Raw genomic sequence first — 54,627 nt, forward strand, 5'->3', positions numbered from 1 at the left:
AGGACCTTTATAGAGGCATTAAACATGGAAAATTAAATTACAATCTATAATGGGGGGCTCCAGTGGAGTCACGAGCAATAAGAACCAGCAGTTGAGGCGGGATGTCTTGAACTTGAATATCATCTCCTTTGCAGATGCAATCCGTCTTTGAGAGAAAATCAGCGGGCTGATTTCCTTCCCTCCAAAGATGGGTAATTTTCCAATTATTGAAGGTGCTAAGAAGGGTTTCAATTCTGTCAAGAAGCATGATAGCTTTCCAGGGGCATTTAGACTCCTTTGAGATGGTTTCGACAGTAGATAGGGAGTCAAATTCCACCCAGATTTTGCCAATGTTTTTGGATTTAGCTAACTCGAGCCCACGATTAATAGCTTGAAGCTCCATGATGTTGATTTCTGATTTCGCTGTCTGAGAGGAGAAGTCCTCCCATGCTTTGGTATATCTATGATATTCCTAGTCCTTTGTTAATATTATTCTATGGGAACATCATAAGTGTTTGATTTTGTATATAATAGTGTGGGATTTGCTAGGGGACCATCACATAAGGCATTTTGCAGACCGGTTGTTGCACGAGAGAGCAGCCACATGCATGGGCTCACTTTTCAACAGATTTGGGCTCACCTTTCAACAGGTTTTGTCTTATTCACTAACTTCATATCAGGTGGTGGGCTCACTTTTCAACAGATTTTGTCATATTCATGTAATTCATCTTACGTGGCTGCTCTCTCATGCCGCAGCCCATCTGCAAAAATGCCTTCTTCTGCAATGGTCCCTAGCAAATCCCATAATAGTGTCATATTAAATAGGGAGCTCTGGAATTTGGAGATAAACAAAAACAAATGGACATTATATCATAGAGTGCAGCTGTGGAAACCGGGACCGAGACCGGAACCGAGCAAATCCCTACACGCCACATGGGATAGGAAGGTTAGTTTGCCATTTTGAAGAAAAACCAACAAACTAAAATAACATCAGAAATAGTTTGCTTATATAAAAATTGTAACATGTCATATCAAAATTGAAGAGTAACCCACCCTCAAAATCATGAGCTTCCAGGTGCACGCATTCCACTCGGACCTTCGAGCCACATGTTACCCCCTTCTCTTTGTGTTCACCTCTCATTATATTGCCTCATACCTGACTTGAGCATTGGAGGATTCCCCTAGATTTCCCACTTTGGGTACTCCTAATCTTTTGTCTATGGGCGCAGGTCAAAGACGCGCGGAGACAGCTAACCTTCCATCGAAGCCCGACAGAAAGTGAGATTATGTTCGTAAGCTCGGTCGGATTTAAGCACCAACACTCCCTATTCTCTTTTTTGACCTAGTTGTCCATTTTTTTTGGTTCCTCCTATGGTATTTGATTCTCTTCATTTCGCTCACATGCATCATCCTAAATGTGATAAATTAGATCCGAAATCCTTAAAATGCATCTTCCTTTGTCATCCATCATTTCAAAAAGAGCACAAGGGTTATAATCCTGCTACAAGAAGTCGATTTCTCTGTGGATGTTATCTTTTTTTAGTCTAAATCTTTTTTTACTATGGTAGTTTTTCTATTTAGGGTGAGAGTACACGAAACGAGAGTCCCTCAGTCTCTATTAATCCTATAGTTACTATTCTAAAGATGTTATACAAGGGACTGCAACTGTATCCCAGGATGAAGAAAATCACTACTTCATCTCCATCTCTAAATTCCTCTTCAGATGCAGGTAATGATCCCACCATTATTCCTTTAGACAGTACTCCTATTGTTGATTATTCCTTTAGATAGTCCTTATGTTGCTGATAATTCCTTCAGCTTGTCCTCCGGTGCTCCAAGTGCTCTTTCTCAACCTCAATGGAGAGAGGTGATGTGTGTAGACATGAGAGGGCACTTCATTGACCGATTGGGTATAAATGGGTTTAGACAATGTAGTATCTGGATGAGTGACCACACAAAGTTCTATGGCTCGATTGGATGCTAAAAGCTTTACTTTGACATATGGCATCCACTATCAAGAGAAGTTTGCACTTGTTGCAAAGATGATCTCCACTCTTGTGCTTCTCTCATTTGCAAAAAAAAATAAAAATTGTATTAGTCCTTGCATCAATTGGACATTATTAATGAAGTTCTCCTTGGGTACCTCCATGAGGGTCAACGTGAGTGATTACATTGAGAGTGGAGGAGACGGGGTGTTGATTGGGCCATTACGCTTAGGCGTAACCTAAAAAATTTACATTTCCATTAAAAAACACCTAAAAGACTTACATTAAGGGTCTTTCCACAGATTGAATCTATAGGCTTAAGCTTAACCTAGAAGATTGAAATTAAGAGTCTTGCCACCTTGCTTGGTCCTCTTACATCATGTTATTGTTCACCCTTGAAGCGGGAATGTAGGATTTGGCACCTTCTCCATTCATTCTTTTTTCTATAGGAGGATCGAGGAAGGTAATACATCATCACGCTACTCAAAACTTAGGATATCAACGATGTCACCACTGAGTGATGGCATTCACGTGGGCAGTTGTGTTGAGGAGAATCAACACATGTCATCGACTGAAAAAGCGTAAGACATCGCTTGCGAATCAATGCATTCTATGTAAGGAAGTGGAGGAAACATTGCTCTCTCTGTTGGATTATGAACGTCCATATTTAGAAGTTTAAGCATTACATGGGTATTCCAGAGCTCCAATAAAAATATAATTCAAAATTGGAGAGATGACCGTTTAGGCAAAATAGGGAGAATCATGTGGAGATTGGCTTCGTATGTTAAAATATGGCACATTCGAAAAGAAACATGTGCATTTTTAAAGAAAGAAAGAGTCGGTTAAGAAAAATGCTTCTAGAAGTCAAGATAGATCTGATCTTATATGGGGAAGAAATGCTAAGAGCTTTTTTCCAAATACTACAAAAGAGAGATTTTTTGTAATTAGAAAAAATAATGAAAAAGAAAGTGTAGGTAGCCAAGCCGAGTTGGACTCTATCCCTTGCCGGGGGATCAAACTTAATTTTGACGGAAGCTCAAAATGTAATCCTAGGCGCGCAGGCAATGGAGGTGCTACGTGGAAAAAGATAAGAGATGTTTGATTCGAAATTGCCATTTAGACCTACGTACACTCTCATTCGTTTTTACACTCCCAAACTTGTTTAAGGATCTCCTTCTAATGGACTGTAGTTTAAACGGCCGCCTTCTAAAATCTCCCTTAGTTTAAACGGTCGACTTTTGACGGACTATAGTTTATGGATCAAAATTAGATATGACAAATCCAACTATTGTGTTCACGTCTTGTCCAATTAAGTTCGGATCCTTTAGAGCCATCGGACCGTCTGGGTCCACCGACATCCCAACTAAATATATAAAATTGGCATCTTAAAAGATAACACCATACTGAGTATATCACCACGTTTCAATGCACGCCGATATCTTTGTCAGATATTATTTGATACGCGTCATCAATGTATCGTCAATATCGAGGTACTTTTTCCTATAAAAGAAGGCCTCCACCACGTTTCAATGCACGCCAATATCTTTGCCAGATATTATTTGGTACGCGTCATCAACGTATCGTCAATATCGAGGCACTTTTTCCTATAAAACAAGGCCTCTACCGTACCTCTACATACGCATTTTCTACTTTCTTTGGATAGATGCCATGACAAGGCTCCAATCCAAGCCATTCTTGATATCGTCGTCTATTGCCATCAAAGTTATGGAAGTTAGGAAGATGTGTCGAGGTTTTTGTAATGATTCAACTCGAGCGGTAGTCCTTACCAATGGACAATATGGAATGGGTGACATAGGAAAAGAAAACATCGGGATGTTGCAAGCAAGCCTGATTTCAGGTGGTCTCCTTCCATGTCTGGATGCCTCAGTTGGCAGCTTGATCGAGTTGGAGGTAATCACCAAAATTTCATCTAGGATGTGTGCGTGCGCGCACATGTATGTATCTGTTTCTATGCCTATGTGAGCATATGTGTGCTTGCACGCATAAGTTCATCATCGGATTTTATCAAAATTATATTTTGTAAAATATACTTAGCTTATCCTTTGTAAACCATGATTTAGCCAAAAAAATTTGCTTTTAAAAAATAACTCCTAATAAGTATTTATTTCTGATAGCATTTTTTAGACATTGAACTTGTTTTCTTCAACATGCACATTGGCAATATTATTTCTGATCATCTTCCACCCGACGGAAGATGATCCTCAGCTAAGGATAGAAATTTAAAAGTTGAATAACCCTAAAATGGCTGATGGATGGATATCACTACTATGGTATACTTGGCAATATTCAGAAGGTTATTTTTGGACAACCTTGAAACAAGCACGTCTCTACATACTTTCCTATTTTCTAATTAAAATGACAAACCTACTGGACCCTAGAATTTTATTTTCCCTAGATCCAAACACATCCAAGTTGTATAGTATGAACGCAGATTTTACCCTTGGGATTTTAATAAAATCCCAACTTTCCTTGAAAAATAGCAAAAAAGTTTTATTGGAAAATAAAATCTCTGAAAATGAGTTTAACAAACTGAACTTTTTTCATGGAAATTTTTTGCTATGGGTATGATTGGCAACCATGAAAAACTATTCCATGGAATAGTTGTAGCCTCAATTGTGAGAGATAGACAAAGGAGGGAGAGGGAGAGACTTGAGAGGGCAGGAGTGGAGAGAGCATAAAGAGAGCACGAGAAATCCTTAGAAACAGTGAAAAGAAAGTGGTGCATATCAAATTGGTGTTTGTTTTCATATTTTGAAGAGGCTTTCATATTCCCCTCACTCCCACCTTCTTTAAGTCTCCCTATCCATCCATCTCACATAACTGACGCTAATATTATTCCATGGAATAATTTTCATAGTTCCCAATTATGTTTTGATCTAATGGCCCATCATTAGTTTAGCTTCTCTTGAGAGAACCCTAAAGATCAAAGGGCTATAAACATATGATCAAGGTGGGACTAACCAATAACAATTTCTCTAACATTTTTTTTTTTAAAATTTGCAGAAGCCCCCTTACCTTTTGGTGGCCTAGCCCACCATAGCATGCCATCGAGTAGCATTGTTGGGATCTATTTCCAGTCCGTGGACTCTTACACTATGCTGATGCAGCTGTTTTTGCAAGTCCAGAGTTGAAAATCACATTGCCAGGAAACTATAATTAATATGCTGTTGTTAGGAGCACTACTGGCGGGGCACCATTCCGTTCAATAACTGTGAGGGATACTGTTAAAGATCTTCCAGCAGCTGGAAATGGAACATTTGTGACCCAAACAGCAGTTCAGATCTCATAGCAACCCTCTGTATGGAAATCGACATACTCTCATGATGTGGATTTATATCTTTCTCTATAGCCATGTTTGTTTTGGATTTTGAGAACCGATTGTGAGTCCAAAACTGATTATTTGACTAGATTTACATTTAATTTTGAGTATTGGGCATAGTAAAAACAGTAGTCATATAAGCAGATATTTTCTGCATTAATCATGTTTATAAGCGTGCTCCCACTCTTGTATGAGTGATTATACTTCTCTTAATTTATACTTTTCTAATTAGTTGTTTAGGCCGCATTCTCTTTGGATTTTGAGTCTAAAGCTGATTAATGGACTAAAAAGAACATTTAATTTTGGGTCAAATAATCAGTTTTCAACTCAAAATCAATTCATAGCACAATGGCCACCTGCATTTGAATCCTTTTTTTTTTTAATGTACCTTATCATTGACTGTGTCACACAGCACACATGCATGAGACCCAAATTGTTCATCTATTGTGGGCCCCAAGGCAGATGGACCATAACAAAATAATCACATCACTTATCCTATTGTAATAATCCAATTGAATGAAAGAAAAATCGATCTATAGAGAGGTCAAGTCTCATGGCCATTGTTGTTAACCAAACATTAATGGGATGATCCTAACCCCTTGATCACCTCATGTGTGCAAGATCAATGGTCTAAATTACATATACAGATCTCTGCACGGGACCCATCGGTTGATCGTAACAACTATACAACCGGTGTGGTCACTGTTAACGATTCCATTTCGTTCGCCGCTAAAACCATAATTTTTGCATACAATTTTTTTTTAAAAGATTAACAAAATATTATTAGCAAATATATATTTTTTTAAAATCCGTCTCTAATAATACTTTAGGCAACATATTTTAACATTCAGTTGTTAATTTTTATTAATGGAGACGGAAATAATTCCCGTCATGAAAAATCATTTTTTTTTGTGCGACGGATTTTTTTGGACGATTTTAAATCCGTTGGGGGTTTTCTTGTAGTGGATTCTTATTCATCTGTCGCTATTTAAAGGTTGTGATGAATCAGATACCCCATGTTGCTGAGAACATAAACTAAGTTGTTTCATAAGACAATATTTAGTTCAAAATTACTTTTAGCTTTCTGAAATTACATGACTAAGTCGAAACTACTATAAGCTTTTAGGAATTACACCACTACTTGTGTTCCATACCATACATGAAATAGATCATTATTTGTAGGTAAAGGATTGATCATTATTCTTGTTACAATCAATAAGATTGGAAAAGTTAATTTTGGTTTGGCATCAATCAATGGGTACTGGTTTTTAAAAACTCAAACGTAGACCAATGTTACTTGGAATGCAATTCGTTTTCGTATGCAGTATGGGACTGGATAGGGGTACTGGGTACGATTGTTTGCCCAATACGCAGTACAACTGGACTGTAGAATTGGGTTTTGAAGTTAATTGGACTGTAGAATTGGGTTTTGAAGTCACCATGCAGAGTGTCCTTCCAAACAAAGTTGACACACCTGAGTTTCAATTCGATCAGTGAGTTTTGAAGTTAGACCAAAGATATTATGATGGTCCAGATCATTTTTTTGCTGATTAGTCCTTACTTAGCAAAACAATTAATAAATCCTCCTTTACGATCTGTCTTAGAAATCCTCCTTTACGATCTATCTTTATGTACAGTAGCTTAGAATGAACAGAGAAAACATTCTAAATGCCTCGTAACCAGTTTCAGCTTGTTTCTTCTGCAATTCCCTTCTCTGTCACTACATTTGATTTTTCTGGCATTATATGAACCATGTAGCCTCCTTAGCAATGTGAGACTTATCCATAAGGATCACATTAGCAATCATGGTCATCTAGATAAGATCTGGCGTTTGATTCGCATTTTGAATAATTAGTTTGGGTTTCTCTCCTCCCATCTACTAATGTTGATGATAAGTGGGGCCATTCATAATTCATCATCTGCTAAAAAATCAGAGTGGGCTATGGGATATGGAGCCTATGCTACATCACTCTCTGGTCAGGACTGGACAGAAATGAGATCATTTCTCATTTGTTAATGAAAATTATCACCATTTACAAATGCTCCATTATAGAATCGTGCGACTTGCTTGGTTATACCTTGGCTAAATTCTCATTGGATTCTGAGTTTTTTCACTACCAAGTCAATCAAAATTCCTTTGACTCGCCCGAGTTAGTGAAAAGTTTAGTTATCATTCATTGACAGACCCAATTTGACTCGGTTTTGACAAGTCCTTTCTCAATATCCAGATTGATACTAATATCAAAGAAAATAACCACTCATAGAAATAGAAAAGAGTACAAATTTTGATACATTTAGGAAAATGTGTCTTAGTGTCGAGACACTGGAAACTGTAATTGCATTCCCTCTTCCGTTTATATGCTTTTGAATTTAGAAACCTCTTCAAGGTATAAGACAAAGTGTATGATGACTCTCATGATATGTCTCCTACAAACAATGCTGCCCCACCTTAGTCCTTGCCACGGTTAGATAGTTCTGCAACATTTCATACCAGTACTCATGCTATGACGAAGAGAACCAAAGATGACATTAAGAAACCTAAAGTTTCTAGCTGACTATGTGGCAAATCTTGCTATAAAGCATCAAATTCCTCCTTGTCTGCCACCACCATTTTATTTTTTTGGAAATGGTGACAATCATTTCTAACCTATTGCTATAAAGCATCAAATTCCTTTTTTGATCTGTATTAATACATCATACAATGAGGATGAAGCCTTCACTGAAAATTTCAAAGAAGATATGCGTCTATATTTCAACACAAATAACATACAGTATATCACCATAAACATGATACCCAAATCCAAATACCCAAACCAGAAATAAGTTAGAATAACAATAAGATCTAGTTAATAGTTTTCATTCAGTTAAACTGTCTAGTAATTATTAATTAACTAAGTTTCCAATATCATTGCTATAATTAAAAAGGAAAATTATGAATGGTGCTAATGTTAAAACAATGTAATGCAAATTTCAGTCTCCTTTATGTTCATAATTACACAGCAAATATGCATCAATGAATTTTCTTAAAGCACCCAACAAAGTTTCTAATACCGAACTTGAGAATTACATGTGGGTTGCATTGACATGAAAAGCATAGCCATTGTAGCTCTTGGAAAATAATAGCTTTACCACGGAAGTTCTGACAACCTGATGAGTATCATCGATCACCCAAATTTTCAATGTGATTCGTCCCTATCGGTTAATTTGTTAGAGCATACTTTTCACTTGTAGTTCCCTTCATATCTTTCTGGTCTCATTTACTGCCACCAAAAGATGGAAGTGAGAGCTCTTTAGAAGATAATGCATATCAAAGTATTGAACAGATAAAATACATGTGCCTTTGTTGTTGAACTCTTGGGACTTGGGGGTAGTGGGGTTCATATAGTTACCGTTAGTCAAAGTCCTCAAGTATTGAATGTTGAATGTTGAATAGAGAGTACAGAGTGTAGAATGCCACTCCTTAGAGTTCATATTTGGTTTATTGGAATGTACCTTGTGTGTTTTGAGGTTATTTTGCATCTTGGTTGTCTTCTAAACTTTTCAAAAGATCAAAACTAAACTTGTTTGATAACTTATATTTCTTGACTTGGACATCTTATTTGACCTGTATTTATTGACACAACTAATTTCCAATGAATGTCTCTTTTAATCAACTAGCCAAATTCTTACACTTACAAAATATAGAACACTCAGGGCATTTTATTGTTGGGAAAGTTGTCATGTTTGGCACGCAAGTGGAGATTCTCCCTGTAATATCCTAATGGTATAACGAGACAAAGGAGAGTAGGCTTGGTGTCTCTGGTGTATCCTAGTTGGATTTGGAGGAAAGAACGACTTAGATTGGGAAATCTAGTCTATATAAGCTGTAAAATACCTTATGGCACCGTGTGGTGAGAGAAGAGTTTGTCTCTTGTGAAAAGAGAAAAGGTGAGGTTTTTGTTAGAGTAGAAGGATTTTTCTCTTGGTTTTCCGTCGTGGGAAGAAAGAAAGATTTTTTTTTTCTTTGTTATTTCAGAGACTTAGATAAGGAAACCTAGTCTATAAGGTTTTTTCTTTTTTTTTTCTTGTGGTTATGTTATGTATTGATCATCTTGATCGTTGGGGTCTTCCTGGTCATTATTCAATTCAATTCATTGCCATTTTCTTTGTTATATCTCTTGTGAAGAGAAGTGTAAGGTCTTGGTTGAGAGAGGAGAAAAAGATTATGGTTTGTGGGTTTTGGGTTTGGGTTAATCCTATGATTATCTTTGTGTCGCTTCTTCTTCTTTTTATAGTGGAAGGCATTTTTGCAGAACCACGTATATCTTGTGTTGTGGGTGTGTTTGAATCTTAATATTCTTTCCAATACTTTGCGCGTGATCGAATCATTGTTTTTCCTGTCGGATTTTCTACAATTGGAATGACCAAGCTATACTTGTTAGCTGGTTGAACAATCAGGTGGGACTAAAAATAATTGAATCTGAACATTGGAACAAATGGAAAGAAGTACCACTGATTCTAATGAAGAAAACTGCAAATATGGTTATGCTAGTGAAAGTTTCAAAACACTGGAACAAACATAAAGAAGTTGTCCCAGATTCAAATTAAGAAAATTACAAAATGACTAATGTTATTGAAGGTTTCAAATTTGATTCAGGAAACCCACATGTTCAAACCTTTCTCCCAGTTGTTTAATCAAAGAACGACAAAGTCATAAATGAATGAAGCTTCATCATGCGAAGGTAGTAAATCAGTTTGATTTTGAAGACCCAATTACAAAAACTAAAGTTTTATGATTCCATTTGGAAAATAGAATTCAAGGAAAATACTACATGAAACAGAGAGTGCAGAAGGTGAAGCGTGTGCAACAGAAGGATATGATTTTGAAATGGACAAAAAAAACAATGAATCTGACCAAAGACATCTTTATAACAGAGGTTGATGGTAAGCAAAGTTCCAGCATTGATCTTTGAAAAAATAGTTACAAAAAACTGAGGTTTCAAGTTTCAACAATTGAAGCAAGGAATGAAGAAAATGAGAAAAAGGCATTACTGCATTGCGCAAGGTAAGGACTGAAAATGATGATATTTGGTGAAAATGGGGTTTTAGCGGATGCAGAGTATCAGATGGGCCATCCAAATCTGAACTTAAATGGACATGATCTACTCACATTATCAGGATCCATTGACACATTTCAGATACCTATTATACAATCCGAAATTATTTTGGATCGGATCCGGACAACTAACAAAAGTCCATGGGATATAATCTTAAATCCAATTTTACTATACTGTTTTACGTAGATACCCTTCATTTTTGTATAACTTTAAGTATTATTTTAAGGGAAGTTTAGTAAAAAAAAAGCCATATGCATTTATTAAAAATTAGTCAGCGGATCCACTTCGGATCGGATCCACCTATGTCAGAGTCACGATCCATTTAAATCCCTTATCAGTCGGATCTCTTACCAGTCAGATCTGATTCAGAGTGTTCTTTGGATCCTACTTCCCATCTCTCGGTCACGATCCATTTCAAATTGGAACGTCCATCAGAGTGTCGTAGTAGGTCCTACTTACATTGTACAAAGTTAAATTTCTCAAAAGAGGGCGAAAGCAAGGGAGGACGACATAGCGGATTAGGGACTTAAAGTCAATGGTTAGAGAATGAAGAGAAGAGCCCGACTTAAGACTTGAGAAAGATGAATGATAAAATTATTAAAATAGAAATGGTTCTAAAGAAATGGACATTGCTTATTTTTACTAAAATACCCTTGAAATAATACTTAATGTTATAAAATTGGAGGGTATTTTCATAAAATAATGTAATTTAATAGGATTTAGGGCTGTTTCGCGTGCTTTTGTGAGTTGTCTGGATCCGATTAGTAATTTTTCCGGATCCTATGATTGGGATCCGAAATACGTCCATGAATCATGGGAGTGTGCGTCTAGGTCTTGTCCATTCAACTTCGGATTCGGATAGTCCATCAAACTGTCTGGGTTCATTGACACATAAAAATAAGTTTGTAACTTACTGTGTAGCAGCTGTGCGCCCTCACCGTGTTGTCGTTGCTCACCCTCGCGATTGTTTATAAGCATTATTTTACTTATTTAGAAGTTTAAATTAGTCATAGATAAAGGAATAATATATCTAAATAAATTACATAGACCCACTCCAATAATAGACTGAAGATTTTAATTTATTTTTTATTTTTTTAAATTCTAATTGTGTACAATGTAAGTAGGACCTACTTGGACACATATGATGGACGGACTGATTTGAATTGGATTGTGACCAAGGTACAAGAATTACGATCAGAAGAACACTCTGAATCCGATCTGATTGATAAGAGATTTGAATGGATCGTGAAGGCAAATGTGTAAAATGAACCGTTCGGGAAGTTCAACTGTATAGAAACCTCCACAAATCGAACAGTTCGAATCATCCTATGGAGGAGATTTTTGGGGCATGGCCTATCCACAGCTAGTGCAAAAATAATGAACGGATGGAGAGAAGAAAAGGACAGAAAAAAAAATCAAACAAGAGCTATTTCTCTTTCAGAACAAAAAGTGCATAGAAGAATCAAAGGAGAGAGTTGAGAGATCGAGGTTTCATAGGTTTTCTCCCTTTTCTTTCTGTAATTTTCATCATCATCAATAACAATCTCATCTCGGTTATCATTATCACTGTCACAGTCGTTATAATCAAGGCCATGATGATGATTAGAAGATGATAATGCCACGATTCCATCATCATCTCATACTTTCCTCTTGCCTTCCTCTTATTCCAATAGTTTAATCATATTTAATTTGGATTTGTTAAGACATTTCATCTAATTAACATGGAGATTAAATGTTTTAAATTCTTTAATAAAGGCCATAGGTTTGTTATTTAATGGGAAGGGAATTCTGAAAAAAAACTCTATATTGATGTTAAATTTACACTATTATTTGCAAACCATGTAAGTTAAAGAATAATAAGATCTGTAGGCAGCTTGCTAATCGTATTTTCTAAGAAGACTTGTTTTGCAACATTACAGAATAAATTCTTGCTTAAAAAAGTTGCAATAATGAAAATAAGAAGAGAGAGAACCAGATTGGAGCACAAATATATATTAGCTATCTTGAGAACAAACATACTAACCAATGCAGATCATCTATTGAAAAAATTTCAATCCTATTGTCTTTGATGAAGACTTTAAGGGGCCGTTTGGATATGCTGATTTCAGAATTTTGGATTTCCTCTAAATCGTAGTTGGGAGATGAGGGAAGGAGACCAGCCGGCGTTTTCTGTTTTCTAGCCCTTCTTTCCGTATGAAAGAGAGCAGAGATCATCCCATGTTTCCAGGTTTTAGAAATCTCATGTTGTGGGGGAGATTTCTAAAACCTGGATTTATTACTTAAAATCTAATATCCTAAAGAGAAGCAGTCGGTCTCCTTCTCTCATCTCCCAACAATAATTTTGAGGAAATCCAAGATTCTAAAATCCCCTATCTAAATGGGCCCTAAGGATTTATAGCAAGAGTATTGTTTTGCTATTTTGAGTGCATTTAAGCCTCAAATCTGTACAAATCAAAGTAAAGGTCTACACCATATCCGGGCCCACCTTTGATTCTCTGCCCCAACCCCAATGGAGCAAATTCTTTGCTCTTCTAATGATCCAGCTTAGCTTGTGTTGTCAATGAAAGAGCATTCATACATGATCCAGCTTCGCTTGTGTTGTCAATGAAGGAGCATTCATACATAGCAAAAGGATAGCTCAACATGGACGGTTGAGATGATCCAGAAATCTAATCATTAGACTATCCTAGCCGTTGGATCGTCACATACGATGAGGAAAAATCTCAAATGAGCTGGTGATCATGGAACGATTATCACGGCCGAAGTTTGCGTACTCCATTTTCCTATTAGCTGTTGCCAGCTTAATTAGAAAGCTAAAGACAAAATAAGAAGGGTGCGGATATCAAAACAGAGGGTTGAAAGAGCGAGCATTACGGGAGTTTGGTATAACTGAGTCTTGTCATTATCCGAAAAAAAAGAAAATTAGAAAATTTGAGGGAGCCACGTGTTCCGTTATTAGTGGTCATCGTACGAGAAAACCGGTTCCAGCCTGTCGCCACGTTGTTCTACCCACTGTAACCCGTCAACTGGATTCAACGCCTTCCTCTGGCTACTTGCTGTAGCCAGTCAACGTTGCGGGCCCCACGTAAGACCCTGGCCCGCTACCTCCGAAGCAGTAGAGATAAAAGACTCAAATATATCTCTTTCCTTCTAAAAGTAGCGACCGCATGTACAGCAAATGGACGAGAATACCCTTCTCAAATGACCAAACTACCCTCTTCGTTTTGCTGCAATTTTTTATTTTTGACGGAACTGTAGCTTTTCTAATGATGAGAAAATGCTGATAAAAAGGAAAAGAAAAACTCTAAATAAAAATTTAATTTAACTTTTCCCTACCTTTAGCCACTATTTGCCCTCTCCTTAGTCATGTGATCTCAAGTCTCATCTCCCAACTATATTTAGGGCATTTTTTTCACACACAAAAAGAACACGTTTTAATGGTTCGCAGTTTAATACTTTGTTTAACACATTTCACTCGACCGTTTTTTCGCTATGTTTTTTTTTAGCGCCGCTGGGAAACGGAATCCCATTTTTGGGAAAAAACGGGCATCAACCAATGGAGCAACGTCTACTAAAAGATAAATGAAGATAGCTCAAATCCCCATAAAAGCAATAAATACACATGGAAAAATGGTCAAATCAACGGTCATTTCTGGCTCCTTTTTTATTTTCCAAACGGAATCCCATTTTCAAAGTATTTTCCCTTTTTTAAGCCAGTAACGTATTGAACTTGAATTTTCCGGTCCCATTTTCTTTTTGCCGTATCACGATTTGCTAACTATGCTCCTGCCTAATAAGGAAACATATTTCAAGACTAATAAGGAAATATATTTCAAAACTAGCATATTACCACATACAGCCTCAACCAACTAGGCGACGAGAAAACGAACTCACTATGTATTTATTTTCTTTGACGCATTTGCTAGGCAATTTTACCGAAAGCCATTTTGCAGTTCACTTTTGCATGAGTGAACAGCCACCTCGGATTAATAAGACAAAATCTACTGAAAATTGAGCCCACATGGCTGTTTGCTCGCGTAAAAATGAGCAGCAAAATGGCTTTCAGCGAAATCGCCTAGCAAATCCCTTTCTTTTAAAAGATTAGTGGCTGCAACGTCATTTGACAGGGTATTATCGTCAATTGGCAAAAATTAGGATATTCCGGTAATTGACGCAAAGGTCGCGGATGATTTAGTAATTTCGCAAGTACAAAAAAACAAAACAACCAAAAACGCAGCCCTCGTATTTGCCACGTAGCTTCGGATATCTCCAAACCTCTCCTTCGTTATCCAAGCCTCAGGCTCGTAAAAATAGCTGGAGACAGGCTGTCAGCAACCAAGCCCCTCTTTTTTCTCCTCTGGTTTTGTATGCAGACAAAACCCCTTCTTCTCTCTTTTCTCGTCCTCTCCCCATTCTTCTTTGCTAGGGTTCCAATCCTCTTCTCAATCTCTCACATTCTCCTTTTAATCTTCCTAGATCGAGAATTTCCGTTCTTAGAGCTTCCGTTTGATCTCCCTCTAGTTGGATTTGGTTCTTTTTTCCTCGTTGTACAGACGAAAATTCAAGTTTTCTCTTCTCAAAGGCGTGCGAGTAGTGGATTCGAGCAGGAATGCCGGACATTGAACGGATGTTAGGTATTTATGTGTTTTTCTCTTTGATTTTGCTTTATGTTGTGTTTTATAGGTTCGATTGGTTGGTAATGGTGCGGGGAATCGTTATTAGTTTTTTCTTTTGTTGAAGTTTTCTTATTTGCCGTCTTTTTTGTGCGATTTATGGAGGAAATTTAGAGATTTTTAGAAGATTGTGTTTTTTATACGTAGAAAACGGTTGATGAAGTTGAAAATTTCGTTCTGATGGTGATTATTTGTGTGAGTAGTGGATTCGAGCAAGAATGCTGGACAGTGAACGGATTTTTAGGTATTTATGTGTTTTTCCCTCTGTTTTGGATTTTTTTGTGCGTTTTCTATTTTAGATTGATAGGAAACGCTGCGGGGAATTGTTACGAGTTTTGTGATTTGTTGAATTTTTCTTATCTGCGGTGTCTTTTGCTCGATTTATTGAGGAAATTTATATATTTCCCGAAGACAGTTTTTTATAGGTAGGAAACGAAATTTCGTTCTATTTTCCGACGAAAATCAAGTTTTCTCGTCGCCCTGGAATGGTGGACATTGATCAGGTTTTTAGGTGTTTCTCTCTCTCTCTCTCTCTCTCTCTCTCTCTCTCTCTCTCTCTTTTGTTGTGTTTTATACATTCGAATGGTTGGAAACAGTGCAGGGAATCGTTATGAGTTTTGTGATTTATTGAATTTTTCTTATTTTCGGTGTCTTTCATGCGATTTATGGAGGAAATTTAGAGATTTTTCTACGTAGAAAACGGGTGACAAATTAGAAAATTTCTTGCTATTGGTGATTATTTCTGTGTTGCTTTAGTGTAGTGCCGGTTTTGGGATTTTTGGTTATGAAGATAAGGAAAAAGTTACCATTCAGCAAAAAAAAGATGAGGAAAAAGTTCTGTTTTTTTTATGAAGAATTTTGTTCATTTTACGACTTGAAATGCTTGAAGAGTTCATTAGAATTGAGTAAAGATTTTTATGAAATTGAATTTTCTTTTGTTTTATGAAAGAAAAAAAGGAATTGTGCTGTTTCGTTTGAATTTTCGTGTTGTGCGATGGAGATATGTAGCTTTTCTTTATGGATTTTGTAGGAATTGTGTTCTGTGACGGAATTTTGTTTGAATATTATTTGATTTTGTGATGAATCTTGTGGGTCGAATTACTCAATTTGATTGAAATTTGTAGATTGTAGATCCTTTTTATATTTCTTGAGACTGCTTTTGTGTTTTTAGAGTAGAATTACTCAATTTGATGGAAATTTGTAGGCTTCTTTGTTTTTGGGTTTTGAATGAGCTTTTTCTTTTCTTTTTTCTTTTTTTCTTTTTTCTTTTGAAATTGTTGAATGAGCTTTTTCTTAACAACAATGCTTTGAATAAGCTAGGATTTTTGCCTTATTTTTATCGCAATGTTTTTATTCTCTATTGGAAGAAAAGTGCTGTCTAATCAGTAAAATTTTGGGTTTTTTTTTTTGAACTGGATTATGGATGATTTTGAGTTTTTTGATTAGAAATAATCGAGCTTAGATGGAAATAAGGTCGGGTTTTAGTTTGCGGAAAGAGTTACATGGAGATTCCCAGTGTCATTTGTAGAGTAATTGTGATTTGATCATTAGACTTGTAATTTCTATGAACTTTGTCATTTTATTCTTTTCCTCTTTTTTGAATGAATTTGTTTTTTTAACTGCCATGTTATTGTTATGCCAATAGGTAGCAAAACTTGATTCGGCCAAAAAATGGGACGGCAAAAATTCGAGTTTAAAACAGTACCGGTTAACAAAACGTAGTAAAAACAGAAACACAAGAAAATGAGTTTAGAAATTTGTCATTTACAAGATATGGTGGGGTTAAAATTGAAAATTTGGCCAAAAACTTGTTTAAAATGCATTTTAAACGTGTTTAGAACGTTTGCCTAAAACAATGGAGTTTTTTTCGTTGTAAAAGTTTTAAACGAAGTTTTAAATGGCACACCAATAAAACACGTTAAAAAAAAAAAAAAAAAAAAACCCGTTTAAAACGGAGTTTTGCTATGGTTTTGCCTTGGAGGAGATGCTGTCATGGTTGTTCTTTTTATGCTGTGCTGAAGGAAAGTTTTTAAATTTACAGACATTTGTGATTTGCAGAAATATTTGTGAGGTTTTTTGGGAATTCAGTATTAAAAAAAATAAAAACGGAAACATGGTTTTAATCACAATATGCCAATGTTTTGGCTTTTGTTCATGTTAATTCTCATTTTTGTTGGAGCTTTGTTGGAATTTTATGATGTTTTATGCTGGAATTGGTTGAATGAGTTTTCTCTTGGGGGCAGAAGTTAAGTATGCTCTTTTATTTTGCCTTTTTCCCATATATTTCAGAGGGCTTTGTGTGCATGCTTGTGAGTTTGGCATGGTTATTTGCGTGATATTTTGACAAGCTCCATTTTACTAACATCTGTATTTTCTTGCTGTATGTTCTTTAGAGTTGTTTCATTTATGGGCTTAATTTGAGTTTATTTCTTTGAATTAACATAGCGTGTTGAGTTGATCTTTTTCTTCCCATTAAAAAGGCAAGAAATTGCATTTCTGATTGATCTGTGACCGTTTATTGTAGGCTGGCAAGAACAAGGTTTTCACCAAGAATGATGCTGGGGAAGATTTTGATTGTTGCTTAACATTAAGAATTCAGTCAAATCAGCTGTGCTGGTTTTTTGATCCAAGTCATTTGGGTACATGAACACCTGTCTCTTCCTACAATAGTTTGAAGAGTTTGTTTTATACTTCTGCATTTTGAGGGGAACCCTTCCACAGCACCAGAGGAGTCGTCTGTATCCATGCTGGTAGAGAGCATGCTTGGAATCTGTGATTCAGGTAATGCCCCTGACCAGACTCGCCGCCGATGCATTCGGTGTGGTGACAATTTGTCTAGCCTCTCTGTTGGTACTACTTGGCTTGCTCTGCATCTTTTATTCAGTTTACTTCCGCTCTCGAATCAGGAGACAAGGTTTTATTCAACTCGGTTATTTTAACGGCCCTTGGATTATCCGAATCTTGCTCATCTTAATTGTCATTTGGTGGGGTTTCGGGGAGATTATTCGTCTAAGTTTGCTGAAAGGAGGCAAAGGAAGAGTTCTACATACCCTTGGCCTGAAATGGCAGGAAGATCTCTGCAAGTTTTACATCCTTTCGAATCTCGGGTTTGCAGAACCAAGTTTGTTTCTTACTCTTGTATTTCTCCTTCATGCTTCCTTGCAGAGAAGAAACTTGGGGACTTTAAACCGGCAGTGGAACACAAAAACTATTGGTTATGTTCTTCTCTTTTGCTTCCCAATATTCATTATTCAGCTTGTCCTTGTTTTAATTGGACCCAAGCACATTAATGATGAGAGTCACAAATCGAAGTTGCCGAATTACTTTACAAGGGTTAGCATTTCTTCTGTTACTGATGGTCATAGTACGATTGCCCTATGTACTTACCCCTTACTGAGTACGATTCTACTCGGGCTCTTCTCTGCTCTCTTAGTCGGCTACTTCTTATACCTCGGAAGGCAAATGTTGTCTTTGGTGATTAATAAGGGATTGCGAAGGAGAGTATATTTATTGATCATCTCTGTTGTTAGTTTCCTTCCATTTCGAGTTCTTTTTCTTGGTCTCTCCGTGTTGTCTCGGCCAGGGCATTTTGCATTTGAAGCTCTAGTGTTCTTGGCGTTCTTCATGATGTTATCTTGTGCGGGAATGGGAATTTGCATGCTCGTATATTACCCCATCGCAGATTCATTAGCTGTGAGGAGCCTAAGACACTTAGAAGACAGAGGAGCGCCCGTTGATGATAATGATAGTGCCTCTCTTATTGCTGACCAGAGCCTTCTTGAGGTGGCCTCGACTACCAGTAGAGAAAGGAACTCTGATGCGTCGATGAAGGGTGGCTCTATCTCTTTCCGAACAATGATAAAGGACGATGCCCCAACAGGGACTTTTGAGGAACTCAGCCTTTTCTCATCTAGCATCCCTTCTCCGCCAGGCTCTCCAGCACTACTAGGCCGGCCTATGTTCACTCACCGAGATGTTTCTGAGTACTAAGTAGAATCAGTTTTCTTGTTATCAGTTTTGTGGAAGTAAAAGAAAAGTTTATGTAAAGGGGTTAGTTACAATTTTAATAAGGATTGCTTGTTCATAGGAATTAGTTTAGTCTTATTATCAATTACAGAGATCCACTTGGCTCTCTCCGCTCTTATAATGAGTTTGCTTTCCTTAAGCTCTGTGCAGGTTTTTACAGCAGGTAAAGGCTTATTGATGAGGAGGATGTTTTTCCCACCTCTGGTAAGAGCTTTTGCCTTAAAATACGTTTCATGAAGGTTGTGAGATTCTTTTGCATGGGACCTCTATTGTTGCAAAAAAACTCAATCTTGAACTTTTTATTTTTTGAAAGGTAAAAACATATATTTATTGATTGCTGAATGAGGAATAACATCATAGGGGACGATAAATCCCACCCAATGCAACACAAACAGCAAGCACTCAAAACCCATCAACCCGAAGGCTGCAAAATATTAACTACCCAACCCCATTAACCAAAAGCACTCAAAACCTACCCCCGTTACTGAATTTATCTTGAACTTGTCTTCGTGCTGCTCTTTTGGGGCTGATGTTTTACTCGTGACAGCCCCAGTGCCTTGTCAACTCAATGATATTGATCATTTTCATTGGTGGCCTGTCGATGATTGTGTTTGCCTTTGATCCATCCATCGTGGGGCTATCCAACCATCCAATTAGTAGTGTGCCCCACATTTTGATGACCCAGGACTTCCATTTCTTGGCTAAAAATTATAGCAAATATGATGAAAGTCCTAATATAGAATTCTATGTATTTCTAGTGGTTGAATTAGATGTTGCTCATTGAATATGATACCATATATGTAGTTCAAAAGTCAGAAAAAGAGCACAGACGGAAAGATGAGTTGCTAGAGATTTATAACCTCAACAATCTCGAAGATATGCATGTACCGTGAGGATATATTGGTTTAAAATGCTAGGCTTTTGTATTGGAGAGAAGCCTTTAGGTTCTTTTGACTATCATTCCCTTGTCAAATCGTCTTTTAGCGCCAGCCAAATAACCCTGGGCTCTCATTGTTGGACACAGCGGGACCGAATCAATGGATGGAGATCCTTTCAGATCGGTGGGTCCTATTCTTTGGACTGCCCGTAAGGAAAGCAGCAGCTCATCTAATGATCCTGATTATCAGACGAAGCGGCTATAAATAGATGCTTAAAAAATAAAATGATAATTAGAGCTTGTTTAAGCGTAAAGAAAGCTCATTATCTTATAGTACTTGAGGATGATATGAATATGCTTTGGGTTCTCTTGTAAGATTATGACCTTCAGGTGATCTAGTTTATTTATTTAGTGCTTAAAAACAGAAAAATATAGCCACACAGTTTATTGATCCAGGGGTAGGACCCACCATATCTCGATGACTCGATGGGTCACCGGCATGGGCGACAAACCCATCTTGATTCATCGTAGCAAACAAAAAATATTATCAAATCGCCTTTACCCAAATCTTTTGAGAAGATGTGTTGTTTGGTTGTCAGTAGCATTACAAATTATTTGGTCTGCTTTTGGACTCCCACTACAAATGTGGGTGGGGATCCTACTTTCTCCACAACTGATACTTCTACTTCTCTAGGAAATGATCTATTCTTTACCGTAATCCATGTTGTTACCTCGTAGAGTAGTGGAAAGTAGTCAACATGGAGGGACAAAGCCTTGGAGTCTTGTAGAACAGCTGTGTATAGTGTTTGGTTGTCAACCTCGTAGTGATAGGGGGAGCCTTGACCAGTATAAAGAGAGAAGAGAGAGCGGCAATCCCAAGAAAATCCGAGCAAAAAGTCACCTTTTTGGTGGATTTTTGCTTGGAGTTTGTTGGGATGCCATGTCACAGACAAGTAGAAAACAATAAGGAGACATCACTGATGGGTCTTTGGGGATTTCATTTATGGCAATCAAATAAGAGATTTTGATAGCATAGCAACCGAAGTCCAAGTAAAAGGACTGATTTTCATAAAGTTTTGGGTCAAACTTCTGTCTCGTACATTCAGTTGTTAGATAAAGTGTCAAAAGAGAGGGCTTAGGTTATGACAGCCGATGGTGAGCCCCCAAAAGTTGTCAGAGAAAGTGTCATGAGAGAAGGCTGAGGTTACGACAACCGATGGTGAGCCCCCAAACCGGTTTGGGGCTCACTATCGGTTGTCAAATCACCATCAATGGCCATAATCACAAACAAGCAGGACCTTAGCGATAAAGAGGGGATGACATAGGCAAATGAGGGCAGTGAAAGGTGGAGATGAAGGAGAGGCCGATGGAGATGAGTTGGGCAGAGGACTTGAAGAGCGAATTGCAGTGTTCTTCGGACCCTACTTTCAATATCTGGATCACGTTTGAATCTGGTGTCCTAGTTAGAATTTTGGAAAAAAAAATAAAAAAATAGAATGTTTTATCTACTATCGGTGCTTTTGCAATTTTTTCAGTTGAATTTGTCACTCATTTGCAATTAAGTCCAATGATCAGTTTTGGTCTCACAACCGGTTCTTAAAAAAACAAACAGGGTCTAATTTACTTATTTAAGCCCTGTTCGTTTTCAATTATCTACTTATTTAAGCCCTGTTCGTTTTAGATTGTGACATGAGATTTTCAGCTCCAAACTGATTATCGGGCTCAAACCTATTATTGAGCCCCAAACCGATTATTGAGCTCACGATCGGTTTTGGGGCTCACAATGGGTTGTCACAATCTAAAACGAACACGGCCTAAATAAATAAAATAATGGTTAAAAACAAATGAAATAATCTATCCTCTAGGGTAAAGTTAATGTTTAATTGGTTAGTAATTACGCTTAAGGGAAGGGGTGACAAAAATAAAAGAAATGAGAGAGAGGGAGGGGGATGGTTTTGATTATGAATTTTATAGGACCAAAAACCTTCCATGAATGCTCTATATGCTTGTGAACTCTAGTGTTTTACTATTTTTCAAACAAAAAAGAAGAAGGTTCAGTTGAGCCCACTTCATAAGATGATCCAAACAGTTCATTTGTTAGCCCACAACATAAATAGGTTGTACCCGTCGACCATTTCCACAGGATGATCCTAGTCCGCCGACCTATAGAGGAACTACACATTATAGAAACCTCCACATCGGAGGGTTAGGATCATCCTATTTTCGTTGTGGGCCAACAAATGAACAGTTTGGATCATCCAATGAAATGGGTCCACCCTTGTTTAAAAATAGTAAAAACACCAGACTTCCGGCGCACACATCGTATAAAACTCCTCATTTATGATGTAAGGGTATATTCGTACCCAAAGATTCTCGAGCTATGTTTGGGTCCCAATCCGGCATGATTTCGGACCTAAAATGTGATGTCGAAGCGGATCGGATCGGATCAATATAACCAAGTCCGGTCCAATTAACCTATGACCCTTTACATTAATCGGACTATCCATGTCTATTGACACAGTATTTCTCACGGACTAAATTCGTTGCAAACAGTTCGGAAAAATCCTAAAGAAGAACACGAAACCCTAACCCTAATTCTGAAAAAAACTTTCTTCTCCCTCGATATGGCATCATTTGAAGAAGCTCCGCCCGGAGATTCGAAGGCTGGTGAGAAGATCTTCAGGACGAAATGCGCTCAATGTCATACGGTCGATAAAGGAGCCGGACATAAGCAAGGTACAGATTCTCTTTCAGATCTCTTCGTTTTCTTCTTCTCTGAGTAATTTTTTGGAGGTTTTTTCCATTTCTTTTCATGTTTTTGAGGATTTTTCATTTCTTTTCATGTTTTATTCTGTTCTAATGTTGATTTGTGTTGCATCGCATCCTAGGATTTTGTTTGTCTGATCTGTTCTTCTTTGATTTATTTTTTTTGAGATTTTTTGCGTTTCTTTACATTTTTGTATTCCTGTTCTTGTTTGATTCCGTTCTAATGTTAATTTGTCTTGTATCGCATCCTAGGATTTTGTTTGCCTGATCTGTTCTTCTTTGAATAATGTTTTCAGATTTTTTGCGTTTCTTTTCATGTTCTGGTGATTTTTTTGCGTTTCTTGTTTGATTCTGTTCGGATGTTGATTTGTGTTGTTTCGCATCCTAGGATTTTGTTTGTCTGATCTGATCATCTTTCTTTTCTTCGATTCTTTTTGTGCAAGTAAAATTTTAATGTTTTTCTGATTTGATCGTCTTTCTTCTTCTTTAATTTTTTTTTTTTTTTTTTTTTGAGATCTTTTACATTTTTTTGACGTTTGATTCTGCTCTGATGTTGATCTGTGTTGTATCGCATCCTAGGATTTTTTGTCTGATCTGACCATCATTCTTTTCTTTGATTCCTTTTTAGAAAGTAAAATATTAATGTTTTTTAGGTTTAATCTCCATTCGACCTCGTCTTCTTCTGTGAATATTTTTTTTTTGCATTTCTTTTTTTTTTTTTTTGCATTTCTTTTCATGCTTTGGTGATTCTTTTTGCGTTTCTTGTGTGATTCTGTTCTAATGTTGATTTTGTTTTATATTATCCTAGGATTTTGTTTGTCTGATCTGATCGGCTTTTTTTCTTTGATTGTCTTTGAGAAAGTAAAATTTTAATGTTTTTAGGTAGGGAAGTGATATATCCGCCCCTTTTGATTGCTTGGGACACCCGGCACAAGTGTACGTGGCAATCAGCCCCTCTGCAGTCGTTGATACACTGCTGCTAGGTGTCCCAAGTAATCAAAAGGGGCGGAAGTATCACTTCCCTTTCGATAAGGTGTGATCCATTATCAGGAATGGAACTTACATTTGTTGATGTGTTTGATTTTTTTGTTCGTTTTTCTTTTCCTATCTGATCTTGTTTTGCTGTTGCTTTTCTTCTTCTTTTTTCGGATTTTAAGTTCTTGCCCTCTCTCTCTTGATCATGTTCATAAACTTGTTGGCGATCTAGTGGTACGATTTTTTTGTTTGAATGATTTAGGTTACAATTCTTCTGATTTTTTCCGGTAATATTTGTTGCTAGATATTCAAATAGTGCCATTAGACATGTAGTAAATTGCCGAGAGATTGGGATTTTTCTTTGTATCAGAAGCAAACACGAGTGTTATACTTGGGATTCCTTTTGTGAGAATAACTTTTAATTCTTTGATAGTAAATTGCTGAGAATCATTCTAAAAAAAAAAACAGAAGAAGAAGAAAATTGCTGGGAGATCAGGATTCTCTGTAGCATCTCTTTGCATTGGATCCTTGTGTTATGATTTATGTCTTAAGTTGTTTCTAGTTATAATGCCAAAATGTTCTAATCCTATCTTTCTACGATTGCCTTCCTCTTTGCATTGGATCATTGTGTTATGATGTATGGCTTAAGTTGTTTCTAGTTCCAAGGTCAAAATGTTCTAATCCTATCTTTCTACGATTAGCCACCCTGCTCTGAACATTCCTACACTGAATGTACCCCAGGCCTCCGTAGGCTAGCTGTCAGTTCAACAACTTAAGAACATGATACCAGACACCCCCGTGCCCAATACAAAGGTGCTCCTCAATCTTCCTTGGTTCACACCAGGCCCTGGAGTTGCGCATGCCTATTGTACATGAGGAGCCTATTCCTTGTACCCGGTGAGGAAAGAGAACTTGGCCAAGGTAAAAGGCAGTTGACTCGGGCGAATCGATGATTGACTTGGAGAGCTTGTAAACAATGAGTACAATAGCAAGTTTCGAATTTGTAATATTAATCAGTTTAAAAGTTAAAACCCTTATAAACCTGTCTAGATATGATAGTACTGAACGGACGGAAATTGATATCCATCAACACTGATTAACTTTATGGTGCAAATTGTAAGAACTCTAGCAGAACATTTGAACCACTTAAACCTGTTATGCTACTAAGAAAGCAACTGATTTTGGACTTGCTACAGTATGCTCCCCCATACCATAAGCTTCAAAAGGAGAGAACTCAACTGAATAGCTTTGGGTAATTGGAAATCTCTACCCGGAACTCTTCCATGTGGACTTCTATACAAGGGTTTGCACATTTGGGAATCTGCGCTGCCATGATTATCCACATGTTCTGTCTGTTTTGCTTTGACATTAGGTAGCACTGTTAATTGCTTTTCCTTTGTTTTATCTTCCATGGAATTGAAATACTTGAATATTGACAGGATTTTTAATTCCTTATTTTCAAGTTCAAGCCCGCATATTATTCTGGATTGCATATATCAAATTATTTAAATTTGTGTTGTTTTAAGCCCATATTTTCTTTTGTTTCCTCATTTTACTGCAATTGTTGGAATTTCTAGGGCCCAACCTGAATGGTTTATTTGGAAGGCAGTCTGGCACAACTGCTGGTTACTCCTACTCTACCGCTAACAAGAACAGGGCTGTGATCTGGGAAGAGAAAACTTTGTATGATTACTTGCTTAATCCCAAGAAGGTATCTCTCCATCGATGATATCATTTTGGATTTTATATGTTAAAATTAATCTATTGACAAGATTATATGCGTGTGGATACACTTCATGATCTCACAGGCATTCATACACAACTTTACTGTGCATATACCCTCATCCATCCACAAATAGATATTCTTTCTAATGAGGGGTCATTGTAACTTGTTATTTGACATGATTGCATAGATGATTGATGAAATAAATATTCAATTATATTTCATATTAATCGTCCGAACTTGTTTTTTGTTTTTTGAAATGGTGACTTAGGAAAGCAACATGATACTCCAAGTTGATCATTGTTCGACTCATATTGAAGGAACCAATATGTGCCAGAGTTTACAAATGAGTTGTGAATATACCGAGGATTTGTAGTGTAGGGGGTCTTCCCATCGTGGAATTATCTATCCTATATAAGATGTTTAGGAAATCGATACATGATATGAGAGTGTATATCATTTGCATCCCCTTGTGCCATATTAATTTGTAGTGCATTGTCTGATACCCTGACTATGTTGTTCAATACAGTCTGATACATGGCAATATGCCATTTGCATGTATCATATCTCTCGGGAGGATGACTAGGATGGGGTTCTAAAACCCCTTTTTTCCTTCGTTTTTTCCATTCTTCTATCACGTATATTATCCTAGAGCTTAGTTTCCCCCAAAATAGAGAAAGAAACACGGAAATCCGTCATGAGTATTTATTGAAGAGCATGTCTTTCGTGGCGATCTTATCTCAGATGGATCCTATATTGACTGCCATTACTTGGAAGACAAGTCTGAAGCGAGATTGCATTGGTGTGCAAATCATAGCAACTGGAGGACCTTGACTCTGTGGTTGGTGACCTCTTTTGGCAGATGGTTAGGAAGGAAAATAGGAACTGGTGTTGTTGGAATTCAAGTGTCAGACTAAGAAGTTATTTTTCTCATATTTACCCAATCAATCTTTAACGGAATCCTTGAGAAGCATCTGTTTGTCAGCAAAAACTTGAGGTTTTGAGAAGTTTCATGGATAGGAGGAGATGGAGATTAACTGTGCCCATATGGTTTAAATGTGTGAAAGGTGTTAAGGTATTGGTTCAGTTTAAGTACTGATAAGATGTGATCTCTCTGGTTTTTTTTTTTTTTCTACGGCTGTGTGAAATGCGTACTGGAAATATGATCATTTCAGTTTTATTGTTCAAATTCAGAAGATCAGGTAATAGGGCTTTTTATTTTATTTTAGGGCTTAGAGCCTTGTGAAAGGTCTCCATGATTTTGCTGACATTTTAAAACATTTCTAACACCTATTCCATATTGTAGACCAAGCTTTAGATAAACTCAGATTCCTTTCTAACCCAGTGCTTACTCTTCTATATATTTCTTGCTCTGGAACTAATCCCTGATCCCACTGATAGCGAATGGAACCAAATATCCTGAATGGAAAAATCAAGTTGCGAAACATACTGAAATGGAGACAGTTAAGGAAAATAACTTGGATTCTGTAATTGAATTCCAAATAATCTGTTCTTTTTACCCTCTCCCTTGGATTGATATTTACACTCCATTTTTTTTTTTGGCAGTACATTCCTGGAACGAAGATGGTTTTCCCGGGTCTGAAGAAGCCACAAGAACGTGCAGATCTCATTGCTTATCTCAAGGAATCCACATCCTCTTAAGGCTTCTCTCTATTGTTAGGCCTTATTTTGCGGTCATTGGAGGCATTTTGTTGCAGAGAATGAGTATTTTTGTCAATAAAAGACCATTAAGGGGCATCCAAATGCTCATATTTTTCTGTTTTTCGAGCAGGGTAGTTAAGAAGAGCAGGCACATATCCTCTTCTCTTCTCAGAAACCTAATCCATTCATTTTCATTTTGGGCAGTATTATCTGTTTGTGACAAATCATATTCATCACTTTCTAATAATTTTTGCTTTATATTGCATGTTACTTACTCTCAGGGCTCATTGAACTACTCTTTATCATTCTCCCTGAGGAAACAGAGGACGGAATCAGATGTCTGGTTCGTAGGAGAGGTATTAAGAGAGATATTCTCTTTAATGAGAGGTCTTCTTTACCCCCCCAAATATGTACTTGTAACCATTATCTTAATAATAATACTTATCTTCTCCATGATAACCGAATGCGAGTTATTAGGCCCAGGGCCTAAGAGTGTTCCCCTGCCAATTATAAATTGTCGCCCTTCTGATCATGGGTACCATTCACTTTGGGGCCATACATATCTATGAGCCATGAGCCACAGACAAAATTTCCTGCTTTGAAGCTTTCTAAACCTAAAATTTGTAGAGTTTTGTAACGCCTGTCCAGTTTTTCATCTTTTGATTTTTACCGTTAATAATTTGAACAGTTAGGAATATCAGATAGAGTTGTGGGCAGTGGACTACCCATGTTATGAGGCCCAACAGAAAAGCCCAATTTTACATTATTTTTTTCCTTTGGGAATACTGTGTAGGACACCATAACATTCCTCCAAACATTTGATTTCAGGAAAACTGCTAAAAGGGTTCTCTCAGATTTGAAGGGTTAGATCAATCTGTTTCAGCATGGGATTCGGATGAAGCATTTGCAAAAGAAAGTTATTTTCTTTTTCCCATTTAAAAATCATTTATAATCTAATGTAGCTTGGGAATCTTACATCTAGAAATTCAACCAAAACAAACATCACAGATGAAGGCATATTTGAGTCTGACAAATAGAGCTCTAATTCAAAGCATTCAGAAGCATGCATCTTTTTTTTGGTTCAAAGAAGAGGAGATGCAGAGTACAGAAATAATTAACTGTAAGTATGATTTGCCATCAGGGGCTTAATGGTGAAGGAAATTCAACTCATATCATCCAGTCAATGCATCTCTGGTGTCAAATCTTCTTCTCCCTTTTTGATTTAGTACTGTGTCACTGCTGCAGAGGTCGACGGAGGCCAGGTATCTGCAAAAGATATAGAACACATTTTCAGGGTGGATATTGATATAACAGTCTCAACTTTAAGAAAGGTTTATAAGGGGTTTTAACAAAAGGGATTTGCTAGCCAATTTCGCAGAAAGCCATATCGTGGCTGACTTTTGCATGTGAGAAAAGCCACACAGGTTCACTTTTTGGCAGATTTTGTCTTTACTCATTTAATTTATCTGATGTGGCTGTTCTCACATGCAAAAGCCTTCTGCGAAATGGCTTTTCCGTGAAATTGGCTAGCAAATCCCTTAACAAAAAGGGATGAATTCTGATAATCTTAACTCAAACAAAGGTGCCCAAGGGTTTGAACAAAAAGGATGAATTTTGATGATATGCTCATAGTATGACAATCATAACTCAAACAAAGGTTCCCAAGGGTTTGAACAAGAAAGGATGAATTCTGATAATATGGTGCGTAGTATGACAATTTCCACCCTAGCATGATGAGATGGTTGGGCATTCAAATTGTTTGTTGTGAAAAATGGGAAAGGGGCATCTTTAATCTTTTGTCATTTCATTTTATTAAATCTGTTCAATGAAATGGAGTGTAGAGATTTACTATACATTGGAAGAAAATATCTTAGATGGCCTGAGTTCCATTACCTGAATAGCATATTGATGTGATTCCAGTTGGCCCAAAGGCCCCACTAGTACCTAACTACATTGTTCTAGTCCCCATGCAGGTTTATTGAAGCAAAAGAAAACAAAGACAAGCCTTAAATTGGCTGTACAACTACAGTATCATGACGAGATGACGTCAATCTAATATCAATGGAGTTTGTTCGAAAGTCCAATCTTCTTTAGGACTTGGGGACCTGCCATTTTCTTGTTTTTTGGAATTTAGAAGAAATAGTTTTTATTTATTTTAAATAGGATCAGGTATAATTGGGGTTCTGGTGGGGGTTGCTTTTGAAGGTCTTTGTTTTTCAGTTTTAAATAATCGAGTTTATGTTGGTTTTAGCAGCAATTTCTCTTTGTTCAGTTCCCCCACTGCAGTCCATACAGCCCCATTTGTCAAATCTTCACCCCCTTTTCTGTATCCTTTATTAAGTTTTGAACTTTATTTGAAGTTTTTCTTTCCTGGTTTCTTTGGTTTTAGCTTGTTGCATGAACAGGTAAGGTCCTGTTGTAATCCATTTTACTTTCTCCGTGCTACTTTTTTTTTGTTGGAAAATTGTCTTTTTGTAGGAGTCATTCATCTGAATGGCTAGTCCCTGTTTATAAAGGATTTAGCATTATCATGACACCTATCACTAATTCTATGAAGCATCTTAAATTTGAATAGCCATCACGACTCAAAGAAGTTTTGAGGAAATCAAAACATGTTTATCTAGTGCACCCATTCTTTCCTTACTCAACATCGACAAAATTTTAAGAGTAAGATTATTATGCTTCTAAGGTGGGAATTAGGGCTGTTTGGAGCTAATCTTTGAAGTCTATTGGGTATCCTAGTGATAAGTTAACCAAAGACAAATTGTACTACTCTAAAGATGTGCTTCACCCAGTTTTCTGTTCATTTGATCCATGTTTCCTGGTTAATCACCTCAAGGCTCTGGCCGGTTGCTTTCTTTCTATGGAATGCACATAGAAAGCTGAAAAAATGTTCTATCTCAACAACTTTCTTGCATTTGGTTGGGGGGAGTAAAATCTCGAACTACACGAGACTCATTGTTGACTAACTATCTGCGCATATGGCACTCACTTTTAGCATTTGTATCTTATGTCCTAGGAGAGTGGAAAATGCAATATTTCGAGTGAATTGTCTGAAAATCCTCCTATTTCAGTGATGGCAACCCCTTCTAAGCCCATGTGTTTATAATGATACCCCTTCTAACACTCTGTTTTGACAATGACATCCTTCGAGGGATGACAACCAAACATTTCATTTCTCCACTTCACTTTGCTCCATGATTTTAAATTTCCACCGAAACCAACATGAAATGACCAAAATGTTTCCGTTTTGATCTCCACCCCACCAAAACACACATTGAAACGAAAAACCTTAAGAGTATTAGTGGTATATTATATAATTATATCTATTTGAATTGCACGTGAAATGTGGTGTCTTTATTATATATAAATATTTATACGAATTACATGTAAAAGGAACTATGTGTTGAATTATCAAACATGAGCGACAAAGCGTGTTACATGGTATTCGGTGTTATTAGACCATTATGGATGGTTGTCTTGCTTATGTGATGGACTGATGGTTTCTAAGTGTGTTTTTGTGCTTATTCTAGTATTTCCAGAAATTTCATCTTAAAATTCTTTCATTTGCATATGTTTCTGAGATTTTACAGGATTTCCACCAAAATTTCCAACTGAAACTGAATCGTTTCCATTTCCGTGGCGATCGAAACCAAAGCCGAAATTTAAAACCTTGCTTTGCTCCACTTCCACTTCAGGTGGGGCTCACTTCATTTCACTTCCTAGGAAAGCAACCCGATGGAGCGCAAGAGAAAAAAAAATAAAAGAATAGAAATACAGTAGGATTCGGAACACATTTCCCATGCCACTAGAGCATTCCAACAGCCATGGTTCATCGGGTGTTGATAATTCTTTGGCAACTACCTGTCGTAAAGCACTAACCTAAATGCCAATAGGGCCTATCTGATTGAACGACAACACTAAATAGTGGAGAAATTGATAATTTTTTGGAAACTTCATATTAGTGAAAGCACTAACCTCAATGCCATGAGGTCCTATACGATTCCGAGTAACAAAATTGATCACAAGAGAAGCGAATTCATCGGGTGCATCTTCCTGTGACATGAAGAGATGTGAGACAAACATCTAATTGTAAGAAACTTCTGAAAAATTAAGAGAAAATTACTATACAAAATAGAAGAAAGAAACCTGTATAGCATGTCCCGTGTGACGGACAACCACCATTTGGAACTTCCCTTGCATTTGACCAATCGTGAGAGATCTAATGTGGTGGAAAATAGGTAATTTTCGGTATGATTAATGAGCATATACACATGTACCCCAACAAGGCATCTCAATTACAACAGAAATTACAATACCATGCACAATTTATACAGTTAGATGAGAAAGTAATAATGTAAAACATAGCAGCAACCTAAAAAAGTATACGAGAGCAACAAGTTAGCTTGTACAACTAAATGTTTGCTAGAAACCAACTCCCAATTTGTTTGAAAGTTCATAACTACACCTATGCTACCGTGTTCACAAACTTCAACTCGATGACATCCCAATGCTAATATCGTGTGAAAAGTAGTGTTTAACATGGAGTTCAAATTCTCGACAGGGAAGTAACATAATGTTGCATTTTCCCTTTATAGGTCATGATTCAAAGAACAAACTTGGATGCTCCGACATGGTAAGATGTCTCTGATATAAATAAGGATTAAAAGAGAGGAAAAGAAATGAGTAATGGGGACCAACCATGACAGAAAAGAAGCCAAAGCAACCAGTCCTCAAGTGGGACCTACATGGAAGATTCCCTAGCCATATAGGGATGCATATGTCTTTTCTTTTATTGTAAGGGCAAGTTCGTCTTTATAAGCAAGTCATTTAAGTCAGGGGAGGCCCATTCATGTTTTAAAATCACAAGTTATTAAATAACGAAGGGGCCACGTTGACATTATAACAAGAGTCGTCTAATTTTCACGGGTTTTAGGTAGTCTTTTCACTAGGTCCAATAGGAGGTTCAAATAGGTCTTATGTTTATTTTTTATCTCCATGTTCCAACTTAGAATAGGATTAGAGTTCGATTGTACAAGGTCAATTTTTGGGGGGTTGAGCCTCCCTCCCTCCCTCCCTCGTCTATGCAAGGCCTTTCACCATTGAACTCATGAATTGATTGACTGGATAAAGAAGTCTGGTTGCTGCGGCATTTGCATGTCTTGGCGTGAGAAGCCTCAAGCTCCTCGTCTCGGTGTGATGCCTTGAAAGCCAAGGAGTGATTCCTAGAAACCCTGGAGGATTCCAGTTCTATTCTTCTTCGCTTTTTTTCTCCTCCTTTTATTTAGTCTTCAATTCAGTTCAGGAGTGATCTATATTGCCATAAAACTTGCAAACCATACTCTGCTCCAGGTTCGGTCTTTTAATACCTCCCAACCCCTAATTCGTACCCTTACACCAACCGATCACCATTCCTAAAACCTTCACTTTATTTTCCAATCATATTTCAACACCCTACGTTGCTGAAAGTCTATACTCCACTTGAAACCTGCTACCAGTCACCTTTAACCTGCCCTACATTTTATTATCTTTGCAAAACCTAAAATCCCAAAATGAGCCTGTCATTTAAGTGAACTTAAAGTGACTTGAACATAAAATGCAATGAAAACATAAAAATGTCCCTCTACAAATATAACCCCACAAATATATAATATAACTCCCAGGACTATACAATAATGGGCCCCAGCTATACTTCTACGCTCCTCAAGCTTGAGCATAGATCAGTATCACACATGCCCAGCTTGCCAAGAATATTATGAAGACGAGCCTGAACAATAGTTGTAGTAAATATATCAGCCAAATGAGATAAAGATCCAACAAATGGAGTGAATATAGTCTGAGAAGAGACTTTCTCACAAATAAACTATCAATCCACTTCTATGACCTTAGTCCTCCCACAAAAGACTGGGTTAGAAGCAATATGTATTGTGGCTTGATTATCAAGGTAAGAGTTGCATAGGAAAAGAAACCATGGTTTAAAATTTTGGCTGAAATAATTTTGGATTTGGGCATAGATTTCAGAAATTTTTAAAATTTCGGCCGAAATGACCGAAATTTGAATCCTTGATAGAAACCTCAATACCCATATCTGTGAGGAGAATGAAACCACATTAGCTCAGACCATGGTTTTAAATTTCGACCGAAACCAGAAATTTTGGGTTTCCGTGGAGACCGAAAGCGAAATCTCTAATACCCGAAACTTTACTTTATTTCGACCGAAATTTCGGGATCCAAAATTTAAGGAATACTACCAAAAAATCTGGAATTTATTCATTATTTACTATTTTCCAGAAATTTCTGCCGAAATTACCGAAATTTTTTACGAGATAAAATATTACTTTATTTGATTTAGTTGGATTTCGTCCGAAATTTCAAAATTGCGGTTTCGGTGAGGACCGAAATTTGAAACCATGGCTCAGACGCAGCACGCACCAGCGAGCGATGTTTAGCTTTAGTTGAAGAGAAAGCAACAACAAATTGGTTCTTACTCTTACATGTCACCAAATTATCACAAATGAATACACGATATTGCTTGTAGGCCTCCCATCATTATACGAACCAGCCCAATCAGCATCACAGTACCCTCTTATATCAAAGTAACTATGATCTTGATACAGAAGGCTTACGATCTTGATACAGAAGGCCTTTACCTGGTGATCCTTTCAGTTACTTTAGAACATGAATGACAACCTGATAATGATGTTTGATGGTTAATGAATGAATTAAATTACAACATCATAAGTAATGTCAGAATGTATAATAGACAAATAAATATATTTTCCAAGTTGCTCATCCCTTAAAACTCTGAAATATGTCCATGAATCAGATTATTCAACCCAATCGGACCAACAACACATTTTACTCATGAAGAACGGTATCTATAAGAAGATTTAGGAGATATTTCCTCCAAAAAATGAAAATGCCTTTCCTAGATCTAAAACACTTGAGAAGGCTAAGATCCTTAATAAAAAAAATACCTCCAAGGTACTTCTTTACCTTGAGAATCTCTTCACAACAATCCCTAGTAAGAACAATCTCATCCATGTATACTACCAAAATAGTAATGAGAGCCTTCATCTTCTGAACAAAGACATTATGATCATACATACCTCTTCGAAAGCCAATATTGAGGAGAGCACCACTTAATCTTCCGAACCATGCTCATGGCAATTGTTTTAAACCACATATGACCTTTCTAAGAAGACACACCTTCACATCTAATTGATGCAAAGGGCAAGAATGAGGCGCAACAACTAAAAGAAGTACACAAATAGAATTCAGCTTAGCTATAGGAGCAAAAGTCTTATAATACACACCATCCAATATGAGTAAATATCTTAGCAACCAAATGAAGAGGATATTGGCCTTCTAGGACAGGAGTGGGCATCCAATTTATCATTTATGCAACAATTAATACTGGTTCATCTCAATAGACTCTTCTGCCAAAACCTGAACCATTTGAGGTTCTAATTCAATTGAGACCAGCAAATAACTCTATCTATCTTTTAATGTCTAGGAGTGAAAAAGATAATGGCTAATATTAACCAAGCTCCTCCCACTTTCTGTCTAAGAAGTCCAAAGAAATCCTCAACCAAGCAATTCCCTTTCGGAATTGTTTTAATTTACCTATGCAACTGATAAATACAGGCACAATCATCTCTTTGGGAGTCAGTTCTAGCTGTTGCTTTCCATATTTTAAGTGATTTTCGAAGAAACAGAAAGCTTTGAGAAATATTTGGTTCCATCGAATGAAGAAACCATTACGTAATAGTGGGATTCTCGCATTCCCAATCTCCATGGGATGGATCATCCCCTATTGGCTCTTTTGATTTCCCTATTATATAACCCATTTTTTTGGACTTCCAATAAATATTTTTCTTAGCGACTGAACCCATTCAAGATAACTTCTCCCGAGTCTAACGGTGACGATCATCATACTTGGTGGTCAGTGTGACTACTTCCCATAATCGATACATTTTTCTAGTTAGATTCTTCTTTTTCCATTACAATTCAGATCACATATAAAAATCAAAGAAAAAAAGAAGTAAAGAACCAATCTCAAAAACTGGTTTGCATCTGATTGATTCCTTCATCACCAAACCCTAGAAAACCTCCACGATATGCATATGGAGGGTTCTGATCAGCTTTCAGCTCGGAGCCCACTCTGATACCATTATATAAATCAAGATTAAAAGTTTGAAGATGAAAAACAAGAGATCAGAGGAAGAGGGGAAAGACGTTAATGTGGTTACAAAACCTAACCCACGAAGATACGGTATAACCCAAAGTGAACTTAGAGACTTAAACATTAAAAACAATGAAAACCGAAAAATGAACTTCTACGAATATAACCCCATGAAGATAAAATATTAACCCCTATGACCATACAATGATGGGCTCAATCTATTCTTCAACAGTCCCTAAAGCTATATGATACATAATATTGAAGGGCTATTTAAGCAACTAGATCAATTATGGTGAATTGGCATCCTACTTTAGCAGCGTATCAGTTGCAGAAACTTGCATACTTTATAGGATGCCAATAGAAAAAAATTCGGTATGGATAACCTGTTCAAAAGTTGGCAGACGGGACTCGTTTAAACAGACATTCAGATATTAGAGAGGCCGTACACTGATGATAAAGGTGAGACCCAAAGACTGTATGTTTGACAACACTCTAAAGTATAGGAGGTCGGGCATCTTGTGAGTGAGATACATGCCAATGAAAAAAAAATATAGATCTATTACTAGAAGTACGCCAAAAAGTGAACCTGTCCAATCTGTCTGTTCCCGCTAATAGTAACAGCTTTGGCACCGGGCAAGATAGAAACTTCTCAGAAAGACCTTCATACCTGGAATAAGGCATAAAAGAGCTTTTTGTTAACCATTTCTTGGGCAGGAGCACATGAATAAATAATGCGGAAACAACTTTCTGAATCAAAAACAAAAGAAACTGAATATTGAGCTTGGACTAGAAACATATGTAAAGAAAGAAACTTTCCAAGGGCAGTTACAAGCTTTACAAGGATTGAAATATGTAAATATGGTATTCAAAATATATGATGCTGATATTTTTCACAAAAAAAAATACGATGCTGAAGCGACGGCTGCTATGCCAACTGTGTCACTTATGATTAACACACAATTATATTTCACAAATATGAGAAAAGTTTGGATAAGAAAGAATAAACTAGTAGAAAATATAGTCCGCTCAGAAGTAGTTAAACGAAGGCTGCTTGTAACGCCAGAAATAGCAGCAAGATAGTTACAGAAGTTGATGTCTGGAACCTACTAGTTTTGGGGAACATACTAGTTCTGAATATGAGTGGCCACAAAACAATAGATATTTGTAGGAACTAATAATTATGAAATTAAGATATCTTATGGAAGGATATACAGACTAATCAAACAATCCATCCTGTAACAAAGGGAAATGGATAAGACAATGGTAAGAATCATGTACCGAGTTCAATATTGTGTACAAAGTCCCAATACTGTACAAGGTCACAGGGGAATGATTAAGGTTTTCGTGATGTAGAGATCCTAAATTGGGATACAAGCTCCACTGAGTGTTACTAGGGTCCCAAAAGTATAGTTGAACCACTAATCAAAACACTGTACAAGTGCATCCTGGTTGACCGTTTTTGGAGACTCATGTGAACCAGGATAGCATACTCAGTTTGAAAACATCATGTCCCTGGTACGCATTATGCAAATGAAGCTCTCTTGTTCGCTAACTAGGTCCTGTAGTGTGCATGTACCGCATTGAACCAAGAGACATTGATTTGTTAACCATGGACCTAGTATTTTTTGAAGAAAAAATGCACAACTTCTTTAAATAAGGACAATAGTGCTTACTGTCCTCAGACAAATAGTTAATTGAAGCTTGACTGATCTCAATAGCTGTGGGACTTTGTGTTGCCCCAAATCAAGTTTGTATTCAACCATTCGAAGAATTTCTGAACTGGAAGAGCACCATTTTAAGTTGTGCATGGAAAGCTTTTGAGACATACACTTGAGACACACTACTGATTTCTTACTTCAAGACAGTTATCTATTTAGCAGGTCTAGGTTATGCATCCCTTGTACCTCTCTTAGGGATTTCAAGTTTGGGGGTTGCATGCCGGTGGGCTTGCCGGTTACTTTGGGAGGGATAAGACGAATGGATTAGTGGAGGGCCAATTTTATTGGTCGTCCTTGAAAAGGGATATTGCGCGGATTGAGACCGAGTGTCACACGTGCCAATTAGAAAAATCTAGGAAGCAGAACATTGGTTTGTACAAGTCATTACCTATTCCACATACTCTGCGGCATGATGTTAGTTTTGATTTTGCCCTTAGGTTGCTTAGGACAGTTAGGGGACATGACTCTATTCTTGTTGTGGTGGATAAATTTTCACAGATGGATCATTTTATTCCTTGCAGCAAAACAGCTAATGCCTCACATGTGGCTAAGTTGTTCTTTCGGGAGGTCGTAAGACTTCACGGGTTGCCCACCTCCATTGTGTTTGACAGAGATGTTAAATTTGTTAGTTATTTTTGGAAGACACTGTGGAAACTCTTTAGAAGCCAATTGAAGCTTTTCTCAGTATTTCATCCCCAGACTGATGGTCAAATTGAGGTACTTAATCTTGGTCTAGGTGATTTGTTGAGGTGTTTGGTATGTGATCGTCCGAGTACATGGGATTTGTTATTACATATTGCTGAATTTGCCTACAATAGTTCAGTTAATCATAAAAAATGAAGCCCATTGAAATCCCATTATAGTAATGCCAATAAAAATCGAAAATGAGAGACCCAGACTGGCAAGGGAACCTTTTAGAGTGTTCCTGGAGTCATCCCTCACCAGCCCATCGACCCCCTATTTGTTATTACCAACTGTTGAGTTTGCCTACAATAGTTCGGTCAATTGGTCTACTCACAACAGTCCGTTTGAGAGTGTTCATAGTCACCTGTCACCAGCCCATTGACCTATCCATCAGATTCGGATGATTCATTTGTCCAAGACATTCGTGATTTGCATGTTCATTTACCTCGGAAAATTACCTTAAATAAGAGACTACAAACTTGCTGCTGATGTACACCATAGGGATATTGAATTTAATAAAGGGGACTATGTCATGGTTCGTGTTCGCCTTGCGCGCTACCCTCGCCGTTCCTTCAAAAAGTTACATGCCCAAGCCATTGGACCTTTTTTGTGTCATTTGTAAGCATGGCCCTAATGTATATTTAATTGACTTACATGTTGTGATATGAATATTAGTCTCGTATTCAATGTGGAAGATCATATTCCTTATCAAGGTACCTTGGAGCAGTACCACACTCTACACTCTCCGGAGGAGAGCACTTTTAAGCCAGGGAGAAATGATGGGGATTGTAGGTGCCCGTTTCAGAATTATTCTAGGCGCGGTCGCAAGCCTGTGGGAGCCCAATATTGCCCTTTAGATATTTTGTTTTTATTTTATTTAGTACTTTCAATTACCCATGTATATATGAGGGCCTGATGTATTGACTGTATTGAACTGGTAGCTTTTGGAATAATGCATTGCATGACTTTTCTTCTCTTCTTACTATCTCTCCTTTCCTGCTATTTCTCTTCTTCCTTTTCTCCCTTTTCCCTTTCTCTCCTCTTCCACTATTTCCCTTTCCTCTTCCATGCTCTACATCAATTAAACCCCCTTCTTTACCCATAATTTTATCAATAAAGAAGTGAAGTAACATGTTAAAATTTTGATTATCCAGGTATGAGTTTTAAATTAGTACTTGCTTATATAGATTAATGATCTAGAAATCAAACTGTATTGGACAATTATAAGATGACTAGATCGAATTGTAAATTGGATCGTAATTGCACGGCTTACTTTTAATAAATTTACATATTTCCCAATCAATAAAATTTTAACATGACCTATCAATTCTTCATGACATTTCATGGCATTCTCATGTGGTGACAAATTATATAGAGGATCTTGACAGTCCTAAACGAGGAAGCTATATTTAGTATATTACCTTCTATTGAATGCCAATACCCTTGAAATAATAAGATAAAAACTAATTTGAAACCATTATCAATCATTAAAGTCTACTTATATATTTGAGCAAGGTTTGTGCATAATTTTTGTTTGCCAAATAGCTTTCAAGTTGAATCTGGAAAAATACTATGGCAGTACGAATTGAATCATAAAAGTCGAATGATAAGTCATATGATCTTAAAAAAATAGCATTAGAAACATGCCACCATAAATGGAACTGTCCGTTGACTAAGGGAATTTTAGAATTATTTTGGAAAAGGTAAAGCCTGAAGTAAACAGATAGATTGTTGATTTGCCTTTTTAACTTATATTTTTTTCATACAAAAAGAATGTAAGAGCGGCATTTGCAATGATTGTATTCAATTGATATCATTTGTCACTTCTCCAAGCTTCAAAAGGTAAGAACTCCAACTAATGGAGTTAGAGTCAACTTTCCCCAACATACCCTTCCTAAGCAGTAATGTGAACTTTTGCACTGAAGAATATACAATGACATGTGGACAATCCAAAAAACTAAAGGAATAAAATTCAAAAAAAAAACATTTGAAGTAATGTTTTCAGCTGAAATGCCATAGGAAAGCTCCGAAATATATTTTCATCCTTAACGAACAATCATTCTGCAAACGTGAAGCAGAGATTAGCTTTACATACCATCCTTTCCAATATATTTCCGTTTCCTCTAGAGGTGTCCGGTAAGTATAACTGCAATACACCTTCAAAATCAGAGATGCTCAATGTAGGATTAGGGAGTGAAGGTTTCACCTAGACATACATGCATTGTTTTAAATTTTGGCCGAAATTTGGATTTTTTGACTGAAATTGTAAAAATTTCAGCCGAAATGACCTTAGTTTGAAAAAAAAAATGAAATTGAAATTTAAATCCGTGCCTACATGAATTACAAATGCATGATAACTTCCATCAAAGTGTGCAAGGTGAAAATGAATTCATCAGAGAAAAAATCAGACAAAATCAACAAATTGAATGTTGGGTATTGAACAAACAAGTGCGTACCATTTCTTTGAGTCGCTGTATTTTAATGTTGATGGAACAGAGAGACGAGCAGACTCCAAATTCCTTAAAGAGCCTCCTTTGACACTCCATTCAATCTATGCAAAGATCAATGTTTCAAGAGCATTTCTGAGATAATCCCAACACATCACAAGTAAAACTATGAACAAGATAATAAAATTACACAAAATCCGTATACTTCAAAAATATCTTATCCACCAAATAAGGATTATTTCCTTAAACAACGAGATGATAGGATCACAGTGGTGGCATGTGAGTGCCATTTCTAAAGAACATTTCAGATAAATTGGCTTTTCTATCTAAACAACATAAATACAATAGAAGGGAAAAGACAACACTTTTTTTCTTTTCAAACAATAATGAAAATTTATTGAAAAAGGAAAAAGAGAGCTACAATGGGATGGAGATTGCCCCACAAATAACAAGGCCCTATGGAACCCATTATTGGCAAAAGAGTCTGCTAAAAGCATAAGCACTTCACATGTGCAAATTTCTACGATCTTATAGTATGTGTCATTCTGCAAAAACCTGGGCTACAATTCTTTGCTCGTGTTATGATGTAACATGAGTAACCTTCAACCTCTAAATGCCCACCGAGGTTTCGAGGCCAGTCAAAAGGGCACAAATCTTCACTTCATTTGAGTATTTCAAACTTATCGGATCAAAATAGGCCACCGCTATCAAATTCTGGAGGAACACCCCCAACTCGTCGGGCTTGGATTCCCCAATGAGGAGCCATCAAAGTTCAGATTACTCATAGTTGGATGGAGAGAGTGGGCAGTCCCCTTTCCTAAACAAGTCTCAAATATAGTCTACCATCCATTCTTTCTTCATGATAGACCAACTAAAAATGAGGCTTTATAATTACTATACAAGCTTCGCCAATGATCTCTCTTTATCTTCCAAGTTTCTCTGATTCTCTTGGTTCTACACCCAAGGACCAATAATGCCATTTTTTTCAATTAAATCAGAAAATCATAAAGAAAGACCCAATAGATGCCAAACCAAGTAAGAACTTCCATCCAAACTCTCCTTGCCACTGAACAATGTATAAGGAGATGGGGTTACAAGATTCTTCGACCTCCTTGCACATCACACACTGAAAAAGGAACTTTAAAAGGACATCATTGGGGTATAGTGCCCAAATCAGACAATCATTTAAAAATGAGGAAACAATTGACACATCTACAAGAAAACACAGTAGCTCTAAGCAAATCAAACTTCTCATCCTTAAGATTACCACATGAAATCCAGCCCATCCCTCCACACTACTTCATTAAGAATCGAAAATATGAACCCTTCTCTCACATACTAACTTAGACAGGCTAAGATAAACATGGCACAAAGGAACATGACTGACCCCTAACTCTTCCCAGAACCAAATCCAAGCTCCCCGTCAAACTCTACACCTAACTAATGAAAGGAACTCCTATCTAACACCTTGCACCGAAGCCCATACCTCTACCTGATTATTTCTTGATCCACCCAAGAAACTCTCTATATGATTCCCCACAAAAATCCATCCCACCCTAAAGTACAAGAGGAAGCATAAAAATATGAATAATTATTATAATAACCCTATCAACATAAAAATAAAAAATAAAGGAATCAGAAGCACAGCCACATAGAACTAATTCTAACATAGTAGCCACGAAAAGCCAGACACTATGGTTACAGCTAACTATTAATAACAATGACAAATTCCAAATTTAAATTCAAGTCTAAAAGAAAACCCTCATTTATAAAAATTTTACTATTAAAAAAAAGGAGGAACAGCACAGGGTAGGACCCAGGAACTCACATTTTTTTAAACATAGTTTGAATTAACGTTTTGTTCTCCAATGATTTTTTTCAACATAGTTTCGGTGGGGAGAGTAGAGATCAATGGTTCTATAAGATGAAACGACACAACCCACTTGTTTTAAGCACATCCACCGTCCGGATTTTTAAGGAAATCAAATACTACACTTAAAATACTCTACGTCTCAAATGCACAACCCCCATGACCGGTGAAACAAATTACCACAACTCAGGGGTCACCAAGCATAGACAGAAACCAGAAAATGAAGAGAAGAGTGGCCCACTAATCAGGTAACTCTCTAAGATCGTGACACAGTCAATACCACAAGTGAGTACGACTTAAATCCTGAAATAAGACAGAAATTGAGAAAATTGAGAATCTACTCTCTTTTTCTATCTTCATATATGGAAATTCCATTTCTAATGAATAGAAGTATAATCATTGCCTGCTCCTATGAAGTTACTGTAAGGGCACAAATGGAGATGACGTGTAATCTTCTCTTGTCCATAAATTTACCAACTTTCATAGTAGAGCTTTAGAGAGAAAATACTAATTTACCCTAATAAGACACCTTTAGCTACCAAAATAACCTTTGATATATGTAAAGGTCCATAAAAAAATATATGCATCATAGCACACGTACATACATAATTTTTTTTTTAATATTACAGTCTCACCTCTCAGGTCAATGATGTGCATGATTAGAAACGGAAATTTAAGTTCAAACACAAACAAAAAGATTCACAGAAAGGGCTTCAAATTACGGTATGGTACATACTGCTTTTTCAATGGTGTGAAAATGTTGCATTCGGCTTGATAGGATTTTCTGCATATGAATCAAAGATGCCATGGCTGTCCCCTGAAGTTTGGATAATGTTCCTTAGAGTTGGCATGTAGAAACAGATAGGAATTTATCTCAGACAGTCTAGCAGTGCTCTAAAAGATGTTGGAGGCATACCTGGAGGCATATTCCTGAGGTCAGTCCATTGAGGCATAAACCTCGAAACCCTGAAGTGTAAGCCTCACATGAAATTGTGAATTTAAAAAATAAATTAATTGGTGTTTTCTTCTCTTTTTAACTTCAAACTACTATGATGTTATCAGTTCAAAAAAATATGATGCTTTAAATTATGGTTGTGTGTGTGTGGGTGGGTGTGTGTTTTGGAGAGAGAGAGAGAGAGAGAGAGAGAGAGAGAGAGAGAGCTATCTTACAGACCAAATTACTCTCATTTGAAATAGAGAGGATTTTAGGGCAAGGTTTTAAAAAATATTGATTTTTGCAATTACTAGACAGGAACTGATCAGAATTAAAATCCAACATATTTTGGTTAGTCATTCATTGAGATCTTTCATTTACATGTGAAGTTTGGGGTCAATAGAAACCCTTATTTACTTGTGAATTTTTCTTTCTACCTAAAATCTCTTCAACAGAATTGATTTTACTATTTCTCTGTGTTTTTGTGGGTTGAATAGAAACCCTTATTTGCTTATGAATTTTCTTTCTACAAAAAATCTCTTCAACAGAACTTTATTTTACTATTTCTCTGCGTTTTTCCTGTAGCTTTGGAGTTCGAAGATTGTTTACAAATTTAGAGTGTACAAAAGAGTTTTAGTGTGCCATGTGGCTTTTCTACAGTGAAATTAGGAGGGATTTTGTGTAAATGCGCAAGAAGTGCTGAGAGAAAAACTTAGGGCTACATTTAGTGAGTAATGATTTATGTCTGAAAATGAAGCACGGATGGTTCCAATATTTTTCTATTTTATTTTATTTTTTGAAAAAATAATATATAATAGGAAAATCCTTCGGCTTATGCCTCATCTCAAAAGGCCAAACACCTTGCCTCTTGCCTGCACCTTTTAAAACACTGCAATCTAGACATGGTTTTGCTGCAAAATGTACCTCCACAACATCAACCACAATCATGCCAAGCAAGTTAGGTATCACTTTCTTTGCCGCAACATGCACAGCAAGTGCTCCCCCCATGCTGCAAACAATTTTATGCGTGTCAGAATCTATATTTAATCATTACTATTTCATAGATAATACAGCAAAGAGTATCGTAGCAAGATGCATAAGAACCTCTATCAACACTCAAGCACAATGAATTTAATTAACAAAAAAAACCCTATCTATATCTTCCAAAAAAATATCGATAATCATGTTGCTTTGTCATTCAAAAAAGTTATACATATTAAAGTTATACCTTTTTCTTTTTCTCAAGGAAAGAACTCAACATAAATAATAACAAAATTAGATGAATAATAATAATTATAATAAAATCTATAGAATACAACCATTCAAAGAAATATCTAAAGAGTACAACTTATGACATACATTGATATTTTTGACATATGCATGTGACAGTAACTTCATTTGTATTGTCAAACACTTTGTTGTTCCCTATAGATCTTGATATTTTTGACAAAGAGAATGGGAATGAGAGACGTCGAAGATGGGAGAAAGAGAATGATGGAGAAACCATGGGGGTGAAGCCAACAAAGGGAGAGTCCTCTTTCACATTTTTTACAATATTGGGGCTTTGTTGAGGTTCATGGATATTTATATGGAGGGCTTAGTTATTTAAGTGGTGGGTCCTCATACTAGAGTAATATATTAAAATAAAAGGTAGTAAAAGGGTTTTAAGCGAATTTTAGGGGTAGCTAATAGGAAATAACAAATACGTGGGTCAGGGCAAGAAGGCTCTAAAGATAGATTTAAAAAGATCAGTGGGCTGTGTAAAAAAAGGTAAGGCGGACCATAGGCTGATGTGGAAATCCCAAACATATAGGCTAAACAAAATGCTAGACTAATGTGTGGGAAGCACATAGGTCGAGTTTGTTCTTTGAGTGATACAACACCCTAAGGGACTGCTGACAATGTCCCGGAAGGAAAAAATAATTTTTTATTTGTGCTAAAGGATATTTCGGTAATTTCTTGATGTAGTAGCATTGATATATAAGCCACATATTAGGGTTACAGGCATGAGTTTTCTTTGAGTTTTTCTTGACAAAGAGGAAATGAGAGTTTTGTAACCCTAAACCGAAATAGTGAAACTCTTCTCCCACGGACATAAGCACATTGTTGAACCACGTAAATCTTGTGGTCTTGTTTTTTGTGATTGTGTTTCTTGCATCTCTTCTTGTTGCTTGCTGGACATCGTGTTTGATCCTTATTTGAGAAGGTATTTCTCGGTCTTTTACACATAAATCAATACTACCTAAAAGAGAATAGCACATGTCCCAGTCTTCTACACATAAATCAAATAAAAATACTACCTAAAAGAGAAATAGTACAAGTCCCGGTCTTCTACACATAAATCAAATAAAAATACTGCCTAAAAGAGAAATAGCACATGTCCAATAATCCCATAACAAAAACTAAATCTAACAGCTAAGATGGTGGCTGGATCACATTTATGACAATTATAGGGGTAAAGATTTTCTTATTCAAAAAAAAAATAAGGGTAAAGATTTTCCCCAAGGCCTTGGTATTCTTGTATATGTGGAAAGTAGGATAATAATTATTTTACACAAGTCCTATGGGCAGAATATTAATTAGCATGCTTTAGTTTAAGTGTAATTATGTAAACACCCAAAAACAAATTATGTAATTTCTTTTTCCATTCACATGATATAAATTAGGAGACAAGCCGTGGGACCTAACTCCCACTCTTCCCCCACAAGTCATTAGTCTGCTTCCCTCTTTGTATTTTCTGTTCTTCCCTTCTATCACCTCAAAGAAACTTCAGTTTGACAGTATCTCCCTCAACCTACTTTTTTTTTTTGAATGGTATCCCTCAACCTACTTACGCACAAATTAAGAAAAGTACTTATTTACTTATATAATAAGATGCTTTTCTTATCATATTATATCCAGAAGTACATGTTGGGGTGCTGTTTTTCCGGGTTTGTAGTGTGATATATTCGTGTCCATGCCTGCCACAAACAAATGTCCGTGTATAAGTTACATAGTCTTCAGTTAATTATGAACTATTTTTACCCAGCTAACACACATTAATATTTTTTTAACAGCACCTAACAGCAGCACCAGGACTTTGAAGCAGTGCCCATATTAACAATCAAGTTAGAAAGAATATTGGGGTTGAGCCTCTAGCTCATTTGTAAATGGCTTTGTTCCTCAACCAAGAGATCGAAGGTTCAATCCTAGCTTACCTACCAAAAAAAGGTTAGAAAGCATATTAGGTTAGATAGTTTTCATAAGTTTTCACGTCTGCAGGGAGTCCTCTATCCAGACTTAGAGCTCTCTGAGAATTTCAAATGCATCCCACTCCCCATTATGATGTCTACAATGTGATAGTAGAAATGTCTAAGAGCTAAGTCCGTGTCTAAAGTCAGATCTAAGAACAACATGAATTCCTCTGCGTAATATAACGTCCTCCTATACAAATACAAAGACTAAATTTGAATGCCATGAAATCATAACTCTGAAACGAAATTGATCCAACAATAAGAAGAACTGATTGAGCTTTCCCAAATTTAAGACACAAAAAAACTGACTGACAAGAGTTTAAAAAATTCAATTCTGCACCAATAAGCATTTAGAATGGGCTAGTGTATAAGGCCACTAATGGCACTAACAATATTGAGAGATACACCAAAAAGCACGAGACTGAACCCTTGAGAATTAACATTTTAGACTCTCAAACCAGATTTAGCATATGCTTGAAGTCGCCAGACTTTAAAAAAAATTGAAAGACACATCAGAAAATGTTCATGTTAGTTCAGAAAAACATAACCGCAAAATTAATAAGCATTCTATTGCCACATGTAATTTTTGCCGGGATATGCTAGCATAACATGAAATTATAAATCATAACTAAATCAGCAATACTAACTCGTCAAGGGAAAAACCTGTGGCCAACAAGCACAATTGCTGGTGGAGAATCTCCATACATTGCCTTCAGAACAGCCAAAACATCATTGCATAGAGTCTGCGAATGATCAGGTCCCATTAGATTTTCGTGCATGGTCATGATCATGGTTTTAAATTTCGGTTTCGGTGTCAATTTCTGCCGAAATCCTGAAATTTAGGCCGAAATCCGGTATAAAAATAATTAAGTATTCATTTTCGAACAATATTAATTAATTTTTTTAAATGAATTTCTCAATTTCCGACAATTTCTGCCGATATTCCGATTGGGATTTCGTGAAATTTCGTATTTCGCAAAATTTCGGTTTCGGTCCCAACCGAAATCCAAAATTTCGGATTCGGACGAAATTTTAAACTATGGTCATGATTTCTAATAAAACAGCACCAAAAGACCAAAAGTTTTCAAGAAATACCAAGGAACAAGTATATTATATAAACTTATACTCTTGCAATAAATTCTTAGTCCGCAGAAGTATATACCTCTATAGATAGGTCCAGGTCATTGTCTGTGGATGACTTGCCATGTCCTCTCAGGTCCATCCCTACAACTCGAGCATTCTCCTTAATTTTACTTGCTGCTAATGCAAATGATAGCCTGGCCAAATCAACAAACCTCTAACGATCTCCATGAAAGATGACGTAAAGAACGTGAAGTTATAAATGGGTAAACTGCACATATTTACCAATTACCTCCAATAACTGGAAATGATATAGTTTTCCTGACAAGTAAGACTAATTTATCTGCTGCTACACACACACACAAACACACACATAGGATTTGCTAGCGACCATCGCAGAAGGAATTTCGTGGATGGGCTGTTGCATGTGAGAGCAACCACCTCGTGAATGAAGACAAAATCTGCTGAAAAGTGAGCCTGTGGCTACTCTCACGTGCAACAATCCTAGCTTACCTCCAATAACTGGAAATGATACATGCATACACGTGTGTGAGAAGGGAGCAGTGTTTAAAACTCATGTCATGAACTCGCCTGAGTCGACAAGGATTTTTCTTGACCGCGTTCCGCATTGCACCACATCCGCATTCCGTGTTTTGCCCTATGGGGTCAATAAAAACTCCTTTAACTCTCCCGAGTTATGACCACACCAACCGCGTCAACTGCATTCTTGGCCGCGTCCGCGCCAAGTCGACAAGTATTTTTCTTGGCCGTGTTCCACGTCACATCCGCGTTTTTAAAAAGTAGAAGGGAGTCCTTGCAAAAACCCAATGGCAAGGGCACCCATCAGACCCACATCACCTAACCGTGTTTATCATTTTTAATTTTGCATTTTTCACAATTCCGTTATACGTCACCTAACCATGTTCATCAGTTTTAATTTTGCATTTTACAGTTCCATTATAAATATGGTTGGGTGAAGTGGATTCAACTAGGTGGTCCGCGGTCTTGCCGCTGTGTTTTTGCAAGGGTTCCCTTCAGTTTAGCATCGCTATGGTCGGGCAGTCTTGCCGCTGAGTGTATGTGACCATATTTCAAAAAGAGAGAGTTTTGCAAGCAATCATACATAATCAGACAAAATAAAATAACTGAAATACAATGTGAAGTTTCTCCCTTGATGTTCATCTAAGCAAATGATTAGTTGATATTTAGAATCTAACATGCTATTTGTACAATAATGTATCTAAGCATACAACTAGCCAGTTAAAGTACAAGTTATAAGATCAAAAAAAATCTTCTTAGATAGCTAGAGTAACATGTACCCTGAATAACCGCCGCCATGTAGACAAAAAACAACTGGTCCTTGCGATCCTGCCAAGTATATGTGAAAAACCTAAACAACAACGCACATGCAAAGAGACCTTATTCATTTTTAACAATCCTACAATCAATGAGCAAAAAAATGATTACGCCATTCAAAAAAACAAAGAAATGATTACTCACATCATTTGATCCAGGTATGACAACATCGTCCTCTTGGTCAAAATAACCCAACCATTCTAATGGTGCATACTTCTCTAGTGAAGTCCTGCATGCACAATTGAGAATAAAATGAAATAGGTTACCCTAATTCATCCACACAAATAGAGAAGCTTACCTCATTATACAACTTAGGTCAAATTCAGCCAAACCATTAAAATAGTTTTCCAGAATCCTTATATATTGTTTAATCCCATGATCTAACTTATAGTACAATGGCCATTCATTAAATGCAAATATAAATAGAATGGACAAGAGGGACAATCTTGGACATGGGCATTGGTAGTTCCCTCTTTATGGCTATCAAAAGCCTTGAGTCCGGAGTATTTACTGTTTTGATCGTATCTTGTGAGTGTACTTTGCATCCTACTACCTCCCCTCAGCTCTGACATCCTTGGCTTGGTTGTCTCTCACTTTACAATTGACAATGGATAGTTGTTGTCTTGGTTATTCACAGACCTCTTATGGAATAGTCAACAACAAAATATAGTGGTTGAACATAAACATCAGCATCTCTCAGAAGTGATTCGAACCTTATTGCTTAATACGTATATACCAAAGTTAAATTCGGGCGATTTTGTCCTAAATCCAAATTGCTTGCTATTTAACTAATTGAATGCCATCATCCATCTTGTGTATACAATTCCAGCATGTGAAAAGATCTGCAATTGATGAGGCTGATAATTTTTCTAGGGAAGGCGCGGGGAAGCAAGAGCTTGAGCTTTTCGATTTCCTCCCGCCTTGATTTTTTGTTTTTCTTGTTCTGTTGTATTTCTTTTCTTTTTTTTTGCTCTTGTTGTCCATCTCGGTCGGCTTAGTATATTCCTTTCTTCCTATTAATGTCATCAAACCTTTCAAAAAATAAATCTCCTTATTTTGTTCTATTGTGTACATTCTCTATGTCTTAGTCTAGATGGATCTTCGTTCCGTTAAATGAGCTTTTCTTAGATTCTTTCGTACTCAGAAAGTATATCAATGGTACAATCCTCGTTTAAGGGATGAGGTGATTTAGTCATCTTAACGGCCGTTAGAAAAAAAAGGAATTCTAACATTTATTAGCGTTTTATTTGAAATATTAGCATTTTATTTATCCTAGATGGGGGATGTGCACATCACCTATGGCCCACCTTTCATACATTTTCATGATGCCTACCAACACTTAAGCACCAACTCACACATCAGTCATTCAAATTATGAACTTACTATTTTAGTAAGTATGAACTTACTATTTTTGTAAATACAGACTAACTATTTTTAGTAAAAACGAACCTTGACAAAAGAAACATCAACCCCATAGAAATAGAGGAGGAAGTTCTAGAGAAGTGTGGGAAAAAAAGTGAAAAGAAGCCTTTCTTGCGTTAAGGTACGCCCTCTCCTCTCTCTCCTTTCTTTCTCTTCTCTCCTCTCCTTTTCTACTATTCAATTTCTCTTTCGCCCTTCTTACATCCTATATTCATTCTCATTCTCATTCTCCTCCCTTCTTACATCATACATTCATTTTTTCCACTTTTTTCCCTTTTCACCCTTCACGATTGGGTTTATAAACTGTTCATTCTTTTCTCCCTTTGCACCTTTTCCTAGATGGGTTTATCAATTGTTCCAACTTTTTAGGGTTGCAACTCGGGTCGGGCGGGTCGGGGTTTACAGAACTGTACCCTACCCGAGAAATTATCTCGGGTCGGGAGGGTTTTTTATATGGGAAAACCCGAGATTCATAAACCAGACCCTACCCGAGATAGTTTTCAGGGTCGACTCGGGTTCTTATTGTTTATCGTAGGATAGTAACTAATTTCAAAGTTTGTAGAAAACGACAAATCTTCCCACCTAAAATCTCTAAATTTATGTCCATCAAACGCATAAACCTAAGAAGGAAACTATTTTTACACTTCACAAATATGATCACCTCAATTAAACAATTATATCAATATATTGAAAATAATTTGTCATGTGATTCAAGAGATATTTAAGAAAGCTACAGTACACCTATAAAGAATCGGGTTGGGTTTCGGGTTGCGGGGTTTTTTTCTTTAAACCCTACCCGACCCAAGATTGAGCTGGGTTTTTCAACCTAAAACCCTACCCAACCCAAGAACTATGATTTCTAAACCCGACCCATGTTATTTCGAGTCAAGATGCGGGTCGGGTAAAACCCTACGCAAGTTGCAACCCTACTTCTTTTCCCCCGTTTCAACATTCCGAGATGGGTTTATAAATCACTCTCTTTTCCGTTATTTTCTTCCCATTGATCTTCATACCCTTTTCTTGATTTTGATCTTTTTTGGATCTTGATCTTCTTTTGTTTCCTTGATCTTGATCTTGATCTTTTCTTGATACCCTTCTTTTCATGATCTTAATCTTTCTTGATATTGATCCTTCTTTCCTTCATCTCCTTCATCTCCCTTTGTCTTGGCTGAGATCAGTCCTTCCCTCAATCTAACTTTCACTCTTTCTCCTCTCGGCCATTACCCGCAGCTGACGATCAAGGCACAAAGCCCGGCACGTCACTCCCCAAGTACAGATATCATTTCCTTTATTTCAACAACCTACCCATATCATTTCCTTTATCATCCGCCGCGGAGCTGGCAGATCTACGGATATTCTTGAAGACAATCAAGGACCCACCCACTATATCCTAAATCTCAACAAAAAAACAGCATGAATCTTCAAGGCGAGGCAAAGAAGCCACTAAGCCAATGAATGACATGAAGGGAATCTCCCTCAACAATCACTCAGTCCAAGCAATCTTTGTCCAAAGATTTAAAACCCTGATGAGCTGCTTGAACCTCCGCACTAGCATCTGATATCCCTATTGGTCCTGCAAATGCCCAAATGACCTCACCTCCTGCATCCTTTAACATACCTCCAATGCCTGCGGGTCCTAGATTTCCCATACTCAAACCATCTAAACACAACTTTTATTCGTTTTTCTTTTCTTTTCTCAAATTTTTCAAACACAAACTCGGCTTGCGGATTATCACAGCGCAGGTACCTTCCGTACATTCTCACACCTTGTAAATAGCAAAATCAAAGATAACAAACAGAACACAAGAAATTCAAATCCGAAATGGCAACCTACAATAACATTTTAAAAAATCCAAAAAAAAATAACAAGAGCACAAAAAAATCGCTATGCAAGTGCAGATTTTAGAATTTTTATTTTCGAGGCCTTTTATTATTCCATTTTAGATTTCATTGTTACATGCCTAATTGGACGTAACGCAAATAAACAAGGAAAAAGACAGAAAAGTAGGGGGGAGGAGGGTGATTCAAGGCAACTGGGCCTTCTAATGGTTCAATTAGAGAGTAACCATGACTCTCTTGAAACATAAGTTACTGTTTTGGTTGCAAATTGTCTATTTTTCATTAAGATACAAGCCCTTAAATACAAACACAAAGCATCACCACATCACTACCCTATTAACCCACTTACATGACACTTAAGCAATAACTAACACCCACAACCCTAAAACACATTCCCAGCAACCGGACCACCTAAGGGTTTAATTCGAGAGGAACCATGACTCACTTAAAACATAAGTTTCTGTTTTGGTTGCAAATTCTATACATTTTCATTAAGATACAAGTCCTTAAATACAAACACAATTACATGATGCATAAGCATTAACTAACACCCACACCCCTAAAACACATTCCCACAAGTACATAATAACCACACTACAACAACCCCATAAACAACATAATTATATGCACATATCATGCATTAAGAGATGACCCTAGAACCGGATTCCCTTAATCTATTGTTCAAATTCAAGAAAGCACATACCAACAATAAGTCAATAACGAACACCCACAGCCCTAAAACAAATTCCCACAACTACATAATAACTACATTACAACTACCCCATGAACACCGTAATTATATGCACATATCAAGAATTAAAAGATTACCCTTGAATCCAATTCCTTTCATCTATTGTCCAAATCAATGTAAGCACATAACATCAAAAATAATAAAAGCAAAAGAAAATTAACTAGAGCACAACAAAATCGCTATGCGAGAACCTGGCATACATGCAAATGCAAGTGTTGATCTGTTATGTGCCTAATTGGACGTAACATAAATAAACAGAGGAAAAAGATTTTTTTTTTTTAAAAAGAGGGGAAGGGTTGATTGGAGGCAACTCCTAAAACAAAGTTTCTATTTCTATTTTAGTTGCAAATCCTCGACATTTTCACTAAAATACCACTCCTTAGATACAAACACAAAGGTGTGCCACATCACCAACCCATTGACCCACTTACATGACACATAAAAAAAAAAGAAACTAAAATCCACAAATCTAAAATGCATAATCCTACAATAACTACTTTGTAACAACACCATAACATGTACTTATCATGATTTTAAATTTTTTTAAAAATTTTCAAGGCCTTTTATTTTTAGGTTCTAGACTGCATTAATAAATAACCCTAGAATCCGATTCCCTTCATCTATTGTTCAAATCGATGAAAACACATAGCAACAAAAATAATAAAAAAAAAATGAGATAAACAGAGAATAAAAGGGTTTTCTTACTTAGTTGCAGGGCGATCGGGAATGGGAGCAAAAGCCGAGGGTTTCTCGAAATCTTCCGAATCCTCTTCGGCTAGAGCAGAGAGTTGAGAGGATTCCATGGATTTTGCAGAGATTAGATTTGGAAAAGGGAAGATGAAAAGCGTTGGCTTTTCTTCTTTTTTTCTCTCTGATGTTTACAGAAAAACTAAAGTGGCGGGTAACGTGGCCCGCTGGTGGGGCGTGGCGTGGCGTGTCACTAATACTGTTGCCCTATTTGTGCATGTTTCATTTTGGGACTGGTATCCGCATTGCCTTATTTTGATAACGGCACACATCACTTTCTTTTAGTGTTCTAATTGGATTTTAAGAGATTTTATATGGTGGTGCACCCCAAAAATACATTGTGTGGGGGATCCTTACCATTCATTTGTTGGGCTCAGACATAGATAGGGGTCCATAGGATGTTCTTAACCCTCCTATCCGTCCAGGTTTCTATGCTGTGCCATCCATTTTAAATCTCTACAAATCGGAGGGCACCCCTATGTCAGGGACGAATAAAATGATTCAATGAATGGTTTGATCAGCCAAACAATGTGGGCCCCATTGGATTTTTGGGCTGCATGTGCATGCACGGCTGTTAGTGTTTGTGGCAATCAAGGGCATTGAATTCTTCTGACGTAAGTACAACAACCCCTCTTTAGTCATTGATACACTGCCGGGGGTGTTCTTGGTGATCAAAACGGGCAGATATATCATTTCCCAACAAAAATCAGGAAACTAGTATCTCATGAGAAGGAGCTAAAAATCAGGAAACAAAAAACTCAAAATAAGGTCTTAATCTTCTAACGAAAAATAAACTTTAAACAAAAATTTGAAAGTTATTTAAGCCATTAGATCGTAGGTTGGTAATTAAGAAAAATATTGGGGAATTCTATAAATATGCTTTGGTGTAGGGGTTTTTAGTAGCTTTACCCAAAAAATATAGGAAAAATGTAATCAGCAGTACTGTATTTTGATGATCACACTCCTCACTTTATTAAAAGTACGGTATGGCCCGCACCATAGGATGATCCAAACCGTCCATTAGATGGGCCACAGCCTAAATAATCAATTTTGGACTCACCTTAGAGAGACTTGATGTATTGTTAAAGAAATAGAAAACTCAGCCTTTTATCTGGCATGTTCAGATGGAAAAGACAGATGCCTACAAGAAAAGGGATGATGGACCGGGAGGCGGTCCTGGCAGTGGTCCATATGGAGGCGGCCCTCTGAAAGTAAGTTTAGTTTCTCTTCTTTGCACCTTCTGCTTTTCTCGTTCTTAA

The 54,627-nt window shown here is 36.9% G+C and overlaps 3 protein-coding genes and 1 long non-coding RNA gene across 6 annotated transcripts; 3 read left to right on the forward strand and 1 right to left on the reverse strand.

Moving 5' to 3' along the window:
* The first annotated feature begins 3,717 nt into the window (after positions 1-3,717).
* On the forward strand, positions 3,718-5,467 carry LOC143864874 (uncharacterized). Its single transcript, XR_013241367.1, has 2 exons — positions 3,718-3,875; positions 4,989-5,467. It is a non-coding gene; the product is annotated as an uncharacterized LOC143864874 (long non-coding RNA).
* Positions 5,468-14,759: 9,292 nt separating this feature from the next.
* On the forward strand, positions 14,760-19,220 carry LOC143864810 (uncharacterized). Of its 2 annotated transcripts, XM_077375647.1 has the most exons (3): positions 14,760-15,034; positions 15,221-15,317; positions 17,598-19,220. In XM_077375647.1, the coding sequence occupies exon 3, from the start codon at positions 17,858-17,860 to the stop codon at positions 19,061-19,063; it is 1,206 nt and encodes a 401-aa protein (XP_077231762.1). In that variant the 5' UTR covers positions 14,760-15,034; positions 15,221-15,317; positions 17,598-17,857; the 3' UTR covers positions 19,064-19,220. The 2 variants fall into 2 exon arrangements, with proteins under 2 accessions (XP_077231762.1, XP_077231761.1); XM_077375646.1 differs by lacking the exon at positions 15,221-15,317.
* A 3,219-nt stretch (positions 19,221-22,439) lies between these two features.
* LOC143864848 (cytochrome c-like) lies at positions 22,440-27,372 on the forward strand. Of its 2 annotated transcripts, XM_077375707.1 has the most exons (4): positions 22,440-22,712; positions 25,295-25,428; positions 26,842-26,903; positions 27,007-27,372. In XM_077375707.1, exons 1-4 carry the CDS (start codon positions 22,601-22,603, stop codon positions 27,041-27,043), a joined length of 345 nt encoding a protein of 114 aa, XP_077231822.1. In that variant the 5' UTR covers positions 22,440-22,600; the 3' UTR covers positions 27,044-27,372. The 2 variants fall into 2 exon arrangements, with proteins under 2 accessions (XP_077231822.1, XP_077231824.1); XM_077375709.1 differs by lacking the exon at positions 26,842-26,903 and having other exon boundaries at positions 22,463-22,712.
* A 633-nt stretch (positions 27,373-28,005) lies between these two features.
* LOC143864847 (esterase/lipase/thioesterase family protein) lies at positions 28,006-53,554 on the reverse strand. The gene is made up of 13 exons (XM_077375706.1): positions 53,327-53,554; positions 48,754-48,838; positions 48,573-48,643; positions 47,336-47,450; positions 46,837-46,916; positions 43,865-43,949; positions 42,743-42,823; positions 40,146-40,240; positions 39,785-39,835; positions 35,874-35,954; positions 31,252-31,324; positions 31,081-31,158; positions 28,006-28,368 (listed from the first exon to the last, which is right to left on the reverse strand). Exons 1-13 carry the CDS (start codon positions 53,422-53,424, stop codon positions 28,336-28,338), a joined length of 1,026 nt encoding a protein of 341 aa, XP_077231821.1. The 5' UTR covers positions 53,425-53,554; the 3' UTR covers positions 28,006-28,335.
* Between the last annotated feature and the right edge of the window lie 1,073 nt (positions 53,555-54,627).

Source organism: Tasmannia lanceolata, unplaced genomic scaffold (genome assembly GCF_043159265.1).
Source record: "Tasmannia lanceolata isolate RefF3 unplaced genomic scaffold, GAP_Taslan_0.1 ptg000054l, whole genome shotgun sequence".
NCBI lineage: Eukaryota > Viridiplantae > Streptophyta > Magnoliopsida > Canellales > Winteraceae > Tasmannia > Tasmannia lanceolata.

What these genes read in the sequence shown, in the direction of transcription:
- LOC143864810 (XM_077375647.1), top strand. Translation starts at nt 17,858, where the DNA reads ATGCCCCTGACCAGACTCGCCGCCGATGCATTCGGTGTGGTGACAATT.
- LOC143864848 (XM_077375707.1), top strand. Translation starts at nt 22,601, where the DNA reads ATGGCATCATTTGAAGAAGCTCCGCCCGGAGATTCGAAGGCTGGTGAG. An exon ending in AGGAGCCGGACATAAGCAAG is followed by an intron (nt 22,713 to 25,294) that starts GTACAGATTCTC and finishes TGGAATTTCTAG; the next exon opens with GGCCCAACCTGAATGGTTTA. An exon ending in ACTTGCTTAATCCCAAGAAG is followed by an intron (nt 25,429 to 26,841) that starts GTATCTCTCCAT and finishes TCCCACTGATAG; the next exon opens with CGAATGGAACCAAATATCCT.
- LOC143864847 (XM_077375706.1), bottom strand. Translation starts at nt 53,424, where the DNA reads ATGGAATCCTCTCAACTCTCTGCTCTAGCCGAAGAGGATTCGGAAGAT. An exon ending in TCATACCTGGATCAAATGAT is followed by an intron (nt 48,644 to 48,753) that starts GTGAGTAATCAT and finishes GTTGTTGTTTAG; the next exon opens with GTTTTTCACATATACTTGGC. An exon ending in GGAACAGACAGATTGGACAG is followed by an intron (nt 31,325 to 35,873) that starts GTTCACTTTTTG and finishes CCACCACATTAG; the next exon opens with ATCTCTCACGATTGGTCAAA.